This window comes from Eucalyptus grandis, chromosome 5 (genome assembly GCF_016545825.1).
Source record: "Eucalyptus grandis isolate ANBG69807.140 chromosome 5, ASM1654582v1, whole genome shotgun sequence".
NCBI classification, from domain to species: domain Eukaryota; kingdom Viridiplantae; phylum Streptophyta; class Magnoliopsida; order Myrtales; family Myrtaceae; genus Eucalyptus; species Eucalyptus grandis.
The window spans coordinates 60,202,361-60,271,573 of record NC_052616.1 but is presented as its reverse complement, the minus strand read 5'-3'; the positions used below and the strand labels follow the sequence as shown (position 1 = coordinate 60,271,573).

The window sequence follows — 69,213 nt, the reverse complement described above, 5'->3', positions numbered from 1 at the left end:
GTTAGCCCAGTTCTGATTCCTAAAAGTGGAACCAGTGTCTAGGCAATCCGGTTCCCCGTTTTAAGGGAGAACCAGACGGATTGGACCGATGAAATATACTCTCTCTTTTTCTTTTTTCTTTTTTTAATTTTACTTCTTCAAAAAAAAAAAGTAGTGGGTTTAGTTTATTGTTCCCGAGAAAATAAGAGCTTATAATTGGACAATAAAATATCCAGCTAGAAGCATAAGATTTGTTTTGAGCTTTGAATGGAGACACGAAAAGCAATAGTGACTGGTTCCATTAAGCCGAACCAAGAACCGATCATCCCCTATTATAGATCGCATCTTTACCTGCTACTATTTATGATGAATAGCACCGAGTGTTCGTAATACATGGAGCTAATAAAACTTTGTGAACGCAGAAGTAAAAGATCCAACCGTCGACGAGAAACAAAACATAGTGAAGATCAAAGTGGTGGGTTGCGATCCCGAGAAGGTCCAACAAAAGATATGTTGCAAGGGAGGAGAGATCATTATCTGCATCAAAATTGTTCCACCTCCTCCACCACCTCCTCCTCCTCCACCACCACCTCCACCACCTCCTCCTCCACCACCTCCTCCTCCTCCTCCTCCACCACACCCGGCGGTGAAAGTGATGGGCTGGGTGTATGTTTGTCCATGAAAATGTCACTGCGGGAGGCCACCAATGTGCCGTGATGGGTGTGGGAGGCCGGCCCACGAGTGCAGATGCCGGAGACCTATTTACTCAAGGTGTTGCGATTGCTGCAGTGATGGAAAAGCCTCTTCATCATGGACCCTGCATAGTTGTGACTACGGAAGGCCGCCGCTATGCACTGGTCCTGGCTATGAGTGCGAAACTTCGTGCCCGCTTATGTAAGGAGACCTTTGAGGTGTTTATTGAAACAAGGTTTTCATTCCCACGACTTGGTGTCTTTATGAGATTTGTTAGGTCACGACATGGATCTTCTGCTTTACACAATACTCCTGCACTGCCCCAATAAATACTAACTATTGAGTTATGAAAATGAAATATTAGCAACAATTAAAATACACTGAGGTATTGAGAGGAGCATGGTATATAGTATATTCCATTAGATATATGTGAACGTTGTCGTTTGTTGATTATGTGTGCGCATGAGGGTTGATATGTTGAATTATGCTTTCCATAGATTTCAACTTATTACCCTTTGTATTACCTATCACCTACGGTGGTCTTTAATGTATTTGCTGATTTGATACTTGTAATATACAGTTACGGGTGTATCATGGCCGATATAGATTATTTAGCTGACATTCCATACTCTCGCAGTTTTCTTTTCCATTTGTTTTCGTACTTCAGGATCTACAGGAACCATTCATTAGACATGAATAGGACGGAGAGACAAAGACAGATTGTGAAATATCAACAATTAGAATGAACTCTGGAATACAAAAGAAGTATGCTAAATAGAATTTTTTGAAATAATTACCCAATCAATCCTAAATCTATTGTATGAATGACAATTCAATCCTAAATTTTTCGATTTTGCTAAGTCAGTTCTAAACTTTTGTGGAAAATTCTAATGTAGTCCTTTTGGGAAATTATTGACGTAGTGGCCCAATCATCATCGGTCATCCTATATAACACACCGCCACGTTAATGATACCCAACAAAAATTGGCTGAAAAGATTATATTGGAATTTCATACAAAAGTTTATGATCAAATTGGTAAAATTGAAAAATGTAAGATTTGATTGGCATTCGTATAATAGATTTAGGACTGATTAGATAGTTTCTTTGAAAATTTCTCCATGGTGTTTTCAAGAAAGTTTAGTATGGATTTGAATTTGTGAAAAGCCAGTCTGCTCATGTATAAAGCAAAATTGGTTAGAGTCAGTCAGATTTCACTTTCGACATTTGCATTTTCACGATATTTATGAAAACATCACCAGATAAAGATGTTTTATGGCAGTGGTGGTCCTTCCTCTTCCCACCGTCCTTCCATCAGGAAACAATAATAATAGAGTTGATAAGGCCTGACGGTGCACGTCATATTCCTTGATTACTAGGTTGCCCAATCATTCTCTAATTGGTTTCTCGCTATTATCAACTTACAACGCTTTTCGCGACAGCTTGAATTCTCCTCGACTTTAGTTTCTCCTATAATCTTGTCTTTCTGTTGAACAAGACGAGGCCATCCACGTGCCACTTTATGAATCATGCCCGAGTTGAAAAGATAGACGATGGGTATCTACGAGAACTGTGAGTCCTCGGCTTGTATCTAGGGGGAGGCCATGTTTCCCTCTTTCGTTTGAAACGATTGACAATAAGTAAGAATAGACTAACAAATGTCATATCTCGAATCCTATAGAAATAGGGATAATGACACGGTAATCATTCTCTCCACTTGAAGAATACAACCTCACATTCAAATCAACATATCAAAGTATCAGTAATCCAACAAAACATATGTAGTCATCTTTTTCACGGGAAAATTACCAAAAAAGTCATAAACCTATTGTAATTGTGCCGATTCAGTGATAAATTTATTTTTTTGGCTAATCAAGTCCTAAACATTTTGTAATTTTGTCAATTCAGTCTTTCCAGCCAAATTTAGCCAACTGGCACTAACGTGGATGATGATCGCTCTAGCAACAATATTTTAATATTATTTTATTATTTTGAATCAGTGACCAGCCAAAGGGGAGGGCTGGTCGCCGAACTAAGGTGACTAGCCAAGCCCAACTGAGGGAAAGCTTGCCTTGCCATCGCTACATGAGGGCCGCCCAACCACTAGGGAGGCAAGGTGAGGGTGGACCTCACCAATGGATCGAGGAGCTTGCCCTCGCCCAGATCTAACAAGGGCTCGCTTCCCTATCGCCAAGCAAGGGTTACCTAGCCATTGGTGAGGCAAGCCCTTGCCAAATCTAGGTGAGGGTGAGCTCGCCAATCCCTCACTAATGGACCTGACAAGGGGCCTTGCCCTCACTTGATTCAGCAAGGGCTTGCCTTGCCGGTGGCTGGGTGGCCCTCGCTTGGTGACAGTTGGGCGAGCTTGCACGATGTCAGGCTTGGCCGACCGCCTCAGTCCGGCGACTAGCCCTTCCCTCTAGGTAGTCACCGGAAGGAGGGAGGAGAGCAAAAAACAAAAAGAAAGAGAGAAAAAAAAAAGGAAAAAAAAGATTAAAAAATTAATAAAAAATTTGAAAAAATAAAATAATATGAAAATATTGTCTATCGGCACCGACTAGCCAAATTTAGCTGGAATGACTAAATTTGCACAATTGTAAAAATTTTAGGATTCAATTAGACAAAAAAATAAGTTTAAGACTAAATCGACACAATTGCAATAGATTTAGGACTTTTTTGGTAATTTTCCTTATCTTCAAGGCATATTGAAAACTCAATCAACAAAAGTTCCTTGCTATCCTTGCTCTTGTCCTACATAACAATAATTGAGGGACCTCAAAAACATGATAAGGAGAATGATGTGTGCAACTATTGCTTAGTAAGTAGTAAATATTTTGATCGGCCACTATGCATATTTACCTTGTAATATCAGATACTCGCAATCCCAAATCCAATGTATAATATAAGTTGAACACAAAAAATGAGTCATATCTTATCAACATAATTTTATACGTATCAAAAATACTTATTTTAAATCGACATCATTGAATCAAAAATTAATGGTCCATTCCATTGATAAAAGTCATTAATCTATCTCTAGATTTGTATATGGTAATTTTGGCTTTTATAAATTTTTCAAGGTTAATTGTCCTATTTCTATGACTTTCTAAGTTGAAAATCAAGAAAGTGGACCATGTGGTGGGCCTAGGCTCTTAGCCAAGCCAACAAGTTTGGGCTTTGGCACGACAATGCAACTGCATCGACTAGCATAGGCCCAAAGTGGGGTGATGATGACTTCGTAATTAGTTTTATCCATCTGAAATTCTTCTTAAAATGTGAAACCGACATCTTTTTTAACTTATCGGAGCAACTACATTGGTTGGGGGGCAATTCAAAAAGGCTTAGAGAAAGACTGCACCTACTGCGTTCCTATCCCACGCATTGGCTAGACTCTATTCAGCTGACAGCAACTCTTAACTTCCACAAGATCTCTAGATGGTTGGAAAGTAGCATTAGCTGTCTAGGATGTAACATAAGTCCCACTGAGAACTCAAAATGTCTTTCCCACTGCTCTATCCATTTACACACTACTAAACACTACAACTAGATACCCTTCTTTTACTGGCACTAATTTAGAAGCCTAGGAACTCAAACTCCAAACGAATTTAATGTCTCTAAGTGATCTTTCCTTCGACTATATAAATAAGTCTCGTAATTTAATTCCTCTAACTATCCATTTTTCTCTTTCCCTAGAAGGCGTGCTTGCCCCAGTGGGAACTATCCTAGCTTGAAAGTTAGATGGATTTTGTACGAGGCACTTCTTAAGTACTCATCCAAGGAAAAACTCTAATTTTCAAATTTCAATGCATTGCCTCCCTTGTATTATACTTAAAGTCAACAACTTCATTATTAAGTATACTTAAGAAGTGCATTGGGGCACTCGTTAATAAGACCTTTTACAAGATTTGTCATGTGTCAAAATCACCTTATCACGAAAGGCTTGAGTCAAATAAATTATTGACATGATATGAATAAATTATACACATATTTGAAAAGGTAACATAAACAATTCAAGATTTGAATATCTTTCGATGAGGTTCTTTATACATAGAAAAAGTTCAAATTTTAAAATTCAAATACATGAGAGATAAAATAAAATTATTAATTTACATACTTTTGATAGAACATTTATAAAATTTCTAATTGAGAATGATTTAGGAGGGTAATATTGTGCTATTTGTAAATGTAGGAGATCTCTTTACACCAGTTTTAAGAGGAATTGGTCTAGTTCCCAATTTCGCAAGCTAGAACTGACCCATGACCGGTTGATTGCCAATTCCAAGTTCAAAACCTAATTCTACCTTGGAATTGGCTCAACCAATCCTATTCCAGCTAAACTGATTCTAAACAAGTTTGTAAGTATCTTTTAAAGAAAACAAAATAAAAAATTGCATCTATCACAAATTGAATGGATAATTACTCGATCCAAATATGTTCTTATATTGATACAGCGGCACTACCAAGGCAATAACATGGTAGTGATAGTGACTACATGTAATAGATGGTGTGGATAGGTTGGCTTCCATGGCAATAATTGGAGTTATGTCTATAACATAGCTACGAGGGGAGAAGGAGAAATGGGATTAAAAAAAAAAAAAAAAAGCAACACTATTTCCACTTCTTATATGACTAAATTCACCTAATTGTTATCAAAGAAATAAAATTACCATCAATCATTTAATTGCAATTTCAAGTGGAGGTCTCAAATTTATTTACTTTCTTTTTTAATTTTTTCCATTTTTATATAGAATTTAGTTACCAAAAAGATAAAATTCTTATATGTTTTTTCAATTGTTAGATCTTACTTCCATAAAAATTATTTTTGTCAAAAGAGAAAATTCCAAGATACCTAGGTTCTTTTTTTCTTTTCTTTTTTTGTTATTCATGGATATATAATGAATAATGAGGAAGTATTCGGATCCATTAATGTCATTATAAACAAATCATTCACTTAAACTTTCAATTTGGTCAATTTAGTCCCAAAACCTACAATTTTCCAATGTAATACTTTTAGCTATTTTTTTGCCAGAAATCATTGAAATGGTAATTCAGTCAGCAGCATCTTATGTGGCATAGTCAGCATTGAAGAAGATGGGTTTTTAATTTTCTTTTTCAAAATCATCCACCTTAGATTGACCGTGCCACTTAGGACAGCTAACATTTATTAAAATGTTTAGCAATTTTCGATTATTAGCCGAAAGAACTAAAGGTTTAGGATTAAATTGATTAAATTTTAAAGTTTATGATCGAATTACATACAATAGGTGAGAACTATTGCACAATTTTCCACGGAAAATGAAGAACAGTTCAAAAAGATGAATGCGTTCCCAAGCTTCACCTCTGTCTGAGTCCGTGCCCCAAGCTCTTCACCCTGTCTGAGTGCCCCTCTCCAGATCCACCTCCAAGACTCGGATTCCTCTGAGGAATTGACCCAATTTGCCACCAAGGATTGTCCAAACCACCAACAACGAGCCACAACATCCCGTGAGATATGAGCAACCGTCGGTCTCCTCCACAAGGAACCCGTGCTCAAGTTCCAGTTGTGCTTCCACGGGATACGTTCCCCTAGGCATCCTGAGTCATTATCCACTTGAATGCCTCTCTGGCCAAGAACCGCCCTTTGCAATGCTTCAATTCTAAACGTTGGGCTTACAACCAGGATCACACACCACTTCCATCCATACATGTCCTCCCGACAGGGCGAATGTGAGTATCGATTGATGACGATAGAAGGACATAAAGATCATGACAGTGTACTCCAAGGATGAGGACGAGCTCGAGGTGGGCTTCGGTTCAGGACCTACGTAGAATTGCTTCAACTTGGGCAATTCGATGCTACCACGCAAATTGGGATTGAAGATGATGTGCTGGAGACTCAGGCTCAACAAAAGCAATATCCGTCAGAGCAAAGTTTATGTGTGTTGAGAAAACTCCCAGCACATTTTGATGTTAACAAAACTGTCCATGAGATTTTAGTAAGTCTAATAATTATCTTGACTTATGTTGATCCAGAAAATCAATCAACCACATAATATAAGTCTACATCAGAGAAAATAAGCTTATACTTAAATCCATATCTTATATTGAAGATAAAAATTGAAAGAATTACGCTCATTCCCATCTGATGAAGTTCAAAACGTAACTAGTTTAGAACATAAAAAGTTTAGAACTAAACAATTTGACAAAACATGACACAAGTCCAAAATGTATAACAGCTAATTATGTCACGCCCCGAACCCCGAGCGCGCGCACATCCCACTGCGGTCGATCAAATATGCGACATCCCAGGATACGTCGCCGACCCATTCATTTTATTACGCATGCAGAAGCGAAACAAATCCCCTGACAACATTTAACTTGGGATAGAAAAGCAGGCAATCAATCACAATACCAAACACTCATTTACAAGCACATAGGCTTAAATACAACTCTGGGCTGTCTACGAAATAGACCAGCTCGACAAAAGGGGAACTATCCTAAAACCAACTAACAGGACACGATCACCGATACTTCAGTCTCCACCTTTCCAGACTTAGGGCTTCGGGTCCTCCACAACCGCCATTTAGGAACCTGAAATTTTAATCCCCAAACCGGGATGAGACGATGTCTCAGCAAGTTCAACCCCCTAAACCCCTATTAGAAAGAAAATACGCCCCGGGTGGTCTAGCCACATCACACAGAGAACTTACCTCGCCTCAATTCCTTCCTGCAGGTTAGCACAATTCAAATCACTCAATTACAGATAGTAATAGGAACTTAAACAACCGGATCGCATTCACTTTCATATAACCAACAACCGCGGGGGTCCTGATTATAAGACTAAATCGTTATGACACGTCCCATTCCATGCCACACAATTTCGTCCCATAATCCGACACATCAACACTCAACATGCATTCCAATTGTTATTCACTGCCACATAAGGGCATAGCCTACTAGCAGTTCGGCTATCTACTGACATATAGCCAGGCATCGCCTCCCCCCTTGGAGCGCGGCTTCGTCAATACGTCGACGGCATTCCCGAAGGAGCATGGGCCCAGAATCTACTGCGACCCGCAACCACCGCGTGGGCATCCCATATAGGGGCAAGTCCGGCTCAACAGCCCAGGACGATTCCTCTTAGTTATCACACAGTCAAAGCATACTTGGCCCCAGGACACCTTATATTTCACTCAATACTTCTACTTAAAACAGTGATCCCGGCCATTTTTCTTCATATTAAAAAAATATTTCATAAATTAATCACGTGCGTGGGGACACGCTAATTTCGAATCAAAAAGCCAATATCTCACTTTTTCAAACCCCACTATTTAATATAATCATTAAAATCCAATTTTTGCATCAAAACCCAACACTTGGGTTTTTATGAATAAAATCCATATTTATCACAATCAACACTCAATTTGCCACACCCATTTATCAAATTCAAATTCTAAATGCACAAAGAAGCGATCAGCACTAAATTCCGAGGAAATAAAGTTCCAAAATAATTTTCAGAATTTATTAAATAATTAAATTTATTCCCAAAATTAATTAAATAATAATATCCCTATCTTTTACGATCCACACTCAATTCATAATATCCAATTATCAATTTCAAAATCCGACTATACAGCAACGACCGACACGAAATTTTGAGAATTTAGGGTCCCGACAAAATTTTCGGAATTTAATAAATAATTAAATTTATCCGAAAATAATTAAATAATAATATTTTAATAATTTCGAATAATAATATATTATTAAATTATTTAATGATTTCGGAATATTTAAATAAATCAAAAGTAAATTCCTTTATGTCACATCAATATTTATATTAATGTAAACATTCACTTAACCTTAATTTAATCACACTTTAAGTTAATCAAGCACATTTATATAATCTACACTTAAATAAATTAAACTAACTACCTAATAACACTTAACATAAACTAAACACACCTAAAGCATCATTAACCCTCTAAGCGAGGTTTAGTGAGTTAAACTCACCGGATTAGCGAGCCGAGCGGACCAAAACGACGAGGACGCCGAGGAGAACAACTTTCCTCAAAGCGGGCCGAGCATCCGGGCTCGGGAAGGCGGCCAAAACGGGTCAAAACCGAGTTGGAATACCCATTTTTTCCAGCTGCTGGTTGCGGCCGAGAAGGGGCTGATCCGGCGGCGATTCGGCGGAGGAGGACCGGCGGAGCTTGAACGGGCCGGGCGGCGGCCAGGCGAGGCCTCACGGCGGCGGGGACGAGCTCCGGCAGCTCTTGCGCGAGCTGAACAGCAGCTCGGGATGTCGGCCAAGCGCGGGCGAGCGCGGGCGGCGACGGAGCGCGAGACGGCGGGCGACGACGGCGGTCCTGGCTTCGACGGCTTCGGCTGCTCCGGTGACCAAACAGCGGCGGCGGCAGCAGCTTGACGGAGGGGCAGGAGCTCGGCTGGCGCGGACGAAGCTAGAGGTGGCGGAGGCAGCTGGGCGGAGCAGCTCGCGGGGCTACGACGGTGAGCGGGCGGAGACGCACGGGCGGCGCGGGGCGGCGGCGGCGACGACGGACGGGCGGTCAAGCGGCGGACGAAGGGGGCGGTCGGGCGGCTGCTGGTTCCGGTCGGTTTCTCCCCTCCTCCTCTCTCTCTCTCTCCTTCCCAAGGTTGAAGATGATGGGGACAAGGGGAAGTGACATCCCACATTTCCAAGGGCTCATCTCCTCCCTCCACTTGTCACCACCTTAGCTCATCTTACCTCAATCATGACATCACATGTGATGTCATCATCCACTAACTCCAAACCTTCCACAACTTTAGTCCAATAGGTTCAATTTCATTTTCCGCCGGGATCCAAGTTCTTGCACACCCAATCACTTCAATTTCCATCAATTCTCTTCCAATTGAATCCAAATCAAAGTCCATAAATTAATCCAATGTCACCATACTTCAATTCACATCTTCACTTGTCTATAGAACCAATTTAAGTCCCAAAAGCAAGACCAAAGGCGGGCCTACTAATTTCTCGGGTCAAATTAACTATTTTCTTATTTAATTGCTGAAAAACTCGGCTTGCATGAGAAATCTTCCGAAGATTAGTCAATATTCCTAAAATGATTTGTGACACACCCGGACTTTCAATTTTTGAATTCGATCTCAATTTCACGGTTAATTTCACTTTGGCACGATACTAGCGCGGCCCAACCTACCGGATAGCCTTTAGAAATTTTCATGCATTTGACATGTGGTTGATCATCTCAAGCCACAATGTACATCTCTGAAACATTGGTGACTTTCGGTTGTCGGGGTAATCTCAAGGTTTCAAATACGAACACAGGGTACCCAATCGATAGAAAAGTCGATCCAGTGCCGATCGACAAGAATTGTGAAATCTGGTGGAATCACCCACACCTAATCACATGCCTCTGTCAAGTCGACCTACCTCCGATCTTTAATCGATTTTTAATTGTGCCGTAATGACCCTTGCAGATTAGCTCGGTCGAAAGATCACTTCTTGGCCAAATTCTCGAGTCTGATGCATTAGAATTTCTTAACGACTTCACCCGATATACTAGTTTTCACATGAGTGGCCGACTCAAGGAAAAGAACCATATGCGTGCCAACGAAATGCCCGTCTCAATTTATTGAAAATAGAATCAGAAAATCGGGATGTCACAAATTATCTTCTTTGGATTTCACACCAAGAAAGATTTGATTCATTCAATCTTATTTGATTGGCAAATCAATCCTGAGACAAATACTTTCCAAAGAAAAATGTCTACTTAAGGAAATCGAAATTTTGATTGTATGGGTAATCAAAGTCAAGTGGAGATTCTATGTTTGCCACTCAACGGCCATCAAATCTTCTTAATACAGATCTATCCAACAAATAAATTGAAAGATAATCCTCTAGAGATTGTCCTACGGCTAGTTTGGAAGTAAAAGAGTATTTAAGGAGAACAAGAAGCTGAGGAGCAAGTAAGAGATGAGGCCAAGAATCTATTATTCTAAAGTCCAAACGTATTTCGATCATACATTTTTCTTTCATGAGCTTAAAAGTTTATGATCATAAGAGAAATACAAAAAGAGTGACAGAGTGAGATAATGTGATTTACTACTGTGTGTTATGTACTCAAAGTTGTAATATCTTGTTAATCATATAGTGGATATCAGCCAGTAAGCTGTCAGCATAAAAGAATGGACTAGGTTTAATCTAAGCTAAACTACTATAAACCTTGTGTGTAATTTCTCTTTATGCTTAACTCTTATTTTTTATTGTTATCGTCCAATGCACACTCTTTGGATGCTTCAAAAGTCCAATACTCTGATTAACATATTTTGAACACTATTTCAAAATCCATCCCTTATTGAGACTTTAATCTTGATTCATTCTATTCCGCTTTAAATTGTCAAGATTTTGCTTAATTACTTATTCACCCCATTCTGAGTGATACTTACTGGCTATCCTCAATGTGAAGCTAGGTTGTTGAGTTGAGGAGCTAGCGTCCTCACTTTGTGCTCCTCTTTGGCAATGGCAAACCGCCATGAAGTGCACACTCATCTATGGAAAGTCATGGAGTGGGCAACCAAAAGAGCTTTTGTGGTAGTGCGGTCCAATTCGTGATTCATCCACCTCTCCTTCTCATCGACGCCTCACAAACAAGGGAAGAAAAACTCCTTGGAGGGTTTCTTTGGCCAGTGATATCTTCTTCCTCTCCGGTGTAGATCTTTCCTTCTATCAATAGATCATTCGTAAAAGCTTATCCTATCTTAATCTGAAAAAGTTGAACTTTTTAAGTACTTATTCAAGGAAAGTAATTTTCAACATACCACCTCCCTTGTGATGTGTGTAATTGATGCATTGAAAATCAACAACTTCCTTATTGAGTACACTTAGGAAGTGCATCAGGGAACTCGTTTATAAGTCCTTTAAAAGATTTATCACTTTTCAATATCACCTCATCACAAAATACTTGAGTCAAATAAATTATTTACACAATATAAATAAAACACAAATTGAAAAGATTAAAAAAACATTTCAAGATTTAAACTTCTTTTCTTGAGGTTCTTTACACATAGAAAATTCAAATTTTAAAATTGAAATACATGAGAGATAAAATAAAATTATTAATTTACTTACTTGTCATTTGATAGAATTCATATTCTATCTAAGAATAACTTAGGACAATAATATTGTGCTCTTTTAAAGTAGGAGATCTCTTTATGTTATATAATAGAGTATATAACTATTGAAGTAAGTTTCACGTGGCGAGATATTATTGGTACATGGCGCCACTGAGAATTTATACGGACACATGCCATGCTAGGGAAAAAAGTAGGGTGTAGTGTATATCGTTGGTCACCCTGATTATTAGTAAGGATAAGCATTAAATCCGGTTTAATCTAGGAACTAGACCAAAGTAGCCTGAATCAACCAGTTTTGAGAAGAATTGATCTAGTTCCCAATTTCACAAGCTAGAATTGACCCATGACCAGTTGATTCCCAATTCCAAGTTCGAAACCTAGTTCTATCCAGGTATCGTTTTGAACCAATTCTATTCCCAACTAAACCGATTCTAGAGAAGTTTGAAGTATCTTCTAAGAAAACAAAATTACTTTTGCAGTTATCACGAATTGAATCAATAATTACTTTATCCAAATATGTTCTTACATTGATACAATTGCAATGCCTAGGCATAAACACGGCAATGATGGTGGCTAGGCTAGCTTCCATAAAGGGTAAGCATGGTTTCAAGGTAAAACCTAGTGTTGATATTATCTAGAATTCCATGAAGTTTATTTCCTATTTTTAGACCTATTTACATGGGATTTCATGGGAGATAGTCCTAATTCAATATAAATGGGATATGTCATGATATTCCTAATATTTGGAGGAGAATCATTAAAGATATATCATTTAGTTTCCTAAATCGATAAGATCTTTAGGATGGAATTCATTTCCTATTAGTATTAGGGAAGTGGGGATTTGAGGATCTATTTATTTAGTATTGTATATCATATCTAAATACTCTCTAATAAGAAATCTCTCTCTCTCTCTCTCTCTCTCTCTCTCTATATATATATATATATATATATATATATATATATTATGGATGTAGGCGGATTTTTTCGTAAATCTCTTTGTCCTTGATTATTCTTGTTTTAATTTTCATCTCATCTAGTTAGGGTGCTCTTTTGCACAACAATTCGTATTAGAGCAATCTAGGTTTTCCGTTCTTGTACTGTGACTTCTAACTAGATGGCTATTGGCTAGAAAAGGTTCGATCGTTCAATTCAATGTCAAATGATTCATCAAGAATAATTTTACACTATGGCAGAAAAGGATGAAAGATATGTTGATTCAACAGGATTTATTAGAGGTTTTTTTGGGAAGATTGAACAAGCCAGCCACCATCACTGATGATGACTTGGCCAACATGATGGAGAGGGCAAGTAGGGTGATCCGATTGAATCTATCAAAAGAAGCCCTTCAATACATGGTGGAAATTGAAGTGGCTCCGGAGGTATGGCTCAAACTCGAAAGCATCTACATGATGAAATCCCTTACAAACAAGTTGTTCTTGAAGAAGGGATTGTATTCACTTCAGATGAATGAAGGAGGAGATCTGTTGGAACACATTTACTTGTTCAATCAGATGACTAGTGAACTTACAAGCTTGGAGGTGAAGTTCAAGGATGAAGATATAGCGTTTCTACTATTGGCTTTGTTGTCGGATTCGTTTGACCACTTGGTGACTACGCTCATTTATGGCAAGGAAACTCTGGAGATCAAAGAGGTAACTATCGCCCTAATTTTAAACGGCACCTGAAAAAGGGCAAGTAGTTCAAAATCTTCAGGAGAAGGACTCTTTAAAAAGGAGAAAACTAGTCAAGGAAGAAGAAGATCAATAGATCAACGATTGAGCTGTAGGGGTCGATCAAAATCCAAGGGAAAGTTCAAAGGAAGATGCTACAGATGTAATGAGGAAGGGCATACCAAGAAATTCCGTTCAAATAAGAACGAGAAGAAGATGAGGAGCTTGGATGAAACAAGTGTAATCGACAGCACTTAGATCTATGATGGGGATGTCTTGTCCATATCATTGGGGAATGACACCTTCAAAGATTCGTGGCTCTTGGACTTTGGATGCACCTATCATATGTGCCCTCATCGAGAAGCCTTCCTTGAGTACAAGGCATACGATGGTGGTTCAATTCTCATGGGGAATGACACTTCGTGCAAGATTATGGGAGTTGGAACTGTGAAAATCAGGATGTTTGATGGCATGATTAGAACCTTTGCAAATGTGCTCATGTATCGGGTCTAAGGAAGAATTTGATTTCATTTAAAGCACTTGAATCCAATGGATGCAAGTACTTGGCTCAAAGTGAAGTCTTGAAGGTGATTAAGAGAGCTCTGGTTGTTCTAAAGAGATAGAGGCACGGTAACCTATATTGACTTATAGGAACCACAATGCAAGGTGGAGCATTTGTGTCCACGAATGCTAGCACAGAGATAAATAAAACCTATCTATAATATATGCATCTTAGCCATATGGGGGAAAGAGGATTGATGGAGCTTCACAAGAGGAGTGCACTCCAAGTTATGAAAACATGCAAATTAGATTTCTGCAAATTTTTTTGTCTTTCAAAAACAATATAGAGTATGATTCAATGTTGCAACTCATAGGAACAAGGGCATGCTCGAATATGTACACCGAATGTATGGGGTCCTTCACCATTTAAGTCAAAAGGTGGGAAGGAATACTTCGTCACATTCATTGACGATTTCTCTTGGGAAGTTTGGGTCTACTTCATGCAACACAAAAGTGAGGTCTTTGACAAGTTCAAAGAATGGAAAGCCGAAGTTGAGACTTTGACAAGGAAGAAGCTTAAGTGCTTGAGATCAGACAATGGAAGAGAGTACAAATCAACACCATTCATGGAGTTTTGCAAGAATGAAAGGATTAGACATCAGTTCATAGTTATAAATATGCCCCAACAGAATGGTGTATCAAAAAGGATGAACTGAACCTTATTAGAGAGAGCTCGAAGCATAAGGCTACATGCGGGATTGAGTCAGGAGTTTTGGGTGGAAACTGTCTGCATGACATGTTATCTTGTGAATCTGTCTCGATCAACTACAATTAAATGCAAAATTCGATAAGAGGTATGGACTAGTAAAATTGTCAATTATTCTAATTTAAGAATATTCGATTATCCTACTTTTGTACATGTGTAGAGTTTAAAGCGCTTAAAGTTGAATCCAAAGTCAAAGCAGTGCATATTTCTCGATCACGAGAAAGGAGTGAAGGCTACAAATTATGGGATCCAAGTGAGAAGAAAATTCTAACAAGCAAGGATGTTGTGTTCGATGAATCTGCAATGTTAAAATTGATCGAGAAAACTTCCTTATTTGTTTTGAAGTTGACAAAATGTTTCCATCAGTTTAGTCTGAAGACTTGCAGACTCTATCGTTAAAGTCTGAAGACCTCCAGACTCAAGATTTAAAATCTACCCTCACTAATAGTTTCCAAACCGACAAAGAAAAGATTTATCCGATGAAGAAGACTTATCTAGATGCGAGTATATCTTTAAGGATTTGGTTCATACAGTTGAAGAAGATCTCACATCTAGAGATAGCATCTCGTGATCAATTATTCTTATTGAAATCAATTTGAATAATTAGATCTGTTGATTGGCGAAGTATACTTGGAATGTTCTACTTATGAAAACCTAGATCCTGATTGTATGGGTGAGCAGGATTGGTGGCTATCATTACATTCCTTAAATAACTCGAGATATTTCTAATTGATTCTGTCCAACGAGTAGATTGGAAGAACTCTTTTGGAAGGTGTCAACGGTTATAATGGCATGAAGGAGTATATAAGGAAGACGCTCAAGTTATTCAAGTGTGTGCGTAAAAGAAAAATTATGAAGTCTGAATCTCCTAGTTCTTTGCTAATTCACTCACTGAGTTTAAGTTGTACTCAAAAGAGAGATTAAATACTTGTGAGACCTTAAGGAAGTGTAGTAGAGTCTCTACACTATGGAATCAAGGACATGCGACTATAAAATCTATTTTGGTTCTTAGTGGAATATAACCAGTGGGCTGTCAGTGTGGAAGAGTGGATGTAGACTTGGTCTAAGCCGAACCACTATAAACCTTGTGTTTCAATTCTCTTTCCCTAAACTTTTTACTTTAATTCGCAATCTCATATAACTGTTTACAATCTTTTACATCTTCATTCTATTATTTTCATAAAAGTTGAATTAAGTTGTTAAGTCTTGAAAAAACTTCTTTAACACTTATTCACCCCCCCTCTAGGTGTTCATACTAGCATTATTAAAAATAAGTCATGTGCCACACGCAATTGCTAAAGACAAGAATGATAAACCTATCATTAAGGTAGAGCTTGAAGCCAAAGAATCTACAGAGAATGGCGAGTCATCCAATGAAACTCCGGAAGTTCAAGAAACGGTAAAATTTCTTCATACCATTGCAACGGGTCAAGGAAGGTGCACTCTCTTAGCACCAAAGAGGTACAATTTTGAGGACATGGTTGCTTATGCTCTTACCGTAGGCTTCGGCACCCAAGCTCCTATCATGAAGCTTTGAAAAGCGATCACAAAGAAAAGTGGGTGACCACGATGATAATGGAGATGGAGTCATTACAAAAGAATGAGACATGGGAACTTGTAAAGAAACCCAAGGATCCCAAAGTCATTGGTTGCAAATGGGTTCTTCGAAGAAAGGAAGCAACAATAGAGAAAGAGCAAGATAGATACAAGACTCGATTTGTTGCTAAGGGCTATGCATAGAAAGAGCGAAACAATTACAACGAGATATTTTCCCTGGTTGTAAAACATAGTCAATTTGTGTTTTACTAGCTTTGGTGGCCATGCATGATTTGGAGCTCAAGCAGTTGGATGTGAAGACAACATTCCTTCATGGTGACTTGGAGGAGAAAATTTACATAGAGCTGCTCGGAGGCTTCAAGCTTGAAGGGAAAGAGAATCACATTTATTTGCTCAAGAGATCACTTCATTGTTTGAAGCAATCTCCGAGGCAATGGAATAAAAGGTTTGATTCTTTTATGCTTCATATTGGCTACATGAGGAGTGTGCATGATTCTTTACTATAGAGTTTTGGATGATAAGTCGCACATTTTGTTGATGCTCTATGTTGATGATATGTTGATTGCTACAAGAAAAACGAGTGACGTCATTTCCCTAAAGTTTCAATTAAGAAACAAGTTTGAAATGAAGGATCTTGGTGCTGCAAAAAGGATCATTTGGCATGGAAATCTTTCAAGATAGATGTGCAAGTAGGCCTTGGGTAAATCAGAAGAAATATGTTGAGAAGGTCTTGGAGCAGTTCAACATGGGAAGGCTAAGCCGGTCTGTAGAACCTTAGCAAATCACTTTAGATTATCCAAGAAGTAATGCCCAAGTTCACATGAGGAGGTTGTAAAGATGTCTCAAGTACCCTATGGCAATGCAATAGGGAGCCTCATGTATGCTGTGGTCTATAACATACTTAATTTGACTCATGTAGTGAGTCTCATTAGTCGATGCATGAGCAATCCGGGTAAGGAACATTGGGAAGCTACTAAGTGGATCATTTGTTATTTGGCTAGAACTACCTAAGTAAGGGAGAATCGATCAATTTAGCATGTTATGTCAATTCGAACTTCACTGATGATTTGGACAAGCAAAGGTTCATCATGGGATACGTCTTACTTTTAGAGGTGGAGCTATTTCGTGAAGAGCAATGCTTCAGTCTACTGTAGCATTGTCTATAACCAAAGCTGAGTATATGACAGTAATTGAGGCTGCGAAGGAGGGAATATGACTATCTAGTTTGGTCATAGAATTAGGTTTAAAGCAAGAAGGTGCTACACTATATTACAATAGTCAAAGCGCAATATGTCTTGCAAATAATCAAGAAAAAAACACATTGAAGTTTGGTACCACAAGATTCAAGAATTTATGGAGAATGGTAGTATTGCTTTGAAGAAAATCCATACTAAAGATAATCCTACGGATATGCTCACAAAGATAGTTACTATGGAGAAATTCAAGTCCTGTAGGGACTTGCTTTCTTTCACTTATCATTGAAGTTGATGGATGCTGCACCAATCTAGGTGTGGGCATACCTTTGTGAAGGTACGGTGGAGGGAGAGGTATATTCATTTTCTTGGTTTGAGTGGAGGCTTGTGATTTAGTCAAGCCAAATGTGGAGATTTGTTGATATTGTCTTGAATTTTATGGAGTTTATTTCCTATTTTTGAACTTATCTACATGGGATTTCGTGAGAAATAGTCATAATTCAATGTAATTGGGATATGTCATGATATTCATAATATTTGGAGGATAATCATTAAAGATATATATATATATATATATATAAGTTAGTTTGCTAAACTGATAAGATCTTTAGGGTGGAATTTCTTTCCTATTAGAGTTAGAGAAGTGGGGATTTAAGGATTTATTTATTGAGCATTATACCTTGTATCTAAATACTCTCTAATAAGAAATCATCTCTCTCTCTCTCTCTCTCTCTCTCTCTCTCCCCCTCTTCCCGTGGATGTAGGTGGATTTTTTTGCCGAACCATGTAAATCTCTATGTTCTTGATTATTCTTGTTTTTCTTTTCATCTCATCTAATTAGGGTGCTCTTCTGCACAACGCCTAGAACCTAAGAAGCCAACTAGTGGGAACCTATTCAGTTATAGGTTTTAAGGTATGCATGATAGGTTCTAAATTTAAAAAATTAAGGAACCTATTCGACAGATAGGTTCCAAGTCTTAAGTAGGTAAAACTCGGATCTTGAAATAAGTTATTGTGTTTTTCTTGGTCTATATGTTTGCACTATCTTACGGTATTCCATAACATTTGATAATGAATATATAATCTTAAATCACCAGTCTCAACTTACTTTTACTTTATTAATTATTCATATTCTCCGTGTGTCTAAAAATAAGTTATGGTCAGTAAATTATAACAGTAAGTGGTAGTCATTAAATGTGATGATTCATGTTTATTTAGTAATATAGATAGAATTTAAAGAAATCTTGATGGGGTAGATTCTAAGTTCTAAGGTCTACATGATAGATTCTAGGTGCCAAAAAATAACAAATCTCTTTTAATGGCAAGTTCCAAGTTTCAAGTAGAACCTATATGGAATCTAAAACAGCTTATCCCTAACTTTCATGGCAGCGATTGGAGTCATGTCTCTACCAAAGCTACAAGGGAAGAAGAAGAAGAAATGGGTAAAAAAAAGGTGATGCTATTTCCACCTTCTAAATGATTATATTCACCTACTTTTTACCAAAAAGATAAAATTACTCTCAATCATTCAATCACTATTTAAAGTGATGGTCTCAAATTTATTTAATTTTTTTTTAGTTTCCAATTTTTATATAGAATTTATTTACCAAAAAGACAAAATTCTCATATGTTTTTTAGATTTTACTTCCATAAAAATCATTTATGTCGAAAAGGGAAAATTCCAAGACACCGAGCATTTTTTAAGCTGCCGATCAAATCCATGGATAAAAATAATGAATAATGAGGAAACATTCGGATCTATCAATATCATCATCTATAAATTTCTTACTTAAAAAGTGCATTTATCCTCGCCGACAAAGTTATATTTCAAGAAATAGGGGCTAATTTCGAAAAGATATTTTTCTATTTTGAATTGACATATTTGCCCCCAGTTCAAGATTGCACAGAAACATCTCCACTCGATAAGGCTCTCCCCTTGCTTCCCTGCGCAGAAACCCGCGGTGGATGGAGATGGCGTTCCACCTCTGCTCCTCGCCGTCCTCCTTCCTCCAGGACCGCCACTATCCCCGCAGCTCCCTCCCCTGTCCTCCCAGCAGCAAGCTCAGAAGCTTCATCTTCCCGCGCGGACCAGACTTCCTTTCCCTCCGCTCGAAACCCTCTTGCCGCGCCACCGCCCAGGTCTCCGTGGACGGCGCGGTCGCTCAAGAAACTCGGGACCCAGTTCCGGAATCGCCGGATTCCCCGAACCCAGATGGCAAAACCGGTTCTTCATCGAGAAGCTACATCTGGGTCAATCCCAATAGCCCCCGAGCTTCGAAGCTTCGGCAGCAGTCGTACGACGCGAGGTATGGTCTTCTTGTGAACGTGGCTGAGTCGTTGAACTCCTGCGGCTCGAGTGAGGATGATGTTTTCGGGGTCTTGAGGGGCTTGGGGGATAAGATACTGGAACAGGACGCGGTGGTGGTTCTCAATAAAATGGCGAATGCGGAGAACGCGGTGCTTGCGCTGAAGTACTTCCAGCAGAGGATAAGACCGAGGCGGGAGGTGATCATGTATAATGTGACGTTGAAGGTGTTTAGGAAGTGCAGGGATTTGGAGAGAGCAGAGAAGCTGTTCGCCAAAATGCTCGAGAGAGGGGTCAAGCCTGATAATGTGACTTTTTCCACTATAATTGGCTGCGCTAGGATGTGTTCCCTGCCCACCGAGGCAATTGAGTGGTTCAACAAGATGCCTCAATTTGGATGCAATCCTGATGATGTCACGTATTCAGCTATGATCGACGCGTATGGTCGGGCTGGTAATGTCGATATGGCTTTGAGCCTTTATGACAGGGCTAGGACTGAAAAGTGGCGTGTCGATGTTGGCACATTCTCGACTTTGATTAAGATATATGGGCAGACGAAGAATTTTGACGGGTGCTTGAACGTGTATGAAGAGATGAAGGCTCTCGGGGTGAAGCCCAACTTGGTTATCTATAACACTTTGTTGGATGCTATGGGCAGAGCTAAGAGGCCGTGGCAGGCCAAGATCTTGTACAAAGAGTTGATTAGCAATGGGTTTACCCCAAGTTTTGCCACTTATGCAGCTCTTATACGGGCCTATGGCAAAGCTCGGTATAGTGAAGATGCTCTAGCTATTTATAGAGAGATGAAGGACAAGGGAATGCAGTTGAATGTAATTCTTTACAATACTCTCCTGGCAATGTGCGCTGATGTTGGTTACGTGGATGAGGCAGTTGAGATTTTTGAGGAAATGAAGAGCTCTGGGACTTGCCAGCCCGACAGTTGGACATTTTCATCACTGATTACTATTTATTCATGTAGTGGAAAGGTCTCGGAGGCAGAGGCGATGTTAGATCAAATGTTGGAGGCCGGTTTTGAACCTAACTTATTTGTTTTGACGTCACTTATACAATGCTACGGAAAAACCCAGCGCACAGATGATGTTGTGAGTACATTCAATCGACTACTGGAGTTGGCCATAACTCCAGATGACCGGTTCTGTGGGTGTCTCCTGAATGTGATGACGCAGACCCCAAGTGAGGATCTTGATAAGCTCATTTACTGCATTGAGAAGGCTAATCCTAAGCTTGGAAATGTGGTTAAACTTCTTATTAAAGAGCATGACAGTGAGTTGAATTTTAAGGAGGAAGCACTGGAACTCTTTAAGTCCATTAATGCTGATGTAAAGAAGGCCTATTGCAATTGCTTAATTGACCTCTGTGTCAATGCCAATTTACTGGAGAAGGCCTGTGAGCTACTAGACCTAGGGCTTACCCTTGAGATTTACACAGACATGCAGTCCAGGTCTGCAACTCAGTGGTCTCTACATTTGAAAAGTTTGTCCCTCGGGGCGGCTCTGACTGCATTACACGTTTGGATTAACGATCTGTCCAAGGCACTGCAATCCGGGGAGGAGCTTCCTCCGCTGCTAGGAATCAACACCGGACATGGGAAACACAAGTACTCGGATAAAGGACTAGCGAGTGTTTTCGAGTCACATTTGAAGGAGCTAAATGCCCCATTCCATGAGGCACCAGATAAGGTCGGCTGGTTCTTGACAACAAAGATTGCTGCACAGTCGTGGTTGGAATCCAGAAGTTCCCTTGAATTAGAAGCTTCATAATCTTGCTTGCATAAGGGCCTGAAAGGAACATTAGAACCACTATATTGTCAGTCCTCCTTAGCTCAAAAGGTACTCTTTCCTGTAACTTCCCTCGCATTTGTCTCTGAGGGGGTTAATTTTTTTGTACAATCTGAGACTGTTATTGATGTAAAAACTTGATGCAGAGAGTCGATGGAATCGATGTTCTGTTGAGGCAGCTAATTCTCCTGTGTTTTGGGCGTTTCTGATATACTCTCTGCTTGCTCTGGAACAAACTTTGTATGAGTTGCTGTATGTAATACACATGGATTAGCAGAGTCTCTCTTTTATGATCAAATCCAATGCTGCAGTATGATTGCTTTACAGGTTCTGGAGCTAATGCCTTTGCAGTATCTACATCGGCACTGCTGAGAAAACATAAGTGATATCAGTCAGCTTGTATGATTTGACTCAACATGGCTTTAGTCATTTAGCCGTCTGGGATAATATCAGATCTGTTGATATTTTCTGAAGTTAGATAGTGTCTGAGTTGAGGTTGAGATGATAAACAGCCTTTTCCCCTAAAATAAGAGAGAAGATAAAAATCAACCAACTTTTGAAGTGAACCACAACATTCCAGTATGCTTTAATTTTTAATCATGCTTTCAGCTTGTTATATGCATCCACATCTGTCGTATCACTCAATTTTTATTAACTTTAAGAAACAGGATATTGTAGTAATATATCCCATATTTTATGCCAACAATGGTTGATCATGCTGTTTAGGTTCTTCGGGGGGATTTTCAGTTGACAATCGCGTGTCCTAATGACTTTTTAAATACCTATTAATTTAGTATTTACCATCAACTCATTCCTTCCCCAGTAGGTACTATATCTTTCTGATTGTCTGCAATTGACTTCCCAGAAAGTATCATGGTAAACTATTCGATTGTCATTGTTTTTAGAGATCAATAAAATTTTGTCCTACTATATAGAAAGCAGGAACTGATAAAATAATACAGTCATGGCTTGCACGTTTATCTACTTAAAACGTGAATCGCTTAAAGCATGCCTGTATATATATACTCAAGAATCCCGATTCCCGAGAACAATGAATCATGGGAAATTGCATTCTTCTCTTTCGTCGACCCCACGACAATCTCCATGCTTTCTTTGATGGAGGAGAGGAGGAATTTGATGCTTCGACTCCTGTAAAGAAGATAACATCCAGTCTCGGCAATGGCGAAAGATGGCCTTGTTCATCATTTCTATCAAGCAGCATGCTAGAACCTGAAGAAGTATACTACATAGCGCCAGATGCGGAGCACCCGCAAAGCCCTTCGTCGCATCCCGAACCATCTGATCAGAAGAAATGCAAAAGCAACTTCGTAAAGGTCGTCGTGACCAAGCGAGAGCTTATGTCAATCTTGCAAAATGGGGACAAGATGGTGCCTGAAGAAATCGCTGTTCAATTACTGAACAGACTCTGCTTCAACAAACAGTGCCAGAAATGGCGACCATCTTTAGCCACTATAACAGAAGTTCAGAACTTTTGAAGTTACGGATCGCCTTGAGGACGTTTCAGTGTAGCTGGCAATCCCTCGATATAAAACCCTTTGTGTTAAGTGTGTAGATTATGCGAAAGAGAGACCTTGGTGATATATCTCTGTTTCATTGTAGTTAAAGCCGAATTGCTTAGCCTATACTTTGTAAATATTCGAAGATGATCGAGTTCAATCTCTCATAAGGTAGGCTCGCTGAGCGAACGTTTCAATACACAGTTCAGCAAACACGGATTTCTTATGAAGTATGAGCAAGAAATACCATTGTTGTCAATCTCAAGCACTAAAAAAGCACACCCCCATTTCAATCCTAGAATTTACAGTTCTAATTTTACAAACCAATGTAATCAGAACTGAAATTGCGCTAGTTAATCAATGGTAAAGCTCTTTCTCTTCCTTCAATATTTACACAAAATAAATCAACAGATGTTGCCGGCATAGCAGAGTCTCCGATTGCCATCTACTCCTTCAGTTTTTCAAATCATGCCTTGATCGCCCTGACAAATGTTCGAGAAAAGAGACATTGAAATATAGCGGACAAAAGTGGAAGCTTGACATCGAAGGATTTGAAATAACACGATCTTAGTTCCTCCTACTTAGCTGCAAGAAATGAGGACGGAAGAAAAATGATGGGGTAAATCAAGAAACTACGAGCACGAAAGCCTTGTGAAAGAGGATTTCTACTTCTACCTGTTGGTCGATTTCAGGTTCTTGATGTTCTTAAGCTCATCCACTCTCATTTGTGCTGCTTCTTTTTCTCTGCTTGCTGTTTCTCTCTTCACTTTCTTAGACTCCACTTCAATGGCTTTTGTCAATGTGTCCACCTTCTTCATTAGCATCTGAAAGAAATTCACAACGTCGGTTGTCCGCATCTGTGGATGTGTGCAGGCACATTTGTGTGTTGTGTTTTTTTTGGGGGGGTGTTTGGTGAGAGAGAGAGATTGCCCATACTTTACCTGAATTTCCTGTTCCTTAGCATTCAAGATGCTATCTTTAGCCTCGGAAAACCTCCTTAACCCGATGACTTCCTTCTGAAGTTTGTCATATAGAAAGCCCGAGACCAAGTCTTCGTCATCCAACTTGGCACTTCCTTTACTTGCCAATTCAGCATCGCCATTGCTGTCTGTCATACTTTCCCCAGATGCTGTTTTCTTTTCATCGGCAGACTTGTCAATGCTTTCGTCTGAATATGTCTTCTTTTCCGCATTTTCCTTACCTGTGCTATCAATGACCTTATTTCTAGACACCCACATACCTTTTTTCAGCAAATATTCCTCGGAAGCAAATTTCTTTCTTAGACTATTCATGCTGTTGAATTCTCTGGCAACATTCTCCGCTTCATCCTGCATATTTGGCTGCCGAAGGGGAGAGCTTCTATTGGTAGTAGCCCTTGGCTGCGATGATGATCGTTTTTTGAGTCCACCATTGCTCGTTAGGAAGCTAAATATTTTACTCGATTTTTCTGTCTTTGGTGATGCACAAAGAAGGTTTCCATTCACCGAGACATTTGTCCCGCGCCTCAGCCCTTCTTCCAGTGTCTTTAGCCTCAGCTTAAATTTTTCCTGAGATCAACATTGCAGAGCATTATCATCAGTTTTGAGGAAAACGAAAGGAGAAAGAAATTACATTCAAAGTGGCTATAGCTTATACTTCACCTTCATTTGTGCTTCTGCCTTGGCTGCTCTTTCTGATACAGCAAGCTTGTCTCTTAATCTTTGCATCTCTGCCTGCACGACCAAATATGTTATTTCCATCGAAGATAATGCAAAAAGCCTCATGTCCCAGCATTTCTCTTCACTTGGTAAACAACGTAAAGGTTGTCATCATTAATCCTCTTTTGTAATGAAGATTTCAATTTTTGCTCAAATAGCTGTGAATCTCTGATCTCTCAGATAGAAGTCAATTTTCCCTCAGTTCACAAAGAAGTTCCATATTAACGAAGAAGCAACAAATAGGAACTTTTCTTAGCAAACAAAAAGAAGTACCAAAAGACAAAAAAAATGACACAATTACTGAATCTCTAGTTTTCTGTCACTGAGAAACTTAATTACCTGCAGTATCCTTCTCTCTTCAAGCCATTGCTTGATGGGCATTACTCTGTCATTGTCATCTTTCCACTCGTTGGCCACCACAGTTGCAACTCGGTTCACGGAAACTTTGGCTCTTGCTAACTCCCTCTCAAGAGTCCTCTTCTCTTCCTGAGGGAAGAAAACGTAGGACATAGGTTCAACAGCTAGACTTCAACTAACGTAATGAGAATGTGGATATCTAGAATACACAGATCTCATTTGTACCTTTATTTCAGAAATCTGCCGTTGATAATCACGAATAGAATTCGCTGCTGCACCACCAACTAGAATAGCCTCCTCGAGTTCTTGAATTGTTTGGCTCAACTTTTCAACCTCTAAAACCTTTTGGCGGTTGGTCTTCTCGAGTATCTTGTTCTCTTCCTGCACATTTAATAGCAAAACCACGTAAGAATCACCACATACTCAAATTGCTGTGAATTGTTCAAATTGAGATCCTTTAGGTTGTGTCCATTAGGACGATAAGATCATGCCTGGCAGATCTCAATCTGTCTCTTTAGCTCGTAGTTCTGGTTCTGAACTTGCTCCACGATCAAAGCTCTTTCTAAAGCGCTTCGCAAAATCTTCTCTGCCTCAAGCAGAGCAAATTCTTTCGACTTAGTGAGGCGTTCTAAAGCCTTCTTGTCCTCCTGCAGCGCTGCAATCTGATTACCAAACATGGGAATTGTGTCAACAGTAGGGCTTCAAGATAAGCAATCAACAGGATTTCACATTGTTATCTTGATTTCAGTGAGGATATGATACCTCATTCTTATGCATTTTGATCTCAGCCTCTAGTGGAGCAATGACAGACTCGACAGGAGGCAAATCATTGTCCTTTTGGCTCGCATGAACCCTTCTAAGAGTCGCCTCCGCAGCATATTGTGCAGCCAATGCATCTTTCTTTTCGCTCACGAGTTTCTTGATTTCCAGGTTCTGCATTAATAGTGAAGTTGGAAAAGTTATGCCCATCTTGTGACTTGAGGCAGTTAATGTATCATCCGAAGAAACAATTCACCTTGTGCTGCAGAAAATTTTCAGTGATTGCAAGTTTTCCCTCCAGTTTCTGAACAATATTTTTCAGCTGCCACACCAAAATCAAGATGAAAGCACATATAAGCTCGTGTACAGAGCATTTTCATGAACTGATGAATAATTGAAGGCCTAGTCTGGTAAAAAGATTGAACTAACACATATCAGGTTATTATAGTGACGTGATTAATGCCATTATTTTCCCATACCTCCTCTATAGCCTTATCCTTCAGAATTTCGCTAGCTTTTAAAGACTTGATTTCACTCTGAGCATTCGCCAATTCTCTATCCCTTTCTGCATTGAGCATCTATAAGTAAGAATGCTGGATATTGTGAAACAATGCAAAAATAAACATCTGATTAAAAGAAAAGGAAGCCTTTCTCATTCGGCAATGTAAATTATCTGAAAAATGCTCGACATTACAAATGCCCCAGAGACTAAATGAATTATACAGAAAACCAGGAGCATTTCTCATTTAACAAGGTCAGCTGTCTGCTTTTTTTTTTTTTTCATGTCAATTGTGCTAACATCATTTATGGACAGGAGCGTTCCGTACGACTCCTTCAAGACGACTAATCTTTTCCGGATGGGGAAATTACAGGGAGTCACGCAAGGGTGGTCCTGCCAAAGACAACCTCATGCCGAACTATTGGATTAAGAACCAAAGAAAACACTACTCCCAAGCTATCAAAACATAGAAAGCAGACCCTGCCGGAACCAACATAAGTATTGCACAATTTCATGCAATAAGAAAGCCAAAATTTTGTCTAGAAGCAAGAATTCCACATCATGTCGAACATTACATTTTAAACCCATGATGGGCCTCCATTAAGCAAAACCAGTGCTCCATGCTAAACCATCAGAATTCAAAAGTACAGTGCATTGACATTCTTGATAAAACCAGAGAGAGACAGAGAGAGACAGAGAGAACCTTTGAGGAGGTTTTGCAAGCGGTTGAGCTCTAAAACAACAGGGTCAGAGTGAGAAAGAGAGAGCTCTTGCCCTCCAAATTGTTCTTCAGAGCCCATCTCTCTTCTTTATGACTGAATCTTCTTCGCAGTGCTGAATCAGTATCACAAAGTACAGGCACCCCCAGCAAGTAATCAAGAACGAGAGAACCCAACGAAGACTTTTTATAAGAGCGTTTGAGGATTGAGGATACAGAGTGGCATGTACTCAAGGAATTGACCAAAGAGGAGAGGCGATGTCATTGCCCCTGTTTTGAAGCAAAATCCGAAAATCACTTCTCAGAGAGCCGGCTTGGCCGGCTTGTTTTCCTCCATCCCTGATGCTAACCGTTACTCAATTTTCTTTCCTTTTCAAGATTACTATTCAAAAAATTTCCATCTCTAAGTCCGAACTTATCTATAAAGAAACCTCCTAACCCAAATGTGGTTGGATTTTCCAACGTTTAGTGAGTCAATGATTGATTCGAAGATTTCATTTTGTGCTTGGTTTTTGTCTTTTTTCTTCCTCATTTCATTTTGGACCACTCAGACATTGACATGAGCACGGGGGTGTTAATAAGTATTCCTGAAGAAGGCCTGTGGGAGTGGTGGTTGTTCCTGGTGCTGCCATTTGTTGAGACAGGAGAGGAACCTTTGAATTGTATCAAAAACCTAAGCAAAAACAGGGCATGAGAATCGGTTAAAATCATCCTGCATTTTCTACACCATCTCATAGGGTAGAAATCTTTTTCAGTAGTGGTGATGGTTGTGACATAGGGTTTGGTATCTCTCCAAATCTTCACTGTGTTTACAAAATAGACAAATACATAGAAAGTCAGATTCAACCTTGGATTTATATATTGAGCATCTATTATTGGTAAAATTATTCAATATGTCCTAAATTTATTACACAAATGTCAATTTAATATTAGACTTTTCAATTTTGTCAATTTAATTATAAACCTTTATGTGAAATTTCAAAATAATCATTATGGTCAATTTTTACCATAAATCACTAATGTAGTAGTGATCTAGTCTTTATTGACTATCCTACATGGCACACCGCTATGTCTACAAACTCGAGCAAAATTTGGCCGAAAATGTTTTATTGAAATTTTTTGTAAATGTTAAAGATTAAATTGGCTAAATTTGAAAGTTTAGAACTGAATTGGCATCTAATAGATTTAAGATTGATTGGATAAATTTTTCATCTATTTTTTGGATGTAAATGTTTAATGGGGACTTATTATGTGTACTATCGGAGAAATGAGTTTTCTTGTGCAAGTGATCTTGTAAAGGGAGTGTAAATTCGTTGACGGAATAAATGTAAATGCTAATAACGAAATTGCATTTAGGTTCGAATTTTAATTATGTTTGTGAATTCTTTTGTTTATCTAAATGCCTCATTATTTTCACTTCTTTTTTTTGTTTAACTGCGTATTTCTAAATTCCAACATGTTACTTTAGTTCCCACTTGGTAAAAAGGCTCTCTCTTTTTTCTTTTTTACCTTTTATCATAATCATCCTACACACAATATTTCTAATTTACCATGCGTAGTCTTCAAATAGAAAGAATATTTATCTGTTAATGAAATGAATATAATTACTGAAATGGCAAGCTATGTAATTGTCAATATTTTATTTCGCTTGCAGCCTAAACTTTTTCACTCTAAGTGTACCAAATAAAAATCCAAAAACTAGATGGTTTAAAATCCATAACGTGTTATTTTCAATTCATAACACTTTTGAGTTCCTATTATATCTTTTTATGATGGAATTCATCTATTCACCATTGCACCTATCACGTTACAGGCATACGTGTATTGCGAATTCATCGTTTCGTTAGTCCACACGTGAGAATTTAGTAATTCGATATAAAATACATATTGCATCACTTTTCATTAACTAGACTTTTGGATCAATTGAATATATCTGTTTTCAGTATGGTTTGAATGCTTGATGAAGCTCAGGCTCATCTCCTTTAATCATACCTGCAAAACTCATAATTTCTTTTCAAAGTCTTCATATGTTGTCATTGCTGGCGTCTAACTTAGTATTGCCAGTGATTAAACTCCTGTCCCTTTAGACAGAACTCAATCTTTTCTGGATTGCTTAAGCGCTAAATCTTCCATGATCCGCTACTGCCGCTTTTAATCATTGGAAGCAACTGAGGAAACAAGGGTTTGCACTAAGTAAATGAGGTATTGATGATTCATAACTGATGTGGACCATCTGAAGTGGCTTGAAAGGTCAAAAACAAACACTGTTTAATCTATGGAGGGCCATTCGTCTTTGCTTGGAAGTATATGATTGGATTAAGAGAAAGCCAGATTGATGAGCAGCTACTATTTTTTTGTACCCTTTTAATTTAAAATTTTCAGATGCTTATCTATGTGTTTTGGCCATTTGGCAATACTAAAATCTACACGGAGTACTTTGGGAAGACGACGAAGGGAAGACTCCACAATACCCCCCCCTCCCGCCCCCTTCACCAACCCCTGTCAACGGCTCTCGAAGAAAAGGACATGGATTGACCAATCCTTAAAGGGCGCCAACAACAGTCAAAAGGGGTTTGATCAAGTTTGGGGTTTCCAATCCTAATCATATGTACAATTGAACGATGAATCATTGATGACTTGCCCCCGATGTGAACTGGGATTTTGGTGCGCGGGGGGCGGTGAGAGTTGGTTTTTGAGTAGGTGGGCAAGGGATAATTGTATTATAAAGTGTGCAAAAAAAATAATAATATTTATGATTGACCTAACTATGCTATGTTAGTGCCATACATCTGGCATTTCCAGTGCTCTTTAATGGGTCCCAACTCCATTGGAACCGTTGAGATATACATGATTGAGGGTGGGTAGACGGAAAGAAAGGATTTGCATCAAGAAATAGAATATTAAGCCCAAAAAAAAGGGGGGAAATAAATGGGAAAACTAGATAATTGGCTTACTCGTTCTTGATGAAGTTTCCGAGTAGCAATGGTGAGAGGGTTCAAAGAACAAAAAATGATGGGTGATGTGAGTATATACAGAATACTTACACCTACATTGACCTCGTTATGGAGAGATGGGCATCATCGTCCCTCCTCACATACAAATTGACAAACTAAAAATGTTAGGTGACGCGTATGTTTTTTATAGCCCAGGATGCGGCCGTATTTAGTCGGCTATGTGGAGGGAACTAGTATACCAACCCGCTACCATACCTCCGTTTTTAAATATGAGTTTATTACGGTAAATATCGAACTCACAAACATCGATTCCTCAGCAGAAAGTATAGAACGTCATTATCATTAGTTTAATCCTAGGTAGGTGATGAAGTAAAAGAAGCTTTAATAATGTGATATTTCATGGGTGAAACCTCGCAAATTCTATATCATACATGTTTAAATTGAACTGTGACACCACTACAAACATTTTATAAGTTAGTAATTTCAATTTTCACATGGCAAGAAAGTCCACATTAGTCTTATACTTGGACAACATGGCACCAAAAGCAATCAACGAACCTTGAATAAACGAATATGGGGAGAGGGGCCCTTTATATATGGGACCTTGGATCATCAATCTGAAACCTAAAACCATGATCCAACATTAACTCAATGGGCATTAGAGGTGCTGTTCCAATGCTTCTTTTCCACTACTACAATGGTGAGAAGAGATCAAGAATCTCATTCAGAAGGAGCTCAACATGGATGTGTGAGAACAAAGTCACACCGGTTGGACCATTGATGGTTGTCTCATATGCACATGTTCACAAGAACATCAGACAAAGGGATGTTTTCTTTCTTCCTATTATTATTATTATTATTGGCATATCAAGGAAGTGGATTGATTAGGGGGTGTTGGATTTGGTTGACGTTGCAGTTGCTTGAATTGAAGTCTCAGATGGAGCCCAAGCAAGATCTATGGATTTGTGGCCTGGCCAGTACAACCCACTTGGGCTGAAGCCTATTAGGAGTATATCCAGATTTCAAGGTATTGATTTTATAATTCCAGGCCCCTTCTTCTCTATGCTTTTCTTCACCTGAGAAATTTTCTGATCCAAATTTTGTAAGGAAATCTGGAAATCGAGCAATATTGTTATTTTCAGTCATGATCAGTTTAAATCACCAACATATTAAGGTTAAATTATAAGTTTTCTTTATTCGAAATTCCATGTTCTATTTTTCATAGATGAAAATCATCTATCCTGCAAGGTACTCCTTTTAACATCTTGACAAATCTCAACCATTGATGATCACTTCAATTACATAAAGAAATAGTAGAGATTTGTTGAACCACCGGAGGAGTACTAGACGAGACAGATGATCTACATCCATTTCTATTTATTTTCAAAATTGAACTTACGTAGTTGGACTTGGGACAACGTAACAAGTAGATAGTAGGGAATGTTAAGAACCTTTACCATTAATTAGTGCATCAATTTAAGTTAAGGAGTTGTCTTCTATCGTTTCTTATGCAAAGGTGAAGTCTAGAAACTCGCTTCTGTCTTCGTGGCAATCTTTAGGTTCATCGTGGAAAACATTGAAGAGAATTACTATGTTATTCGTTCACCACCCGGTTTTGACTCAATCCAGCAAAGGGGTAGAAACCGGACTAGAGGCATGACCAGTTCTCGGTTGAATTGGCCAATCTTGGTTGGGATTTAAAACATTAATTGGCACCTATTGTACTCGTTGCTGGAATATTAGGTTTAACTTTTTTTTCTTAACTTGTTCAATAATTATGCACTCATTTTTAAGTCTCTTTGTTTACCTTTCTTTTCGAACATTTTAAACTTGTGGATAATGCTAGCCTTTAGTGTCTAGTAACAAAAGCTAAATCATCTGTCGGTCATCATGAATACAATTCAGGTGGCTTAGATTCTTGATTTCTATGATAGAAATTAGAGTGTCTTGTCTATGTCACAAAGCAAAGTTTCAAGAGAGAGAGAGTTCCATAAAATCAATTCTCTATAATCACAAAGAGATAATAGTAGGTAAGAGGAAGACAAGAACATCAGGAAAACATTGACAACTTTCGCAAAGTTGTCTGAGGAATCTATGAGTTGATGTTGAATCAAGAAACTGATAAAAGAAATTGCTGCCGAAAGTGTAAGTGGAATAATGCAAATCTTGAGCGATAGGACTTGGTATCCTATAAGGATATTAACAAGCCTTTTGTATATAATAATCGTCCTTTTCAAGAATGACACCTTTGATTGGACATCTTGTGGAATCTAGAGACCCTCCCATCAAGTCATTCTTTGCATGAATTGGAATCAAGACAAAAAGGGTGAGACCCATTTTCTTGATGACCTAATCTTTTCACGAAGTCAATTAGTAGGAAGGAGAAAAGGGGAAGTTATGCCAATTCCTCTCCATTAATCTTCGTTTGGATTGAAAAGTGGGCTCTTCGGAAAATAGTCAAAGCATCTTAACCTATACATTCCAAACCTCAATTCTCAAGCTAAGAAAGTATAATTTCTTCTGGGTTGGTAGCATTTAACATAACTTCTAGTTCGAAAGTTTACACATTTAGTGAAATATGCACATTCAAATTCTTTTCAAATCATGGCCAAAAAAAAAAAAAATACTTCTAAAATAATCCAAAGTTTAGACCAAGTAATCGGGAATTCAAATGAAATGATGGTGTGAATATTATGCTCGATGCGGAAGTCTATGTTCTTTTTTTTTTCAAATTCCTATGAGTAGATTTCTAACAAAGAATTATCTATTCATATTTGAAAGTGATGAATGTTCAAGGCGTTAAAATAAGATTACATGGCATGTGCACTCTATATTAAGCTAAATAGTTTGAGTGTTCTTGGCAAAATTCTCTCTGAATTTTTCACTCCTCGTTGTCACAAGTTTCTCCTAGTACTTATTTTTTCAAATGCAAGAGGGTATCTCCGCAATTAAAGCAATTGGGTGGGGGATTTTATAGGCAGATTAGATAATGGACGAAAAGCAAGAACCTTTAGCAAATCACATATATAAGGACTTTCAGTGAAAACATAATAGTACTCTTCAACACCCGAAAGAAAGCCTCTCTCTCTCTCTCTCTCTCTCTCTCTCTCTCTCTCTCAATAGCCATGGACATCCCTGCTCAGATTTTGCAATACAAGAATCAAATAGGCATGGCAGTCGTTGGAGTCATAGCAATTTCTCTCATGGTATACGCAGCACCTAGACTCGTGTCCATCTTGGCCTACTTCTGGCCTCTCTTTGCCTCCACGGCCGTGTTCTTAGTCACGGTATTTGCCTTTGGCGGGATTTCCAAGCTCTCGACGGAAGGTCACGGCCAGGAAGCTGGTGAGGGAATCGTCGACTACGTCGCGGGGCAATCAGGATATATCGACTAAGCCTCAGAAGCATTAGTAAATATGTAAATGTTCATGGAAGTCAATCTGAAAGTTCAATCACACAGCGAGAGTTTGTCTTCATTGTTCGGTCTCTATGTCATCTGATCTCTCGTAATGCCTTATAAAGATATGTGTCCTTTTATTTGTCCTTTTTAAATGCGGAAACCAGCTTAATTGGCAGTAGTAAATACAAATCCAAGGGTTAAGCTGATGCACATAATCACGGTATAGACAATCATTTGAATCATATCTCAGGAGATCGTACATATCGTTCTTTCTAATGCACAAACGTTGATGGGAGAGATCAATCACTATGGTGCAACGAGAGTTTATACAAAGATGCTCCAAAAATAAGGATTGAAGGTAGCACAATTAGCTGCAGAATAGAACTCTGACAGTGGAGAATCGAAGGCTACGCTCGCTCAAACATTCGACTCAAAACCAACCCTCTTGCTTGCTACCGGCGGCTACCAGTTTAGAGACCAGTTTGAAGACAAGCATCGGCGAAAACCTCTGGTCTTGATATCCAGTTTCCTACCAAATTAATTAGGGAAACCCTAGCTAGCAATACTGGAGATCTTCGTCCATGCCTCGCTGAAATGCAAAGATTCAGTAGCAGATTCATCAGATCCACATTGCATAGACGTCGACCTCAAAGCAAGCATTAGTCCTTTCCTGTATGAATGCAAAGTGTCAAGATATCCGGGCTTAAACACAACATAGGTGCAATGGTAAATTGAATGAGAGGGCATATTATCATATAGCTTTTCTCTATTTGTGACCCCTACATGGTCTGAGGAGTCGTGCTGTCCCTTGCTCTATTTTTAATCCTTCGTGCTGGGAAAGTTTTGATACTGCTCTTGGAGTAGTAAAGTCACGTCATTAATTTTATTGAGTATGGATTGAATTTTAAATCTTAGTTTTTGAGGAACAATCATAATTGATGAGGCTTTTGATGGTCGCTTTAGAAGAATTCGTAAGGCCATCCTACTAATGGGCCTACTATTGCAACTATATCACATTAAGCAAGCGACTATTATCAACGGAATTGGGCTTGATCTGGTCAGGTGAACTGGCCCAAGCGATAGTGCGAAGCCAAGGCAACACGGGAAGGCCCTAATAGATATGCACTTATATACACGTCGACTCGCACCACCCAACAAATTAAGCTTTCGACTAGTAGTCATTAGTGGGCGATTAAGATCCCGCTGTCCCGCCTACACAAAACTAAGATATCATGTGAATTGATGACGCATTTGTCTAATGCCAAACAGAGAGGGACAATACTATACCTGGCTTTTTAATGTGAGTCGCCTTTATGTAGGCCAAATTAGGCTTACGAAAAATGTTCAACTAACCACATCGACCAGGTAGCACGTGTGTCAGAATCAAGGGCATGGCGTAAGGATTGTTTGAGTTGGCAATATGGGGAGTTGAACTTGTATCATGAGCTTTATCGACACAATTATCGGCTCCTTAACCACTAAATTAGCTCTACAGGATCCTACGCTCCACCACTACCATTCAGAGAGGAATGCGTTGTGTCCAATTAGATAGCCACAAACATGAACCTCAACGTTATTTCGGCGACTAAATCAATATCAAGACTAAAGACAACCTCTGGCTAACTCTAGTATTAAAGAAATGAAAGACGAGCTGGTAATAAGATTGCCTGAATGATACAAACAACGAGAATCTTTTGCCTGAGAAAAGCACAGGATCAAAAGTTCGACATCTCTATTCAGTGCAATCTCTTGTGGTCATGCCCCGCAAGCTTTACTAAAGTCCTATTATCCTTGGCCAAAATGCCCTATCATTGTCTGAGTAGGATGGTGTACTTAATTAGGTTGCTCAAGACATGGTGATTTGAACATTAATCACCACCATGAGAAAGCAACAAGGCCATGCCTCAAAGATGCACATAAGAGAGACAATAATAATCCTTTCCAATGTCAAAGTTGCTTGAAGAGCACGGACCTACAATTATCCTTGAATTAATCTCGTCCATACACATAGTTCAACAAAAGGCCCACCATACATGGGGCCAAAACAAAAAAGAAACTACTACATCGGATGGATATATGGTGCAATATCATTAACGAATAAAAAAATGGTCAAAATTTTAAGGGTTTATTTGGTTCATGAAATTTTTTTGTGTCTTTGCTTTCCAATGAAAATGAAAATGAAAATTAAATTTCTACATGAAACTAGAAATTTCTTTTAGATTGAATCATGAAAATGCCTTAGGTCGTGATATTTTCATAGGATACACATTTCACTTACATTTGGTATGACAAACTTGCTTATAACCAACTTCATATGACACTTAGTTATATAATTTCTTTGTATATAAAAGAAATCTTATTCTATATGCCTTTATATGCGATTTTTATGCAAAGGGATTTCATGTTTTCTCAAAAGCAAACAATAAAAATCCACTTACACAAGGTATTGCTATACCTGGTTCTTGCTAATGGGAACCTCATGATTACACGATTATAGTCTAGCGGCGAAAAGTCGGCGTCGCTATTCACACACGATGACCAAAGTGACTTCATATCATATATAGCATGTCCCAACTACAAGTACACCAGGCCATTATCTTTCTTGAGTGCTTTTCGCTATTTTAATTTATAAATATATAATATGCACATTAAAAATATATCATTTCATTTTTTTAAATATTCATATACACAAAGTAAAAAAGATTAACGGTGAAAATTAACAGATATTTACGTGGGAACTGTTGAAATTCAAGTACATACACTGTGATGGTATGATTTTTCAAAAATTGGTAATCGTAAAACCATGGTTCAGTGAAAATATTATTTTATGATAATTATAGAAGAAGGAAAAAATCATTCAATTATTACCGGTTTATGTGCTATTGTCGATTACATTCTTTTTATTAAAAATATTGACTTATTAACCTTTTTTTTTTTGGATAAGGTTAACCAATTAATATAAATACAATTCTCAGCCAACCAATGTAAACCCCAAAAAAAAAAAAAAAAATGTAAAAATGAAAATCAAAAGAAATTCAAGAGTTAGAACTCGATAAATTAAAGCTCATTATAGATGCATATCCTATATAGGATTGCCAAATCATTTTATTTTTTTTTTTGCCAATACTTTTGTGCTTGATCAAATAAAAATTGTAAAAAAATCTTAGTAACCAAAAAAAAAAAATCACGGCTTAGAACTTGGGCAACTAAAAGAGAGAAAAGAATACAATCGAAATTTAAAACATTTAATATGCTTTATTATTTTTAAATATATATAATTTACAATATTAAATATTGAGAGAAATAATAAAATCTTCCAAGGAAATACTTAGTAGAAAGAGTTATGGCAAATGGTAGAAATTTTCATAATTGTTATTTTGCAACATTAAAACTCATTATCTATTTTTATTAAACAAAACTCATGATATCGAATACTTTGAATAAGACAAACAAAAGATCCTAGTTGGAAGCAAAAATAGTGGAGAACGCAAGAAAAATGTTCCGTGTAAATAGAATGATCAACCTCTTGCCATCTAGAATTCTATATGCCAACCTTAGTGACAACCTTCGAGAATAGTTTGTAATGATAGATTTATATAAATATTCAAGTACATGCGTGTAGCTTAGCTAGTTCACATAAATGTTAAGCATTCCACCTGGAAGGCAACAAATGTTTTTAAAATATTTGAACCAGCAAATCCGGCAGGACATAAGGACGTAAATTGAGGAATCTTGTATGATTATTGATCTCGCTTTGACTGCCTCGACAACTTTGATATTCATCACTAGTTTATTCTGCTTGTATGATGTGTTGGCATTTGCGCTTGCTTGTGTTACAAGCTCTTCCAGCAACGAGGGACAAAACTTGCAGTTCCCTTCTACGTGTTTTCGTCCTTCCATAATCACTTCAAATTAGTGCCAGATTATTGATATTCACGAGCGTAAATATTTTGTATTGAATTCTTAAAAAAAAAAAAAATCATCTAAAAATCCATAAATTTATTATACATCGGTCTATTCAGTCCTAAAATCTTTAATTTGACAAATTTAGTCATAAATCATTTGATGATTCAGTCCTAAAATCTTTAATTTGATAAATTTAATAATAAACCATTTTATTTTGTACGGCTTTTTAAAATTTCTATTTTTTTTCTTTTTTTATCCTTTTATTTTTTCTTAGGCAAGGGTTTCGTGTCCTTGCTGGCCCAACGAGGCTCACCTAGTGGCTGACAAGGGTGTCTGGCCCTCTCTTGTGGTCAACAATCAGCAAAGGAAATAGGAAAAAAAAAAAAAAAAAAAGGAAAGAAAATAAAAAAAAAATAAAAAAGAAATAGTTTACGTTAACAAAATTGGCTGAAAAAATTACATTTATGAATTATCAAAAAGTTTAAAACTAAATTGGCAAAAAATTAAAATGTTTAGAATTGAATCAGTTACTGTACAATAAATTTTACACTTTTTGACAATTCTCCCTTTAATTCCTTATCCTTATTTTGCACAAATGAGTGTTGGATTTTATTTTATTTTTGTTGGATTAAAAACATGTATTTAGTGATTAAAGTATATGTTTATCGATCATTAAAGAGACGCATGTGCAGCCATCAAAACTTTATCAAGCAATATCTATATTATAGCGGGTATTACAAAGTGCATATACATCCACATTAAGGACTATTAACGAAAGTAGTAGAACTAAAATAGGTCAAGATCGATTATAGAGACCGACAGCCATCCCTGGACAGGTTATTTATGATATTTTATAAGGAGGAAGCTTATATCAAAGATAGATATAGAAGTCCTTAATACTGATCAGGCCACAAAAATGCACCCATTGCATAAGCCCTCTTCTCATCAAGGTTGCCATCAAAGCTGAGTCCATATTCTCTGAGAAGCATGTCCAATCTCCACTCCTCCATGTTCTCGTAATCGACCTTCTTGTACCTCGGATAATGAAGGGGCATCTGGAATCCCGGCGAACCGCACATCGCCTCCTTCGCATCCGATGTCTTCTTCAGGCTCTTGACTGCGTCCTGGCGTGTTGGGCTCACGCCGGACAAGAGGCTCGGGTGATGATTCATGCCGCGGGCTTCGTGGTCAGGATAGCGTAGAACGTGGCAGGCCGAGTGGAGAAGCCAACTCAGGGCCATCTCTCTAGGGCTCTAATCTCTCTCTCTCTCTCTCTTTCGAAAGAGGAGATCTTTGGGCTGAGAGGGGGGTCTCTTAAAACAACCTTTCGGGTTTGAGCAAGCGAGGCATTTATATAGGAAGGGTTTTAATACGTGTAGGACAAAAACAAGCGGATTACATGCACGACGCAATTAAGGGAGTCAAATTAATGATAAACTAACCAATGCTGTCTTGAGAACTTTGAATTATACAGCTATCTGGGATGGTGATTTGTAGCTCACGCGTTGGCAATTCAATGCTTCTTGCGGTGGACGAGGGAGGGAAGAAGACTCAAGTTTCGTGCGTGAGATGACAAAGCAATCATGCGTTGGTTGCGTGTCAATGGATGCGAACTTGCCTTGACGTGACCCCCAATAATGTTCGGAGACTTCTTGAATTGAGGGGAAGAGCGTCTTCGTGATTGGCTCGTCTAAATTTCATTGCAGCCCAAAAGATATAAAGTTTTCTTATTTTCTCTTTTTCATTAGTTGATTTAACCTACCATATGCCGTCTAGGACATATCTATATTTGCACAATCTCTTTCACATTGAGGTGGGTAAAATGACACATAGTCTCCCTTCTATGAATCAATGATTGTGCAAGAAAGCAATTTAAAAACGACCACTATATCTAAAGCATCTAGTACGTGTGGGACAAAATTAAAGATAAAAGAGAAGGATTTCATGATAAAAAGAGAACCGATGAAGTGACATTTTGTAATTGCCGATGAGAGTACAGCCCATTCTCGGTCGCAAATTTGGAACTTTTTTGTCTGATTTTAACTCTAAGTTCTACAGACCTTGCTCAATTAACATAATATAATGTCCAGCTCCAGCTGCACCTTCTCTTTATTTGGTCGATTTTGGTGCCATAAACATTTTTTCTTGGTAGTGAGCTCTTCAAATTTTCTTTTATTATTATTTTTTTTCTTTAAAAATCTATCTACAAACTTGACATGTAGAGATTGGTGTAAACAATATATGCTTGATAAAAATGAACTCATTGAACCAAGAACCTTTGCGACCAGCTCAAAAAATTTGAAAAGAAGGAAAAATATAAAGTTATAAGGGACTAGCTGATCTGAGATATTCTTTGAGCAAAGAAATGCGGCTTAGATCTAGTGCTAAACCCAAAACTAATAAGAGTCGATAATTTGGTAAGAAAGGCAATTCAAAGATGGTTTAAGCTAAGATAAATTGTTAATTTTCATATTGTAAAAAGAATCGATAGTTTATAGAAGTGTGAGTAAGTCTTGTTTGATAACCATCTCCAAAACAGTTATTTCTGTTTTTTTATTCCTCAGAATAAAAAAAAAATCATTTGGTAAAATTTTTGTTCCCAATAATAGATTTGGAATAAAATCAATAAGTAAAAAACAAAGTTATTTTTTTATCCCGAGAAGGCGAGGCTTGGCTCGCCAAATCTAGGGAGGAGAGCCTTGCCTAGCCACTGGCGAGGCCGATCTCGCGCCACCTAGGCATGGTTAAGCCTCACCTGGCCACTAGTGAGGCCTAGCCTCACCCATATCTAGCAAGGCGAAGGCTTGTCATGGCCAAGCGAGCCTCCAACAAGCTCATTGGACCTCACCTAGCCGATCGCCGACCATAGCAGCCAACAACTGACCACAAAGAAGGAGGAAGAAGAAGAAAAATATAATCAAAGTATTAAAAATTAAAAGAAATAAAAAAAATTAAGAATCCTATCAATCGCATTTTTATCTTGAGAATAGAAATTTTTTGCCATTACCAAATGTGTTATTTTGTCAAGAAATTATTCCCGGGAATAAAATGGTTACCAAACATGTCGTAAGTTACCAATATAATTTATCAGGAAATGAGGTGGCCGGTAACTATTTTTTTACGATTTTTTTTATTACTTCCCAATCCTTTTCAGAAATTACTAGCACGGTAAAAATATCCTTATCAGTGGTCCTTTAATGATACATGATTAATTAAGAGCACACATGCCACAGCCTTAAGTAAGAGTACACATGACCTGAAAGATGGATATATTGTGAAATCCTATGTTAGTAATGTCGAATCTATGTTTATGTACAATCAGTAATGATCCTAATTTTGACATGTTTAGTACTTGTAACGGCTAAGCGTTGAAGGTCAGCTTGAGCAGACGGGGTTAATTCATATATAAAATCCAGTCACACTCCACATGACTTTCAAACATCCCTAAGTACTTAACAATGCAAGAACATGCACGACAAGTAGGTAAGATCTCTCGACAGTAGCTTCGGGACATCGGCAGTTACTATATTAAATTTGAACGAGTTGTGCATGAGATGCAAATCCTAGGACTGAATTGATTACTCGCATTCAGCGGACGAGACGGACAACGGGTACTGGAAGCTGTTGGAGTACTGGAACGAGAGGCTCTCCCCTGGGCCGAGGGAATTGCCGTCGTTGACGAGGCAGTCGTCGTAGTACACCCGGCGGAAGACCCTGGGGTTGACAAGGCGGACGGAGCTGAACCAGCCGCAACTGACGTGGATGTTGGAGATGGTGCAGTCGGAGACGCACGCGTTCAGGATCTGGACGGTGAACATCGGGATGCCCTGGGGCATCGGAGAAGTCTGTCCCTGGTAGACTACGATGTCGTCCTTCGAGCATGACGAGCCAATCCTGTTCATGTCTCCTCCATCTTCATTTACATCAATAGAAAATGCTTGCATGTCATTATAATCAATTAAATGAGAGAGATTGAGAGAGAGAGAGAGAGGATTCCTTTTACCATCATCTGACTGAAGCAGCTTTCTGGAGGAGCTAGGGTTTTGACTGTTGGGATGGTCAGGTCCTTCATTAATGGCTGCTTCCCCAGCAACTCTCGCTTCTTCATGAATTAAAGCCAATACTGCAACAAATCAGTGCCCAAATGCTTTTTGAGATCCAAAATGCTCAAATTAATGCTCCTAAGTTAAAGCCTAAAACATATCATCCGCTAGTGATGAAGACACCCCAAACAAGCCTGTTTTCCCCATTTTGTCACTATGAAAGTGTCAAATGATTTGGATATTGATCGAGTTTAAAGATTTGATATCCATGTTATAAGCACGAGTTTCAACCCAAAATCAAAATTTACGAAATTGCATGTCTTTATAATTTGAGCGGTAGCCCTAATTTGAATGATACTTGTAGTTGAAGAATCTATTGGCCCAGAATGGAAAATACTGAATGGGATCTGAGGAACCGAAACATTACTATGTTATGATATTCTGAACACTTAGGTAGTTGTTAGGTGAAGGAGGAAATCATTTGTCTATGGCTACGAATGTCATGTTGACGTATATAAAGTTCCAAGTAATGTCATGAACTGTGGAACTACATGCATTTGATTGTCCTTTTTGTTCTTATTCCGAACTATCGTGTATATATATGACGAAGTAAATCAGTCCATAACGTACACAATCCAACTCAGAGCCACCCACAAAACAAGAAACTATATTGCTTGCGTGCATGCATCCATGGTCATACATTCTCTTCCGGAATGGCCTCAAAAAACAGTATCTGGGTTTATGTCATTGCTCCTGCTCATGCGAGAGAGAGAGAGAGAGAGAGAGAGAGGGTACCAAGGAGTGTAGAGACAACCACGAATCTGAGACAAGAAGCAGCTGAAGAGACCAAGCCGAGTCTAGCTTCTTTCTCCGCTCTGTGGTGACCCATAACGTTCGAGTCTTTTCTGACACACATATATATAGCTTCGAAAGAAAAACCCAGAAAGAGAATAGAAAACCTTGAAGTTTAAAAACAGCTGAGAGATGAAAAAGAATGATGGATAAGGTATATGCAAAATGAATGCCGAACGTGCTTTTTCTCGCAGCAACTGTATCGTACCTATATAGGTACTCACAAGACTGCCGATTTGCTCTCTGTGCGAATGGACATTATTCTACTTCAACTTCGGAGCGCCTTGGGCGGGACTTTTGGGGAAGAAGAAGGCGAAGGAGCAGTAGGAGATAGGGCGTAAATGCAATGTTCATTTATAGCTCTCAAGGGTAGTGTCTGGCCATCACTGGCGCAGAAGCGAGCAAGCCGTCCCAGGCGTGCCCCATCTTTACTCTGTTCCGTCTCCTTTCCTTTTACACGTGGATGAACTCGATAAAATGGTATCTTTTTTGCGTTGTTTAAAGAAAATTATGCATTGGTTATGCCGCTGACTAACGTGCTGTGTCGGGCCAATCGCATTGTTCGCAAGATGGAATTCCCAACTACACAGTTTGCATTTGAAATTTGAAAACTCTGCATCATTGACTTAGCTTGTCCTTCATGTGGCATCGTCACGTTGCATAACTCATGCGCCTGTTCTTCATTATTTCTCATTCGACCATTTTCGGATCCTCCCGTCGTTTTCCCTTTTCTTCTGAGCGAAAAGTTTGGATATATTGAAGTTACTCCAAGCAAGAGCATGACTTACATCATAACCTGCTGGATTGGATTGGATCGGACTCGAGTTTGATTGAGCTCAAGAACAACGAAGCTTCTATCTGTTAAAGATTTAAATGGATAATGGCCGGGTTGCATCTGTGATCGTAATCATGTTCAGTCAATTTCAAAAGAACCTTCTCAAGGAAAATTTGCATGAAATCATGCAGGATGCGGGTCAGATACATAATGATCATTCCCTCCCCAGTCCCCACCACCCCTTTTTCTGGGCATTTCTTCAAAGAAGACAACAAAGACTGTTTTCCATTGACCTATATGTGCATGCCGGCGTTAGGTTTGCATGTAGTTATGTATGTCTGACTGTGCTCTATACATGACTGGATAAGGGTACGTTCATCCATTCATTTGTTCTGAGAGAGAGAGAGAGAGAGAGCATTACATGTTTGTTTTCTTTTTCCATTCAGAGCCAGACAGAAGCTGATTTAGTCAAAGAAATATCTCCACCAGCATGCTTGGGTTGTTGTATAAATTGGTGAGCAAAGTTAAAGAGAGCCGCCAAAGGCAGGGACGTGCCGGCGTTGCCACTCATGACTCATGATCGGCGTCTGTCTTGTGTTATTCAATTTGCTGTACCACCCGCTCCTTAGCCTCCTTTTCTGCAGCATTTTCTATTCATTTTTATTGTACGACGATATCTCCAAATTAAGTTTCATGTGATATACTTTGATAGATCTCAGATCATTCATGAACCTCGGTATACCACGATATGGCTTGCAATCCTGCTGCCCGACTCTCAATGCCTAGTGGCCTCTCTCCGATCTTCTCTCTAAGATGAACGCAGCAGTTGCCTTCATCTGAGAACGATGAGGATCATCCAGGCTTAGGCTAAGCCCGGCAGCTCTCGCCGGTAGGTTTAGTTTGATCCGGCCACCCCCATTCTTTCTTTTTCTCTGTGTTCATCTCACAGAATTTTTTATAATTTTTATAACAAGCTAGCACGACTCTGGAAAACCAAAATTTAGGAAATGAAGTTTCCAATAAGAAAATTCAATAACCTTATTCAGCTTTCAACAAAGGTTTAAGGATATACTCCACATCTACAAGGGTTACAAAAGATGAAGAATACTGCATTTGGTTCAGTTTTGGAAATGGACCTGAGGAATATTTTTGGCCTAAAGGACTTTGGAGAAATGCAATTTGTGTTTGGTAAAAAATTATTTACAAAGCTATTTTGGCGTAAAGAGTATTTGACAAATCTTTTTCTTTTTTATAAAGGGCTTTTGAATTTCATTTTTCTTTTTTATTTAAAAATAGTAAACTTTTTGTGACTCTAATGAAGGTAAAGGTAGTTTTGGAACAATGAGAGGTAAAACCAAAAAACTAAAATATTTATGATAGTAGTTTTGAAAAAGAAAAAAAAAAGTAGTTTCAGCATTTAACCAAATGTTGAAAGCCCAAAGCCAGTCCTTATCGGCATTGGACTTTTAACTTTCTCAAGATCAGCATTCGATTGCCAAACACCCCCGTATTTCCTCAAAGGGCTTTGAAGACTGAAAGCCTATTAGGAAAGTTGAATCAAATGTACCAATCTTTTGCCATATCTATTTCCATAAAGTCAATCATTACAGTTTAAGAATGAGGCTTTGCCCCTAGAGAGGCTCATGGCCCATGGTTGTCCCATTGTCGATGTCGGACGCCTCATCTCCGATGAATGGTAGAGTCAATGGTTTGACCATTCTCACACGAAATCTATCTCGCCATTGTTATGTATATATATATATATATATATATATTCCTCTTACTCTTTGTATGTGCGTTTTTGTATTTATACCTATATATTTGTGTATATACTATTAATTAAACAATTTAACATGGCCACTTTAATCTCAAAATTGCAAAAAAAAAAAAGAACCATGGAAAGCTGATACACATATTTAAAGTATTATATGACCGCACATAACCATAAATGGGCAAAATCATAACTATCATGATTAAGATTATTGACAAGTAATTAATGAATTGCCTTTTGAATTTGAATTCCAAATCATTGTTAGAGATTCCATAAGTCTCTCGTATTTCCTTTTACAGTAATTTAAATTATATTCATGGAAATGAACAATTAAGTAGCTGAGCTCTTATAGCTAAATTTATTTAAATGTTGATCTTAATGGAACACTCCAATTATATATTAAAACACAAGGTAGACTTCATTGCATATCAGTTATGTGTTTTTTATGTGTATATTCACATATTAAAGGAAACAGGCGTCCTTATCATGATAAGATTTGCATTTACCTTATGCTTGACATCTCACTTCATTAACCAAAGTTTCACACATCAATCCATCGTGCATCAACCATGTTTGTTAAAGTGTCTACTCAAAAGGGTGTTGAAACATCATATGTTGCTTGTTTGCAAAGCTTATACGAGCATGAATGTGGTTTTAAGGGAAATTGTTCAATCAGTCCTAAGCATATTGTGTGGTTGTTAATTCAATCCTAATTTTTTTAATTTTGCCAATTTAATTCTAGACCTTTATGTAAAACTCAATATAATCTTTTTAGCCAATTTTAGTAGAAAATTATTCACATGACTATGTACCCATAGGACAGTCAACAAACCACCATGTCAGTGATTTCAGAAAAAAAGTTGATCAAAAGTACTATATTGAAATTTTGTGCAAAATTTTATAACTAAATTGACAAAATTGAAAAGTTTGGGACTAAATTAATATCAGCACAATAAGTTTAGGATTGATTGAAATTTTTTTCCAAAATTTTCATGTTGAACTTTTTAACAATACATTTTAATGAATTCCTTTTTTTTATTTAATATAGGCATCGCCCTTAACCTAGTAATCTAGAAATCTTTACCTATGCTAATATAAAAATAATGATGTTATTACTTGCGGTTCTGAATATTCCTATATACCCTTCCCACCAGTCCTATCAGTACTGGTTGAGGATTTAGAAAATGGTATAAAATAAGACTAGTGTATCAAATCTCCAAGGGCCACTCTTCATATGCAACTTACTTATCAGGTTAGTGCAGTCCATGATCTATTAAAGTTCAAGAGAATCCATGTATTTGACCCTTCTATAGCAACATCGTAATCGAATTTAGAAAACGGAACCATCGAATAGTATCGGTAGAGTTAAAATCTTTGGTGGGATAAGTGAATGCAAATGTGTGGACAAATTACCGGATTTTATTATCTAGATCTGCACAAGTTATTTTGACAATCAAAATCTGAAATTTAATGTTATGCATTTTCGTAAATTGAGTGATGGCCCCATCAACGCCTATAAATTGGTGCGACTTCAGTGATCAAATCCACACATTTTGATTTCCCCTTCTCAAATGTCCCTCTTTCTTTTCTTTAGATACAAGTCCATTCTAATTCTTTTGAGTATAGTGTATTTTATTGAAGCTCAAGGCAAGCTTCAAGTCAAACCCTAGCTTCATCATCTTTTGGCTTACCACAACAAATTCAATCATCAAAACTACAGTTCAAAGGTATGCAAATCTCAAAAAACTTCTCTACTATAGCTTCCTTAATTTTTTTTTTCTTTTAGGGTTTTTTTCTTTTAGGGTTCATCATGTGTCCATGGCTTAATTACTCCTTACCAAGCCAATTATTTATTTCAAAATATCTTTCTATTATCTTTTTTCCCTTTACAATCGGTGTTAATATTTTTTTTTTCCAGATTAATGGCTAAGGAGGAACGTGTCAACCCAAAAAGGTTTTTTGAATTCCCACCCAAAAATGAACAAATATATATTTACACACGCACGCATGCACATGTATTAGTGAATTTATGGGGACTTGAAATATTGTTTTTGATATGCTTTTAAAGATTCGAGGTCCACAGTTTTACATAAAAATCATGTAAGAATTTGAAATCGATTATTTATTTAATACTGTGCGCCTCAAATCTTTAAGAAATTATGAAAAGCAACGCTTTGGGAAACTCCAAATACCTTGATATTGCTTGAAATTCGAAAATGATTTTTACGGAAAAATTTGAAATTGACTTTGGGTTTGGTTTATTCTATCCATCTAAGGTTCTTCCTTTAAGAGGTGCGTCTGCTCTATGTAAAATGGTCAAACAGTATTTCTAGATTAGTTCAAGCTACATTATTAACATAACATAGCGAATATTCGGGTGAGTTATATTGGTTTGATATTCATTTGAAACCTTACAATATGTATTCCTCAATCTTGAAATATCAGAAACTTAAAGACAGCAATAAATTTCGGGTATAGAAGAGATAAACACCTTAAATAATGAACCACCCATCGTGGCGGCGTGGATGGTAGGGCTCTTTGGACTCCATCGTGGAGGTCCGGTTTGAATCCTGCGACGAGAAAATAAGTAGCTTTTTGGTGATCTTACCCGGGGTGCGTGGGTGGTGGTCTGCGTTGCCTCAGGGGTTTACCCCGCTACCGGCCGTGCGCGGGTTCCCTTGGGTCAAAAAAAAAAAAAAAAAAAAAACACCTTAAATAATGAAAAAAGTGATATTTTACTACCATACTCCCATTTTTGCATAAGCATTTTATTAGATTTGATGGGAAATCGTTGCAACTTGCTAATAAATTACTGTTTTTTTTTTTTTGCCCTAAATTCGTTGATAACTAAGGGAAAATGGAAAAACAAAATCGATGCCTAAAATCTGATAGTTTAGTATATTAAAATATTGCTCTTTCGGTTCTATTTAAAATTTTCTTTATTAACAAACAAATGTATGACTTTTGTAATGCGAAGCAATTTTTCATTTCCATACAGAAAAATAATTTGATCCTAATTTTCTCTATATTGGTTTTCATTTTTTACTGTTCTCAAAAGAAATAGATCGGTGATCGAATTTTGCGCAAAGAAAGTTACACAAAGGTTACATATCCATTATTTATCTCTTTTTTAGCCAATCAATTTTTTTATTGCTAATAATTGATCCATTAATCTTGTAGCACTTAATTTCGTAAAGGGGTCATTTATTTTCTTCTTCAATCATTTGTTCTTTTTTTAATTTTTGTCAAATTCCTTTTGATCTTTCAAAAAATTAAACTTTGCAATTTCCTTTTGGGCCACCAATTGAAGTCAGCCCTAATCTCTCAAGCCCACCTCAGGCAAGTCGTCCTGAGAACCCAAATCTCCCATTTTCATCCAAGGAAAAAACGGAAAACATTTTCCGTTCCAATCTCACCTGAAAAGTTTCCTCTTTTGAAAAGGAAAACATTTTCCAAGCCTCGCCTCTTCTCTTCCTTCGTTCTTGTTCTCATTCTCTTGTGTGAATGTCCTTCACAAATCAGTGCTGTACTAAGCCGCCGAGAAAAAGGGAAAAAAAAAAAAAAGCCTCAATTTTGCGAGGAAATCCCAGTCTCAATCCATGAAAAAGGAGAGGAGAGGAAGAAGCCAAGTTGGGAGGAATCGGGAGGAAGAAGGAGGAGGAAGGAGGAAGGAAAAAAAATTCTATTTTAAAAATATAAATAACTAAAAAATCCCAGTATCTGGAATCGAAAAAATTCCTGCCCAGTTCTTGAGTGCTTTTCAATTTTGGTCCCAGTCTCAATCCATAGGGTAATTCCCAGTATCTGGGTCCCAGTTCTTGTTAGGGTTTTGGGTCCCGCTGTTAGCCGGGTTCTTGCTGGTTTCTTGAAATCGCGCGCTCTGCACGGAAGGGAAGGCGGGGAAGGCGAATTCCTCTGCTGGGCAGGCGGTTTCGGGAGCTCATTCAGCTTCGGATTGACATGGGTCCCTCTCGTGGCAACTTCCACTCGAATGACGAGGACCCGACTCAGAGGTTTGAGCTCGTTGTCCTAAATTTCGTTGCTTGAGTTCTTTTCTTGCCTGCGGTGGTTTCTTGAGGATTAATCTTAGCTACATTGAAGGTTTTGGGAGTGTTTTGAGGCTGGGATTGCTGTTGCTCATGCTTTCGGAGCGTTTAACGTTGGCCTAGGCTGGTGAATGGCCTGAAAAATTCTCACGTTAAGACCAGAAAGTTGTCGTACTTAGTTATTCTCTTCTCAAGACGCTATGAGTTAGTAAGTTAGCGCTGCTAATCCTTTTGTCTAGTTGGGAACTTACGAGAGGATCAAGTTATGGTCACGGGACCATGGAGCATTGTCTCGTTCTTTGGGGATTGGGGTGGGGTGGCTCTATCACTTCTCCAAGTAAAATGTGCACTTGCTCGCTTTGCAACTTTATGAGCTTTTCTTTACTTTCATTTGATAGTAAGAGATTAGCCAGAATTGTAGGGTTGAAACGTGGTGGAACTCATGGGAGTTTTTAATTTCTTCTCTCTACTTTCGGTGAATTCGAATCGAAAGTAAAAACTAGCTAGCCCTCTGCATTTTCATGAGTTTGTTGATTGTAGTTAGTTCGGTAGTCTTGCTTCTGTAACTGGTTCAACTGAAAATTGATATTTCATGTTAGATGCGATTCGTTAAGGATACTTGTCATCAGCTTGTAGGTTCAACTTTCTTTGAGCTATTGAGTCATCTAACTTCATACTTTCTTTGAACTTTCTCAAATAGTTGATTCCGCACAATTCAGTGTCCTCATTTCTTGTGACAATCAATACTTTTGGAAAAACATTACTTTTTTTTTTTTTTTTTTTTTTTTTTTTTTTATGATCTAGGTATGTCTCACCAAAAAAGGGTCTTTCATAATTGCCTGTTTTTGGCCTTGCAGATCAAGGAGAAAGAAGAATGCTTCAACTGGAGAGAACTTGGATTCTTCTTCTGCAGGTACTATAAGTAATAATTTAATTCAGTCTTTTTAAGGTGCTAACTTTTTAAACTTCTCCGTTGTATCTCATATTTTATCTTTTCATCCTTATTTCATTGCCTTCTGGCCTAAATTTGTCTGCATTGTCAACTGATAATTCAGGTCAAGGATCAAGTGATGGGAAAAAGGCTTTGTATCACTGTAATTATTGCAACAAAGACATTACGGGGAGAATCCGTATCAAGTGTGCTATGTGCCCTGATTTTGACCTGTGTATCGAATGCTTCTCGGTTGGGGCTGAGGTGGTGCCTCATAAAAGCGGCCACCCATACAGAGTCATGGTTAGTAATAGCATCATTAAATTTGATCTTCTTTGGACCATCTGCTAACATCAAACTTTACATTTTTTAGTATCTATAGACATCAGCGGGAAGAGAGACAGGACATTCTCTAATTCTCATGAGTGCTCACGTGTCAATTATTGTTTCCAAACAGTAGGCATGTTTTTCTAGCATCAATCTCAAGAAATCTACTGCGATGTAATTTCTCATCTGTCACCTTTCTGGACTTCTGGACGTAGTGTGAAACTGATCAAGTTGTTATCTAGAAACTAGGATCATCCTTCTTTGAACTACAGTACTCTCTAATGATGCTTCCAGAATGTCTGAAATCTGCTGTTATGCAATGGTGACAATGCAAAAGGTTTGATTTTTTTATTCATGCAATGTAATTTTGTTATGGTCTTCTCATTTCAACAGGACAACTTGTCATTTCCTCTGATCTGCCCTGACTGGAATGCAGGTGATGAGATATTGCTTCTTGAGGTTGTCTCTGCCTATTTCGAATCCTCGATTTATTTTGTTTTTGTCTTTTTCCTTGTTTTGGTATGTATATTTTGGTATGGGAAGCAGATGGTTATTGTGGAATGCATTTCAGGGAATTGAAATGTATGGGTTAGGGAACTGGGCTGAAGTTGCTGAGCATGTTGAGACAAAGAGCAAAGAACTGTGCATTGATCATTACTATGAAGTGTATATGAACTCTCCAGTCTTTCCTCTTCCTGTAAGAGATCCTAATTGAAATGAATTCTGTTTCTGTTTTTTGCATTAACGTGGCATGAGATTTTAACATTATATCTTGGATAGGATATGTCTCATGTCGTTGGGAAAAATCGCAAAGAACTTCTTGCAATGGCTAAAGGACATGGCGAGGACAAGAAAGGTGCTTGATGATGTTTTGTTCTTTCCCTGTGAATTTTTGTAAAAGCTTATGTGACAATATTGGAAACAACAATCTATCATGAACCCTAACTAATGACCTCAAAGATGGAAAGATGTCACTATTGACTGATGTGCCTGTACTAGTTACTATTGTATATACCAAAAAGATAAAACCAAACTTTTTAGTGAGAAGCTCATGCATTAATGATTTTGTTTGGATAGAACTCTTCATTGGTCTGTCTTATGTATTGGTATTCTTATAATTTGAATTGAGCAAAATTTATAAGTGACAAATACTCTTTTTGCGATTCTGTTTGAATAAATCTCTTTCTTCTGGTTCATATCAAGTATTGATCTTCACATTCATTTGATAAGCAACTGCTTCATTATGGTCCTCAAATTTGAAGTTCTTGGTTTATGCTTATTGGGTGGGTTTATTTTCACATAAGGTATGTTTGTGATTAGTGCAGGACCTTCCGTTGGTGATCGTAATCATGTTCAGTCAATTTCAAAAGAACCTTCTCAAGGAAAATTTGCATGAAATCATGCAGGATGCGGATCAGATACATAATGATCATTCCCTCCCCAGTCCCCACCACTCATTTTTCTGGGCATTTCTTCAAAGAAGACAACAAAGACTGTTTTCCATTGACCTACATGTGCATGCCGGCGTTAGGTTTGCATGTAGTTATGTATGTCTGACTGTGCTCTATACAAAACTGGATAAGGGTACGTTCCTACATTCATTTGTTCTGAGAGAGAGACAGAGAGAGAGAGAGAGAGCATTACATGTTTGTTTTCTTTTTCCATTCAGAGCCAGACAGAAGCTGATTTAGTCAAAGAAATATCTCCACCAGCATGCTTGGGTTGTTGTATGAATTGGTGAGCAAAGTTAAAGAGAGCCGCCAAAGGCAGGGACGTGCCGGCGTTGCCACTCATGACTCATGATCGGCGTCTGTCCTGTGTTATTCAATTTGCTGTACCACCCGCTCCTTAGCCTCCTTTTCTGCAGCACTTTCTATTCATTTTTATTGTACGACGATATCTCCAAATTAAGTTTCGGAAGACTAACTCTAGTGAAGGTAAAGGTAGTTTTGGAACAATGAGAGGTAAAACCAAAAAACTAAAAAATTTATGATAATAGTTTTGAAAAAAAAAAAAGTAGTTTCAGCATTTAACTAAATGTTGAAAGCCCAAAGCTAGTCCTTATCGGCATTGAACTTTCAGCTTTCTCAAGACCAGAATTCGATTGCCAAACACCCCAGTATTTCCTCAAAGGGCTTTGAAGGCTAAAAGCCCATTGGGAAAGTTGAATCAAACGTACCAATCTTTTACCATATCTATTTCCATAAAGTCAATCATTACAATTTAAGAATGAGGCTTCGCCCTTAGAGAGGCTCATGGCCCATGGTTGTCCCGTTGTCGATGTTGGACGCCTCATCTCCGATGAATGGTAGAGTCAATGGTTTGACCATCCTCACACGAAATCTATCTCGGCATCATTATGTCTCTATAGATATATATGTACCTCTTACTCTTTGTACGTGCGTTTTTGTATTTATACCTATATATTTGTGTATATACTATTAATTAAACAATTTAACATGGCCGCTTTAATCTCAAAATTGCAAAAAAGAAAAAGAAAAAAAAAGAACCATGGAAAGCCGATACACATATTTAAAGTATTATATGACCGCACATAACCATAAACATAACTATCATGATCAAGATTATTGACAAGTAATTAATGAATTGCCTTTTGAATTTGAATTCCAAATCATTGTCAGAGATTCCATAAGTCTCTCGTATTTCCTTTTACAGTAATTTAAATTATATTCATGGAAATGAACAATTTAAGTAGCTGAGCTCTTATAGCTAAATTTATTTAAATGTTGATCTTTGGAACACTCCAATTATATATTAAAACACAAGGTAGACTTCATTGCATATCAGTTATGTGTTTTTTATGTGTATATTCACATATTAAAGGAAACAGGCGTCCTTATCATGATAGGATTTGCATTTACATTATGCTTGACATCTCACTTAATTAACCAAAGTTTCACACATCAATTCATCGTGCATCAACCGTGTTTGTTAAAATGTTTGTACGCAAAAGGGTGTTGAAACATCATATGCTGCTTGTTTGCAAAGCTTATATGAGCATGAATGTGGTTTTAAGAGAAATTGTTCAATTAGTCCTAAGCATATTGTGTGGTTGTTAATTCAATCCTAATTTTTTTTTTTTTAATTTTGCCAATTCAATTCTAGACCTTTATGTGAAACTCAATATAATCTTTTTAACCAATTTTAGTAGAAAATTATTCACATGACTATGTACCCATAGGACAGTCAACAAACCACCACGTCAATGATTTCAAAAGAAAAGTTGATCAAAAGTACTATATTGAAATTTTGTGCAAAATTTTATAACTAAATTGACAAAATTGAAAAGTTTGGGACTAAATTAATATCGGCACAATAAGTTTAGGACTGATTGAAATTTTTTTCCAAAATTTTCACGTTGAACTTTTTAACAATACATTTTAATGAATTCCCTTTTTTTTTTTTTAATATAGGCATCGCCCTTAACCTAGTAATCTAGAAATCTTTACCTATGCTAATATAAAAATAATGCTGTTATTACTTGCGGTGCTGAATATTCCTATATACCCTTCCCACCAGTCCTATCAGTATGGTATAAAATATGACTAGTGTATCAAATCTCCAAGAGCCACTCTTCATAGGCAACTTACTTATAAGGTCAGTGCAGTCCATGATCTATTAAAGTTCAAGAGAATCCATGTATTTGACCCTTCTATAGTAACATGGTAATCGAATTTAGAAAACGCAACCATCGAATAGTATTGGTAGAGTTAAAATCTTTGTGGGATAAGTGAATGCAAATGTGTGGACAAATTACCGGATTTTATTATCTAAATCTGCACAAGTTATTTCGACAATCAAAATCTGAAATTTAATGTTATGCATTTTCGTAAATTGAGTGATGGCCCCATCAACGCCTATTAATTGGTGCGACTTCAGTGATCAAATCCACACATTTCGATTTATCCTTCTCAAATGTCCCTCTCTCTTTTCTTTAGATACGAGTCCATTCTAATTCTTCTGAGTTTAGTGTATTTTATTGAAGCTCAAGGCAAGCTTGTCAAACCCTAGCTTCATCATCTTTTGGCTTACCACAACAAATTCAATCATCAAAACTACAGTTCGAAGGTATGAAATCTCAAAAAACTTCTCTACTATAGCTTCCTTATTTTTTTTTCTTTCAGGGTTCATCATATGTGTCCATGGCTTAATTACTCCATACCAAGCCAATTATTTATTTCAAAATATCTTTTTATTATCTTTTTTTCCCTTTACAATCGGTCTTAATATTTTCTTTTTTCCAGATTAATGGCTAAGGAGGAACGTGTCAACTCAAAAAGGTTTTTTGAATTCCCACCCAAAAATGAACAAATATATATTTACACACGCACGCATGCACATATATTAGTGAATTTATGGGGACTTGAAATATTGTTTTTGATATGCTTTTAAAGATTCGAGGTCCACAGTTTTACATAAAAATCATGTAAGAATTTGAAATCGATTATTTATTTAATACTGTGCGCCTCAAATCTTTAAGAAATTATGAAAAGCAACGCTTTGGGAAACTCCAAATACCTTGATATTGCTTGAAATTCGAAAATGATTTTTACGGAAAAATTTAAAATTGACTTTGGGTTTGGTTTATTCTATCCATCTAAGGTTCTTCCTTTAAGAGGTGCGTCTGCTCTATGTAAAATGGTCCGAACAGTATTTCTAGATTAGTTCAAGCTACATTATTAACATAACATAATGAATATTCAAGTGAGTTATATTGGTTTGATATTCATTTGAAACCTTACAATATGTATTCCTCAATCTTGAAATATCAGAAACTTAAAGACAGCAATGAATTTCGGGTATAGAAGAGATAAACACCTTAAATAATGAAAATAGTGATATTTTACTACCATACTCCCAGATTTTTGCATAAGCATTTTATTATATTTGATGGGAAATTGTTGCAACTCGCTAATAATTACTGGGTTTTGCCCTAAATTCGTTAATAACTAAGGGAAAATGGAAAAACAAAATCGATGCCAAAAATCTGATAATTTAGTATATTAAAATACTGTTGTTTCGGTTCTATTTAAAATTTTCTTTATTAACAAACAAATGTATGACTTTTGTAAAGCGAAGCAATTTTTCATTTCCATACACAAAAATAATTTGATCCTAATTTTTTCTATATTGATTTTCAGTTTCCTATTGTTCCCAAAAGAGATAGATCCATGATCAAATTTTGCAGAGAAGAAGGTTACACAAGCTGCATACTCAATGTTTATCTCTTTTTTTAGCCAAACTAATTTTTTTTATTGCTAATAATTAATCCAATAATCTTGTAGCACTTAATTTTGTTCTTCTTCAATCATTTATTCTTTTTTTTTTCCCTTTCTATGTTTCTACTTTTTGGGTCAAATTCCTTTTGATCTTTGAAAAAATTAAACTTTGCAATTTCGTGTTGGGCCATCAATTGAAGTCAGCCCTAATCTCTCAAGCCCACCTCCAGGCAACTCGTGCTGAGAACCCAAATCCCATTTCCATACAAAGCAAACCCAAATCCAATCTCACCTGCAATTTCTTGCTGACATTTCGTGTGTCAATTCATGCACAAATCAGTGCTGTACTAACCAAAAAAAAAAATCCAATTTTGCGGAAATCCCAGTCTCAATCCATGAAAAAAAAAGTAGAGAGGGAAGAATCCAAGTTGCCCAAGAAATTGCAGTAATTCCCAGTATCTGGAATCGAAATTCCTGCCCAGTTCTTGATTTTCTTGGCGCCACTAGGGTTTTGGGTCCCGCTGTCAGCGTTCCGGGTTCTTGCTGGTTTCTTGAAATCGCGCGCTCTGCACGGAAGGGAAGGCGGGGAAGGCGAATTCCTTTGCTGGGCAGGCGGTTTCGCGAGCTCATTCAGCTTCGGACTGACATGGGTCGCTCTCGTGGCAACTTCCACTCGAATGACGAGGACCCGACTCAGAGGTTTGAGCTCGTTGTCTTAAATTTCGTTGCTCGAGTTCTTTTCTTGCTTGCGGTGGTTTCTTGAGGATTAATCTTAGCTACATTGAAGGTTTTGGGAGTGTTTTGAGGCTGGGATTGCTGTTGCTCGTGCTTTCGGAGCGTTTAATGTTGGCTTAGGCTGGTGAATAGCCTGAAAATTTCTCACGTTAAGACCAGAAAGTTCTCGTACTTAGTTTATTCTCTTCTCAAGACGCTATGAGTTAGTAAGTTAGCGCTGCTAATCCTTTTGTCTAGTTGGGAACTTACGAGAGGATCAAGTTATGGTCACGGGACCATGGAGCATTGTCTCGTTCTTTGGGGATTGGGGTGGGGTGGCTCTATCACTTCTCCAAGTAAAATGTGCACTTGCTTGCTTTGCAACTGTATGAGCTTTTCTTTACTTTCGTTTGATAGTAAGAGATTAGCCAGAATTGTAGGGTTGAAACGTGGTGGAACTCATGGGAGTTTTTAATTTCTTCTCTCTACTTTCGGTGAATTCGAATCGAAAGTAAAAACTAGCTAGCCCTCTGCATTTTCATGAGTTTGTTGATTGTAGTTAGTTCGGTAGTCTTGCTTCTGTTACTGGTTCAACTGAAAATTGATATTTCATGTTAGATGTGATTCATTAAGGATACTTGTCATCAGCTTGTAGGTTCAACTTTCTTTGAGCTATTGAGTCATCTAACTTCATACTTTCTTTGAACTTTCTCAAATAGTTGATTCCGCACAATTCAGTGTCCTCATTTCTTGTGACAATCAATACTTTTGGAAAAACATTACTTTTTTTTTAATGATCTTGGTATGTCTCACCAAAAAAGGGTCTTCAATAATTGCCTGTTTTTGGCCTTGCAGATCGAGGAGAAAGAAGAATGCTTCAACTGGAGAGAACTTGGATTCTTCTTCTGCAGGTACTATAAGTAATAATTTAATTCAGTCTTTTTAAGGTGCTAACTGTTTAAACTTCTCCGTTGTATCTTATATTTTATCTTTTCATCCTTATTTCATTGTCTTCTGGCCTAAATTTGTCTGCATTGTCAACTGATAATTCAGGTCAAGGATCAAGTGATGGGAAAAAGGCTGCGTATCACTGTAATTATTGCAACAAAGACATTACGGGGAGAATCCGTATCAAGTGTGCTATGTGCCCTGATTTTGACCTGTGTATCGAATGCTTCTCGGTTGGGGCTGAGGTGGTGCCTCATAAAAGCGGCCACCCATACAGAGTCATGGTTAGTAATAGCATCATTAAATTTGATCTTCTTTGGACCATCTGCTAACATCAAACTTTACATTTTTTAGTATCTATAGACATTAGCAGGAAGAGAGACAGGACGTTCTCTAATTCTCATGAGTGCTCATGTGTCAATTATTGTTTCCAAACAGTAGGCATGTTTTTCTAGCATCAATCTCAAGAAATCTACTGCAATGTAATTTCTCATCTGTCACCTTTCTGGACTTCTGGACGTAGTGTGAAACTGATCAAGTTGTTATCTAGAAACTAGGATCATCCTTCTTTGAACTACAGTACTTTCTAATAATGCTTCCAGAATGTCTGAAATCTGCTGTTATGCAATGGTGACAATGCAAAAGGTTTGATTTTTTTATTCATGCAATGTAATTTTGTTATGGTCTTCTCATTTCAACAGGACAACTTGTCATTTCCTCTGATCTGTCCTGACTGGAATGCAGATGATGAGATATTGCTTCTTGAGGTTGTCTCTGCCTATTTCGAATCCTCGATTTATTTTGTTTTTGTCTTTTTCCTTGTTTTGGTATGTATATTTTGGTATGGGAAGCCGATGGTTATTGTGGAATGCATTTCAGGGAATTGAAATGTATGGGTTAGGGAACTGGGCTGAAGTTGCTGAGCATGTTGGGACAAAGAGCAAAGAACTGTGCATTGATCATTACTATGAAGTGTATATGAACTCTCCAGTCTTTCCTCTTCCTGTAAGAGATCCTCATTGAAATGAATTCTGTTTCTGTTTTTTGCATTAACATGGCATGAGATTTTAACATTATATCTTGGATAGGATATGTCTCATGTTGAAGGGAAAAATCGCAAGGAACTTCTTGCAATGGCTAAAGGACATGGTGAGGACAAGAAAGGTGCTTGATGATGTTTTGTTCTTTCCCTGTGAATTTTTGTAAAAGCTTATGTGACAATATTGGAAACAACAATCTATCATGAACCCTAATTAATGACCTCAAAGATGGAAAGATGTCACTATTGACTGATGTGCCTGTACTAGTTACTATTGTATATACCAAAAAGATAAAACCAAACTTTTTAGTGAGAAGCTCATGCATTAATGATTTTGTTTGGATAGAACTCTTCATTGGTCTGTCTTATGTATTGGTATTCTTATAATTTGAATTGAGCAAAATTTATAAGTGACAAATACTCTTTTTGCGATTCTGTTTGAATAAATCTCTTTCTTCTGGTTCATTTCAAGTATTGATCTTCACATTCAGTTGATAAGTAACTGTTTCGTTATGGTCCTCAAATTTGAAGTTCTTGGTTCATGCTTATTGGGTGGGTTTATTTTCACATAAGGTATGTTTGTGATTACCGCAGGACCGTCTGTTGGTGATCTATCATTGAAGGAAGAATCTCCTTTTTCTCCTCCAAGAGTCAAGTATGCGCTTGTCTCCTTTATGCCTTCATTCTTAACTGTTATACCTTCTCAGTTGGTGACGTGCAATATTTACTCTCAGACTTGAAGATCCACACAAAGGTGGTTCTTCTGGCCGTTTGCTCTCTGGTGCAAATGCTGGTGGGTTAGTCAGACACTTAATTTTTTGTGAATCATTATGCTTATAGATCCTAACCCTTTGGGGGTGGTTGTCATGTTCTCTTGGTCTTGTCAATTTAGATATGGATGCCGGGTCTTGCTCTAGTAGCAACAATGCAGCATCAGGAGCTGGTATCAAGGGATCCAATGTGGCCCAGGCTAAGAACGGAGTTAGCAACATCAAAGCTGAAGGTATGATGAACGTTCTTTTGTGGATAGCATTGTACAAATGTGTCCATTGTAAGTTTTGTTAACATCACTTGATATGTTCCTGCAGATGCCCAGTTTAATGGAAATTTTAATGGGATGACTCCAAGTACTTTGGGGGATGACGGCCCCTCTCTAATTGAGTCAAGCGGTTACAACCCCAAAAGACAGGAGTTTGATACAGAATATGATAATGATGCTGAGCAGCTACTAGCTGAGATGGAATTCAAGGAGACGGACACAGAAGAAGAGCATGAGCTGAAGTTGCGGGTGCTCCGTATCTATTCAAAAAGGTGATGGTCAAGAATGAGCTTATATCTATTTGCGGTTCCTAGAAATCGCTAGATAACATTTCTGAAAACTGTGGATTAAGCTTCTTCATCAAGTTGGGTTTCTTCTAGTCTCGATGAGTTCTGGCACGTAACTCATCATAATTTTTGCTGGCAGGCTGGACGAGAGGAAACGGCGAAAGGATTTCATACTAGAGAGGAATTTACTGTTCCAAAGTCCGTTCGAGAAGAGCTTGATGCCTGAAGAGAGGTCGCTGTGTCGGCGTTACGATGTCTTCATGCGGTTTCATTCGAAGGAGGAGCATGAAGATTTGCTCCAGACCATTGTTGCTGAGCACAGAACTTTGAAAAGGATAAAAGAATTGCAGGTATTTTGTGGCGTTATTCATGTGAAGATGTCTTATGTTTTGCAACAGAGGACAACACACGCTTTTGTGCAACATTAACATCAATGTCTCTCTCACACCTTCGAGGACATTAATTTTGCAGGAAGCCCGTGCAGCTGGTTGCCGTACATCAGCTGAGGCAGATAGATACTTTGAAAACAAGAGGAGAAGAGAAGCTGAAGAAAGCACTCGCCGAGGTAAAGATAGTTCTCAACTTGGTGCTACCGGCCAGGGCCCCCCCTCCATACATGCTTCCTCAGGCTTGGCCAGCGACCTGGACGTGATGGGATTTAACGGCTCGGATTTACTTTCTGATACTGTAAGTCCTCCACCTGACTTTCTATCTTGTTTCGGCGAGTTATAGGAGACTTCTTACAATTCTAGACATCTGTTTTGCAATGGGCAAGAAGATTTTTTTTTTTTTTTTTTTTTTTTTTTTTTTTTTTTTTTTTTTTAACTTTGCTGCTTATTATGGCTTGCAGGAGAAACGGCTTTGCTCGGAGCTGAGGTTACCTGCACCAGTTTATCTCAAAATGCAGCAGGTCATGTCGGTGGAGATCTTCAGTGGCAATGTCACCAAGAAGTCCGATGCCCATAACCTGTTCCAGATGGAACCGAGCAAAGTCGATAGAGTCTATGACATGCTCGTGAGGAAGGGACTCGCCCCGCCTTGATTCCGTCTCTCTTCTCAAATTTCCAGTTTTGATATTTAAGTCGCTAACCCAGTTGTACACAATTCGATGTGGAGAAATTGATCAGTATTGTATAGTCCTATTTATCTCTCGAATGAAATATCATTTTCTTTTGATGTCGTAAGGCAAATCCAACACCCTAGAAACTCACAGGAGGGACAAATTCTCTTCCTTGCGTTGTGCTTCCGGCGAATATTTGAGGAGCTTGGACTCATGGGGCAAACCAATTCAGATATCATCTTCAAGGATCATTGATTTGCAATAAGCAGGAAAGTGACATGATCGATTTCTGCGCATGTATTTGCTCATCTATGATGATGTGAATCCACTCATTTGCTTAATATTTGATGTACATACAGGTCAAAAACAGGTCAAAATCAACAAAAGATGGCGCACCCGAATAGTAGGTCGAAAAAAGTTTTTACTGAAGAGAATTGTAGAACAGAATCAGTACAACAGAGATGCCAATTATGACGGGAAATGCCGTAACTAAGTAAAGCGCTCCATAGCCCTGCAAGAGAGAGCATTCTTGGTCACCGATCACCCCTAAGAATAAGCTAGAGCAACGAACGAAACTTCTGGCAATTTTGACAACCAAACCGAACCATGTAACATCTGACTACCAACACAATCATCATTAAGGTTCGAAACGCTACCCATTCAGAGTAAATCCATTCACACAGAAGTTGAACAATAATATGAAACCTCATAACGTCAAGTATGTGATCAATAATGAAGTTTATTGCTATCACTGCGATAAATCAATTCTCATGCTTTGGGGGCAACAACAAAACTTCGCATTAAAAGACTAGTTTCATGAGCTATGACCACCTAAGACCATCAACATCATAAACTCCGCCCAAAAGGATGGAGAGGTGTTCTTGGGTCGGCTCAGTATAGTTTAAAGAATCCACTTGCTCAGCTTTTGTGGTTGGGCTTTCTTTCTGCCTATTTTGACGATGAGCAATACGACAGTAAGATTTGATTACCATATATTATAGGTACAATGTCATCTCTTTACAGAGGCTACGCTAGGTCATGAGGTTAGGATGACATAGCTAAAATAGAAAGTACTCAAAAGAATTTCCAAGAACAAAGAGTTCCAAACATACCACCATTTAAAGGTATCGAGAATGCCAACTTGTGTCAGCAATTACATTCTTGGTTTTTAAGTTGTGCTTTAGGTCAGAAAACATTGATGTGATTACTTATTAAGAGAGCAGTAATTTCTCAGCATGAGAATAACAGTGAATAGAATGTACGAGCTTTGAGAAAGATGCTCTTTATCACAAGTATCATTAGACATTCATTCAGTTCCACAAGCATACCAAGACATCACACTATTCTCCGGAAACTCGCTAGATCATCATAATCATGGAGACAGAGCAGTAAAAGATACCATAAAATTGGAGCCAGCATAATTATCTGTTGTGTCCTCCAAATTGTTCTAACAGCATCACCGCATAAGTCAATGTTCTCTTTACCTCTTCATTACTTGTTTTAATAATCCATGAAATCTGAGGTTTCATTTGCATTTGAGGGAAGAACAAGCCACTGAAGGATTTTTGTGCAACTTATTAGTTTATCCTTCCCTTATTAATGTGATGATCAAGAGAGAGCTTGGAGAGAGAGATCTGGAGACATACCACAGCTGCAGGCACTTCTGTCTCATCACTGTTATCGTCCTCTTCAATTTCAGCAGCTGAATCCCAGTCAATATTTAGTCTCTTAGCAGCCACTTCAGGATTGATACCAGTGTCTGTGGCTTTTGCATATAGTGATTTCCCTGGCTTCTTTTTGGGGACCGCCTCCTATTACACAAGGCACAACATGCACGGATAAGATTTGTGAGGAAAAGGACTTGTCACGTATTAAAGCAAGTGAATCGGCATTGACATAGATATACGTCACCATTAGCAAAATGGAAAAGGAAAGCTACCTTCACTTAGACAGATAAACAAGCACAAATACACGGATAACCATCTCAAGAGACGGCTCATGACAATGATCCACATTGATTAAATATCTCATGATAAGACCTAACATGATTGTGAGGTCATGTGGACGGGTTTCAAACTATACCTCCAAGTTAGGCCACTGAATCATCTCCTCTGCAAGCATTTTAAGAGCAAGACGATTTTCTGGGACCTTTCCTTCATTGACCTACCATTAGAAGAGCACTATAATAATCCAGTAATAATAGTATTATACATCACATCAAGGAATTTCTTACCACAATGTGGCAGCATAGGACACTAGGCTGTCATAAAGAAATAACAAAGAGATAAGAGAGAGAAGCAGCTTATTCATAGAGAGACATTTGATGGACTAGCAGAACAGATTCAGAGCATTAGACAATCACACTAAATGGGGTGTAGCAAAACGATTTTCTAATTCCCCTGGTTAGTCTGTTCTTAAGTTCTTTCGGTGTTCTATTCAGGCAAGCCGTGTTCATGTCCTTGAGCCATCACAGTGTTGATTTGGAATTCTTACAAACAGGCCTGTACCCCTTTGGTACTTCTTTGCGTAATACTTCACTTGCGAGGAAAAAAAAAGAAGAAGTATGATTTATCAAGCTGTACTCCTACACTGAACATGCTCTGGTTCGGGGCAAAGTACAAAATAATCGAAAAGAGAGATCCAGAAGAACAGCATAAGTTTTTCATATTTAGGAATTTGGAATTAGCTTTTCTACTTTTATTCATTAATCTTTTTCTTATTATGGTTTGATCTTCCATGTGAAAATCATAATTAATTCAATCAATTTGAGAGAGAGTGAATGCAATTCTTCAGATCAAGGTTGAAACCTCCCATCATCTTTCCGCAGAAGATTCATGATGGCTTTCAAAAGCAATAACTAAACTCGAGTCTATGAAGGCAAACTACTTGAGAAAGACATCCAAGCAATATGCACCATATGTCTTGCAAAAGGGCAAATTATTTTCCCAACATCATCAATAATTTGAAAATTAGAAAGCTAATTGCCCCAGTTGGCCCTCTTCAGATTTCAGTAACTGTCATTTCGAAAAGCTAATAACCAAAGTTAAAAAGAGCAAGGTTTAGGTTCTCCTCATATGTCCACATATTAATCCTAGATATCGTTAACCATTAAGTGAGTAGACGACAGGGTACTTATAGTCCTTATAAATTACATCCTTATGTTAATCCTTGACAGTTTTGACCATTAAGTGAGGCACGATGGTTTAACTATGGTCTCCTGGAACTTAGCACAACTTTCAACAAGCCTTCTCTGAAAAATGCCAGCTGCCAGGGAAATTGACAGATTGTTCCCACTATTAAGATACCTATAAAAACCTACTGCTTCCCACATGTGATAAACTAAACTTCATGAGCTCCACAGTAGATGCTAAACTAGAACATCCCCTCTTTTATCTCATTCCACTCTACCAGTGCTTAGGACATTGAACTTTCTGTTGGGTTCTCCTAATGTCTGGCCAAATTATCACAAGTATTCTGAAAATCAGTGAGTTGAAATTACAAATCTCGAATCTGTGGTAACCTTTAGCTGATTATGGTAATATTTCAAATGTGTTAGCATACACCATTATTTTCTTGGCAACTTTCCAAACACTTTACCTACAAATTTGTAGAATTGCCCCACAGAAACACCATTACTGCCTAAAGCATTGCTTGAGGATATTATAATTTTAGAGTTAATGCCTCCCTTGGTCAAGGTTACTCATAAATCACCAGAAAAGCCAGCAAAATACTAAATTTGAAAGGCCTGAGAGCAGATGCATGCAGCATATTCTTAAAATTCTCAGAGCTGACCTCAAACGCATGACCCCACAAAACAAAATTCAAGGACAGGAAGACAAACTTGCTCTAGAGCTTCGGCTAAATCTTCTCTAGTAGGGGCATCGAGGTCTTCAATCCCAAGGAGTCTCCTTCGCTCGACTTCCCTCGGATCCTCGATCATAATCGTCAACTTGACCTACAGATAACCATAAAGTTACAAAATTAAAACGATAGAGCTCAGGCCAGGGAACACAATTCTACTCCATTCGGAATCCAAGTGAAGCAGGCGCAAGAGCAGCAGGAAGATGGCAATCACCTCACTGAAGATCATGTCTCTATTCTTCTTCAGAAGCTCCAACACCTACAAGCAGAAGGCCAGACAAGGCAAGCCGATCAGCGCGGACATCGAAAATTGGCAGCGATAACCGAAAACACAGATGAAAATCACGAGAGCAAAGAGCTTACTCTCCGAATCTGCCCCACGTACTCGAGGTCCTGAGGATCCACATCCTCGTCCTCGCCCCGCCTCTGCTCCTCCTCTTCCGCGACGGAGGAGGAAGCAGCGCGCAGCTCGGCCTCCTCCTTCCCCACGCTCCTCACTCTCGCGGCCTTCCTCCGCAAGCCGCGGCTCCCGCACCCGACGCGCCGGCTCGCACCCGGCCGCGGCGGCGGAGGAAGGGACCGCGCGCCTCCGCCGATTCCGCCGCCGCCGCCGGCGGAGCCGGAGAGAGCGACGGGGAGAGAGAGTCGGCACCGAGGCGGCTGCAGGCTCAGCATTGGCGATGCCTCGTTTCCGCCTCCTCGCTGCTGAGGATGAGCTGGTCGGAGCTTAACAGCGGCGGCAGCCGATGCGCATAGCTCGTCGAGCTACTTCGAGGAGGGGCGATGAAGATCGGCGGCGACGGCGGCGGCGGCGGCGGAGGAAGACGGCGTAGGAAGGCCGGAAGGGAGTGGGGGTTTATCTTCTGCTGGGATGGAGGGAGGAGAAAGGAGATCAGTTTGGCTTTTTCGGTTACTGGTAACCGTTGAGTTTCCATCGTTTACCGTCGCCGTCTATTTTTCTAGATTTCTCGTTATCTTTTTTTTTTTTTTGTGAATTTGTGGTGTGGTGTGGTGTTTTATTTATATAATTTTTGGAAAAATGGACACGAATGATCTCATAGTCCCTAAATTTTTAATTTTTTTCAGTGTAATCCCCAAATTTTAGTCTAACATTCAATGTGATATTTGAACTTTTACTTTATGTAATATGATCTATGAATTTTTTGTTTATATTTAATTTAGTCCTAAATTATATAAAGATATTCAATGCTACCTCGAATCTTGAATTAATAGAAAGATAATATTAAAAATTTTAATATAATTTAGGACTATATTGAATATATACAAAAAGTCCAGGGATTATATTGAACAAATAAAAAGTTTTTACACCACATTGCATATCAAATTTAAGTTTAGAGATCATATTGAATAAATTAAAAGTTTATAGCCAAATATCATATTTGGCCAAATGTCAATGACCATTCATGTCATTATCTCATAATTTTTTTGAAAAAAAAATGATGGGGGAAGAAAATAAATAAAAAGAAGTTTATCTTACCCCTTCCCCTCCAAAAAAAAAAAAAAGCAAGAAGTTTAATTTCAAAATTACTTTTGTTTCCACTTTCAAAATTATTTTCTTTTCGACTTTCCAATTTTCATTCGAAATCTTTAAATGGAGAAAACCCACTCAAAATCTGTAAAATAAATAAATATATATGTGTGTGTAATTATACGGTAATAAAATTTTAAAGTGGAGGTGATTTTTTTCAAAAGAATTATGAATCTCATTTTAAATAGGGATAAAACTAAAAATCCCAAAACTTTTCATGAATGTGTACTTGAGTTCTAAAGCTTTTTTAAAAAAAAAGTAATTAAATCATAAAAATTTGTCAAATTGATGCAATCAAGTTTTTTATTAATTTCGTCCAATTTGAAAAAGTTAGCGCCATGTAAGATAGATAAATAATATTAAAAAAAAATGGCATATTAGCATTTTTTATTTTGGACAAAATTAACTAAATAATTTGACTGCATACATGGTCAAAAAAAAAAAAAAAAACTTGACTGCATTGATTTGACAAATTTAATGACTTAATTGCATTCTTTTTTAAAAGCCTTAAAGTTTAATTACATTTTTATGGGAAGTTTTACGACTTCTAGTTCACTTATTCTACTATTTTCAATATTAAGCAGATTGCCTCCCCTTGATAGGATTGTCCGGCGGTCTGCTGTTGCGAACTCCCGACATTCGTTGTGCACTATGCGTCCTGAATCGAAGGCGCATTTGTCCTCCGAGCGCCGTTTTTCTTCTCAAATCTGGTCTGAGGTGCTAAAGCTCTTGCCTTGTGAGAAGGTCTTACTGGAAATTGGCAGGTTGAATTGGACTGGTTGATGACAGTTCGGTTAAATGAAAGATCTTCAGACACTTCCATTCTCACTAAAGTCTCTGTGGAATGCTCAAGGAGAGCCAGAGATGAGAACTTGCATTCTCAAAGGTCTTCGTCCATTTAACAGTACCATTTCCGCCATTCGAATCGTAGCGAAGAACAGATTCGAAGGTCTCGAATGAACTAGGAACAAAGTGACAACTCGCAGCTGTGTATAAAAATGTCACTTATGCAGCATGAACATTATAATTATATCCTGTAATGATCAGACGTTTCTTCATGAACAAACTACTTCAGGGCTACTTTGCTTTTTTTGTAGTTGGAAGTTCTTTAACGAGAAAGCAGTCCAGCAGTGGTGGTTCACCTGCTGAAGAAGCAAACAGCATGAAGCACACAGCTTCCCTTTTAAATCCCATCTCCACATCCAACTCGCAGACAAAAAGGGGAGCCAAAAGGCGAGCACTGAAGAGAATGGCTGTGTATCATTTGGTCGTCCTTGTGTCTCTCTTTATGATCCCTAGATCGGAGTCGGCCGCCTATGCTTTCAACCGCACCGATTTGCAAGTGGCGGTCAATGACATGAGATCGAGATCCTTCTTCGGTTTTGCCATCCTGCTTCAGATGCTGAACGGCACATCAGAGCCGAACAGGGACTTGACTTTCCTGATACCCACAGATCCTGAATTATCGGGGTTGTCGATCTCAGTCAACCGTCTCGAAGAGTTTATTCTCAGGCTTTCCTGAATCCTTCGGCGAGCTCGCATTTTCCTACCGGAACACTCTGTCCCGTCGGGGTATAGGGACCGGCTGGTCAGGATCCACAACGGTGGGAGATTGAGCTTCTTCGTCGACAATGCTCGGGTCATCACGCCAAACGTGTGCTCCAACTCTGTGATCAAGTGCCACGGGATTGACGCGGTGATCGAGTTCAAGCGTCATGTTCCGAGAAACGGAAAGGTTAAGCAAAGGCCATCAAATTCGACTGCGCCTCCGCCGGTGGAAGCCCCGAGTCCTATTTGAACAGTTTCGCCTTCGGTTTCTGTTCCTTACTAACAGATCCGCTTCATACACGGATGACCTTGTTTGTGTGGGAGTGTGATTCTGTAAGCTCTCAAGAAAATTAGGTGGCCAGCTTCTTGATTTCCACATCTATGTTTCCAAACCAAAGTTGCAGAATAACAGCCTGTTGAGGCATGAATTGATTACTTATCCATGAATTCCATTGGTTTATTTAACATCCCTTATCGTGAGCAAATCACAAGGAAGACAAACCGATGAATTTTGTTATATACGGACTGCGATGACTTCAAGAGTGAGATCAACGAATGGCGCGCATGTCACTTCCTAAGATCACATGCAGAAATGATCTATGATATTAAACAGTCTTACAATATGATAACAAAAGATCAAGAAATACCAACTAGAGGGTACATACATAAGAGCCTGATTACAGGTGAAGAGAAGTGTCCACATCGTCACTATCATTAGCTTGAGTACATTTATCATAGACATCACGATTCGAGTTTGGTCCGGAAGACATTAAGTTCACCAGGAGAGGGATCTCGGCGCGCTGATGATTGGAGTAATAATCAGTTGTGCTTGGACAAAGGGAGAAAGGAGCTCGTGGAGGCGAACGCGGAGGCATCCTCGGTTCGCCCCGGATAAGTGGCGGATTCGAATATTGCTGACACTCTGGGGTCCGGTCAGGTGCGTCACCCGGCTGTTTGGCCATTCTCGAGAACTCTCTCTCCTCTCTCATCTCCTTCATTCTCTGCAACTGCTTGAATCTCTCTTGCAACAAGGCAATGGAGGAATGATTCACCACATGGTCATTGCTCTCTCTCCCCATTTGCTTCATGGCAGGCCCGCTTGTGAGGATGATCTGTCCCCAACCTTAGGCAGCCTCAACCAAAGGCTTTAGATGTATTTATAGGATGATGGTTTGGCTCCTAGCTATTGTCCTTTTTATCAAGTGAAGCATATGTAGGCTGCTAGCCTCCCTAAGTGATTATGATTCATCTTAAATTGAAAAGAAAAAAAGAGGAGACAGTGACTAGTGAGAATCAGCTGGAAAGAGAGCAAAGGTCCAAGGGGAAAATGTCTGAGTGGTCAATCTAGGGAGTTACTTTCATAGGGGGTACATGAAAGTAGAGGCAAGAGCATTGCAAAAGAAAGAAAAGGGTCCCTAGAGAGGTCCAAAGAGGGTTTGAAATTAGCTCATGGAAGTGTGTGGTTGTGGGAATATGGCTGGGCATAACTCGTCCCTAGGAAAGAGTCCACTTTCTAAAGCTTTGGAGATGATGGAGAAGATGGAGATGATGATGAGGATGGAGCCTTGCATTTTGTTTTCTGAAGTTCTGTTTGGCCTTTGTTTTTGCTAACGGGTGGTCAAATATTCCACTCAGTTAGTCTCCATGAACACGCACAAATCGCTCCTTCCATGTGCATCAAAGTCATAAGTCTCCATCCGTCGACAGGGTGGATGGAATGCCCTTCAAGGTTACTCTAATTCAAAGACGGTGACTCAGGAGTCATTCGGTCAATTCTCGACCGTCATAATTGTATGATAGAGC

The 69,213-nt window shown here is 38.3% G+C and overlaps 9 protein-coding genes across 13 annotated transcripts in view; 5 read left to right on the top strand and 4 right to left on the bottom strand.

The window, feature by feature from the left end:
* LOC108959825 (protein PYRICULARIA ORYZAE RESISTANCE 21-like) overlaps positions 1 to 1,245 on the top strand; it is a 1,795-nt gene extending 550 nt beyond the window's left edge. The window contains exon 3 of the mRNA XM_018873901.2: positions 402 to 1,245. Coding sequence (XP_018729446.2) covers positions 402 to 661 — 260 coding nt within the window. The 3' untranslated portion in view covers positions 662 to 1,245. The remainder of the gene's footprint in view (positions 1 to 401) is intronic.
* Positions 1,246 to 19,388: 18,143 nt separating this feature from the next.
* On the top strand, positions 19,389 to 22,139 carry LOC104445606 (pentatricopeptide repeat-containing protein At4g16390, chloroplastic). 2 transcript variants are annotated; one of them, XM_010059509.3, is made up of 3 exons: positions 19,389 to 21,624; positions 21,720 to 21,825; positions 21,901 to 22,139. In XM_010059509.3, exon 1 carries the CDS (start codon positions 19,435 to 19,437, stop codon positions 21,553 to 21,555), a length of 2,121 nt encoding a protein of 706 aa, XP_010057811.2. In that variant the 5' UTR covers positions 19,389 to 19,434; the 3' UTR covers positions 21,556 to 21,624; positions 21,720 to 21,825; positions 21,901 to 22,139. The 2 variants fall into 2 exon arrangements, with proteins under 2 accessions (XP_010057811.2, XP_010057810.2); XM_010059508.3 differs by having other exon boundaries at positions 21,720 to 22,046.
* A 1,182-nt stretch (positions 22,140 to 23,321) lies between these two features.
* On the bottom strand, positions 23,322 to 27,506 carry LOC104445604 (microtubule-associated protein 70-5). 2 transcript variants are annotated; one of them, XM_039312203.1, is made up of 11 exons: positions 27,106 to 27,506; positions 26,383 to 26,468; positions 26,160 to 26,225; positions 25,907 to 26,077; positions 25,636 to 25,806; positions 25,370 to 25,525; positions 25,127 to 25,273; positions 24,731 to 24,802; positions 24,032 to 24,637; positions 23,766 to 23,914; positions 23,322 to 23,675 (listed from the first exon to the last, which is right to left on the bottom strand). In XM_039312203.1, the coding sequence occupies exons 1-11, from the start codon at positions 27,200 to 27,202 to the stop codon at positions 23,672 to 23,674; spliced, it is 1,725 nt and encodes a 574-aa protein (XP_039168137.1). In that variant the 5' UTR covers positions 27,203 to 27,506; the 3' UTR covers positions 23,322 to 23,671. The 2 variants fall into 2 exon arrangements, with proteins under 2 accessions (XP_039168137.1, XP_010057808.2); XM_010059506.3 differs by having other exon boundaries at positions 23,322 to 23,572; positions 27,106 to 27,504.
* Positions 27,507 to 38,071: 10,565 nt separating this feature from the next.
* On the bottom strand, positions 38,072 to 38,678 carry LOC104445607. Its single transcript, XM_010059511.3, has one exon. It carries the CDS (start codon positions 38,619 to 38,621, stop codon positions 38,274 to 38,276), a length of 348 nt encoding a protein of 115 aa, XP_010057813.1. The 5' UTR covers positions 38,622 to 38,678; the 3' UTR covers positions 38,072 to 38,273.
* A 2,280-nt stretch (positions 38,679 to 40,958) lies between these two features.
* Positions 40,959 to 42,312, bottom strand: LOC104447524 (TPD1 protein homolog 1). The gene is made up of 3 exons (XM_039314011.1): positions 42,219 to 42,312; positions 41,384 to 41,503; positions 40,959 to 41,293 (listed from the first exon to the last, which is right to left on the bottom strand). Exons 1-3 carry the CDS (start codon positions 42,310 to 42,312, stop codon positions 40,959 to 40,961), a joined length of 549 nt encoding a protein of 182 aa, XP_039169945.1.
* Positions 42,313 to 48,667: 6,355 nt separating this feature from the next.
* Positions 48,668 to 52,048, top strand: LOC108960108 (transcriptional adapter ADA2-like). The gene is made up of 7 exons (XM_018874932.2): positions 48,668 to 48,834; positions 49,725 to 49,780; positions 49,923 to 50,101; positions 50,519 to 50,584; positions 50,697 to 50,822; positions 50,906 to 50,981; positions 51,451 to 52,048. Exons 1-7 carry the CDS (start codon positions 48,782 to 48,784, stop codon positions 51,519 to 51,521), a joined length of 627 nt encoding a protein of 208 aa, XP_018730477.1. The 5' UTR covers positions 48,668 to 48,781; the 3' UTR covers positions 51,522 to 52,048.
* Positions 52,049 to 55,661: 3,613 nt separating this feature from the next.
* On the top strand, positions 55,662 to 60,576 carry LOC104447525 (transcriptional adapter ADA2b). 2 transcript variants are annotated; one of them, XM_018874931.2, is made up of 13 exons: positions 55,662 to 56,064; positions 56,935 to 56,990; positions 57,133 to 57,311; positions 57,729 to 57,794; positions 57,907 to 58,032; positions 58,116 to 58,176; positions 58,661 to 58,721; positions 58,801 to 58,859; positions 58,959 to 59,069; positions 59,155 to 59,377; positions 59,532 to 59,742; positions 59,864 to 60,079; positions 60,243 to 60,576. In XM_018874931.2, exons 1-13 carry the CDS (start codon positions 56,012 to 56,014, stop codon positions 60,432 to 60,434), a joined length of 1,614 nt encoding a protein of 537 aa, XP_018730476.1. In that variant the 5' UTR covers positions 55,662 to 56,011; the 3' UTR covers positions 60,435 to 60,576. The 2 variants fall into 2 exon arrangements, with proteins under 2 accessions (XP_018730476.1, XP_018730475.1); XM_018874930.2 differs by having other exon boundaries at positions 58,116 to 58,191.
* Positions 60,577 to 60,750: 174 nt separating this feature from the next.
* LOC104445608 (ycf3-interacting protein 1, chloroplastic) lies at positions 60,751 to 65,242 on the bottom strand. 2 transcript variants are annotated; one of them, XM_010059512.3, is made up of 6 exons: positions 64,677 to 65,242; positions 64,528 to 64,572; positions 64,294 to 64,407; positions 62,535 to 62,615; positions 62,099 to 62,263; positions 60,751 to 60,963 (listed from the first exon to the last, which is right to left on the bottom strand). In XM_010059512.3, exons 1-6 carry the CDS (start codon positions 64,986 to 64,988, stop codon positions 60,874 to 60,876), a joined length of 807 nt encoding a protein of 268 aa, XP_010057814.2. In that variant the 5' UTR covers positions 64,989 to 65,242; the 3' UTR covers positions 60,751 to 60,873. The 2 variants fall into 2 exon arrangements, with proteins under 2 accessions (XP_010057814.2, XP_010057815.2); XM_010059513.3 differs by lacking the exon at positions 60,751 to 60,963 and adding an exon at positions 61,127 to 61,400.
* LOC104431870 lies at positions 65,097 to 67,738 on the top strand. Its single transcript, XM_010044406.3, is given in 3 exon segments — positions 65,097 to 65,229; positions 66,607 to 66,748; positions 66,910 to 67,738. Coding segments are annotated over 3 exon segments (1,026 nt in total). The 3' UTR covers positions 67,661 to 67,738.
* Positions 67,739 to 69,213: the final 1,475 nt, after the last annotated feature.

Excerpts from the sequence above, each read along its gene's own strand:
- LOC104445606 (XM_010059509.3), top strand. The coding sequence starts at position 19,435 with ATGGAGATGGCGTTCCACCTCTGCTCCTCGCCGTCCTCCTTCCTCCAG.
- LOC104445604 (XM_010059506.3), bottom strand. The coding sequence starts at position 27,202 with ATGGGCTCTGAAGAACAATTTGGAGGGCAAGAGCTCTCTCTTTCTCAC. Across the intron at positions 25,807-25,906 it reads TCAAAATGCATAAGAATGAG|ATTGCAGCGCTGCAGGAGGA; the intron begins GTATCATATCCT and ends TTTGGTAATCAG. Across the intron at positions 25,526-25,635 it reads GACAGATTGAGATCTGCCAG|GAAGAGAACAAGATACTCGA; the intron begins GCATGATCTTAT and ends TTAAATGTGCAG.
- LOC104445607 (XM_010059511.3), bottom strand. The coding sequence starts at position 38,621 with ATGGCCCTGAGTTGGCTTCTCCACTCGGCCTGCCACGTTCTACGCTAT.
- LOC104447524 (XM_039314011.1), bottom strand. The coding sequence starts at position 42,312 with ATGGGTCACCACAGAGCGGAGAAAGAAGCTAGACTCGGCTTGGTCTCT. Across the intron at positions 41,504-42,218 it reads GGTTGTCTCTACACTCCTTG|TATTGGCTTTAATTCATGAA; the intron begins GTACCCTCTCTC and ends GATTTGTTGCAG. Across the intron at positions 41,294-41,383 it reads GCTGCTTCAGTCAGATGATG|ATGGAGGAGACATGAACAGG; the intron begins GTAAAAGGAATC and ends ATGTAAATGAAG.
- LOC108960108 (XM_018874932.2), top strand. The coding sequence starts at position 48,782 with ATGGGTCCCTCTCGTGGCAACTTCCACTCGAATGACGAGGACCCGACT. Across the intron at positions 50,585-50,696 it reads ATGAGATATTGCTTCTTGAG|GGAATTGAAATGTATGGGTT; the intron begins GTTGTCTCTGCC and ends AATGCATTTCAG. Across the intron at positions 50,982-51,450 it reads ACATGGCGAGGACAAGAAAG|GACCTTCCGTTGGTGATCGT; the intron begins GTGCTTGATGAT and ends TGATTAGTGCAG.
- LOC104447525 (XM_018874930.2), top strand. The coding sequence starts at position 56,012 with ATGGGTCGCTCTCGTGGCAACTTCCACTCGAATGACGAGGACCCGACT. Across the intron at positions 57,795-57,906 it reads ATGAGATATTGCTTCTTGAG|GGAATTGAAATGTATGGGTT; the intron begins GTTGTCTCTGCC and ends AATGCATTTCAG. Across the intron at positions 59,070-59,154 it reads TAGCAACATCAAAGCTGAAG|ATGCCCAGTTTAATGGAAAT; the intron begins GTATGATGAACG and ends ATGTTCCTGCAG.
- LOC104445608 (XM_010059512.3), bottom strand. The coding sequence starts at position 64,988 with ATGCTGAGCCTGCAGCCGCCTCGGTGCCGACTCTCTCTCCCCGTCGCT. Across the intron at positions 64,408-64,527 it reads GAGACATGATCTTCAGTGAG|GTCAAGTTGACGATTATGAT; the intron begins GTGATTGCCATC and ends GGTTATCTGTAG. Across the intron at positions 62,616-64,293 it reads TAGCCGAAGCTCTAGAGCAA|GTCAATGAAGGAAAGGTCCC; the intron begins GTTTGTCTTCCT and ends TTCTAATGGTAG.